Source organism: Coptis chinensis, chromosome 2 (genome assembly GCF_015680905.1).
Source record: "Coptis chinensis isolate HL-2020 chromosome 2, ASM1568090v1, whole genome shotgun sequence".
NCBI lineage: Eukaryota > Viridiplantae > Streptophyta > Magnoliopsida > Ranunculales > Ranunculaceae > Coptis > Coptis chinensis.
The window spans coordinates 16,510,604-16,582,692 of record NC_141457.1 but is presented as its reverse complement, the minus strand read 5'-3'; the positions used below and the strand labels follow the sequence as shown (position 1 = coordinate 16,582,692).

The 72,089-nt window shown below is 36.4% G+C and overlaps 2 protein-coding genes, 1 long non-coding RNA gene and 1 other non-coding gene across 5 annotated transcripts in view; 3 read left to right on the top strand and 1 right to left on the bottom strand.

Annotated features, from left to right (window-relative positions):
• The window catches only part of LOC147515138 (uncharacterized), a 2,533-nt gene extending 307 nt beyond the window's left edge, over nt 1–2,226 (bottom strand). Inside the window, exons 1-5 of the mRNA XM_086592805.1 lie at nt 2,154–2,226; nt 1,025–1,544; nt 533–898; nt 209–451; nt 1–51 (exon numbers count right to left, since the gene is read on the bottom strand). The exon at nt 1–51 is cut by the window's left edge and continues 307 nt beyond it. Of these exons, the coding sequence (XP_086448931.1) occupies nt 1–51; nt 209–451; nt 533–898; nt 1,025–1,544; nt 2,154–2,226 (1,253 nt within the window). The remainder of the gene's footprint in view (nt 52–208; nt 452–532; nt 899–1,024; nt 1,545–2,153) is intronic.
• Nucleotides 2,227–13,404: 11,178 nt separating this feature from the next.
• Nucleotides 13,405–33,985, top strand: LOC147515137 (Calmodulin-binding transcription activator protein with CG-1 and Ankyrin domain). Of its 2 annotated transcripts, none has more exons than XM_086586196.1 (12): nt 13,405–13,695; nt 13,832–13,957; nt 14,080–14,195; nt 15,141–15,229; nt 16,365–16,410; nt 20,836–21,316; nt 22,308–22,459; nt 23,523–23,954; nt 24,656–25,314; nt 31,071–31,653; nt 32,644–32,937; nt 33,659–33,985. In XM_086586196.1, exons 1-12 carry the CDS (start codon nt 13,683–13,685, stop codon nt 33,758–33,760), a joined length of 3,093 nt encoding a protein of 1,030 aa, XP_086442322.1. In that variant the 5' UTR covers nt 13,405–13,682; the 3' UTR covers nt 33,761–33,985. The 2 variants fall into 2 exon arrangements, with proteins under 2 accessions (XP_086442322.1, XP_086442326.1); XM_086586200.1 differs by having other exon boundaries at nt 13,530–13,695; nt 14,035–14,195.
• An 8,302-nt stretch (nt 33,986–42,287) lies between these two features.
• LOC147515136 (U2 spliceosomal RNA) lies at nt 42,288–42,476 on the top strand. The gene has a single exon (XR_015214539.1). It is a non-coding gene; the product is annotated as a U2 spliceosomal RNA (small nuclear RNA).
• Nucleotides 42,477–46,859: 4,383 nt separating this feature from the next.
• LOC147515135 (uncharacterized) lies at nt 46,860–48,686 on the top strand. The gene is made up of 2 exons (XR_015213375.1): nt 46,860–47,886; nt 48,006–48,686. It is a non-coding gene; the product is annotated as an uncharacterized LOC147515135 (long non-coding RNA).
• The last annotated feature ends 23,403 nt before the right edge of the window (nt 48,687–72,089 follow it).

The window sequence follows — 72,089 nt, the reverse complement described above, 5'->3', positions numbered from 1 at the left end:
GCCCTCTTCCTCCCGGTTCTTCTTCGGTCCTCGAGAAATTTGATGTAATTCCTACAAATTATTTAACATGTTGGAAATTGCATTTGATTAAACTAGTATGCAATTACAAACAATAATGTCAAGGTATACTTACTCCTCCCAATAATCATATTTGGCATGGCTTTTTAATACCTAATTACGTGCATGTTCATAGTCAACACCTTCTAACCCATAACCATGACCCACACCAATTGGCCCAACCTCCTTGATAGTATGATCATGAATCTTATCAAACAAATTAGGTACAAGTGGAGCTTCATTTTCAGCCATCCTATCAAGTTTCTCTAGAATACCACCCCCTCCTTTATAGTCTGCACAATGAATGAGGGTCTCTACTTTCAAGTAGCACTTAGCAATACAGCCCTCGGGACGTGCTTTGTTTGAGACAGATCCCTTATAAGTCTTCATCATCCTTTAAACGACAAGGAACGCATTAGAGGAATAACAGTAATATGAAACATAATTTGCAAGACAACAATTACAAAACTAATACCTTTCGAATGTATATATCCATCTCGCCCAAACAGGACCACATTCATGAGCCTCCTGAGCAAGGTGAATGGGCAAATGCATCATGATAACAAAAAGTGATGGAGGGCAATGTCTCTCGAGTGCGCACAATGTCTTAATCATATTTCTTTCGAGTACATTGAGTGTTTCGACATCTATTGTTCTAGCACATAAAGCACCAAAAAAAGTACAAATGCTTTTGATGATGGATCGAGCTTCCTTTCTGCCGCCATCTCTATAGGCATGTTGAATCGCTACCGGGAGCAAGTGCTGCATCAAGATGTGATAGTCATGTGACTTCAATCCCTTTAAATCTACTGAATCAGCCTTGACAATATTAGACCAATTACTACAAAAACCAACGGGCATACTCAGATTGCGCAATGTATCAAGAAAGCATTTCTTCTCCACTTTGTTAAGCCAAAAAATTCCCAGCTTCATAACAGTTTTACTATTCACCTAGGATAACCAATACCTCCTTTTAATTTTCAGAAGCTTCAAGTCTTTGCGTGCCTTGTCATTATCCTTCGTCTTCTCTTTCGAATTAAGCATCATTGCAATCAAGATTTCACAAAAATTCTTCTCGATATGCATGACATCAAAGTTATGAGGGACTGGAATGTACTTCCAATAATCCAACCCAAAGAATCCCGACCTATTGGTAAAACACGATTCACCTTCATTTTCTCGGTTACCATCGCACTCGGTAACATTGTGTTTCTGTTTGCCTTTCCCAACTTTTGATTTTAAGTTCATTGTCATAGTATCAACCTCGATCCCAGTTAACCTTGCTGGTGGCTCCTCTAGCTCTTGAGTTTTATCATAGGCGCTTTCTCTTGTATCATTTCTGGCTTCATCTAACAAAGGCAACCAACGTCTGCTTCTCATGTACACATGCTTACCTCCATTGCGAAGCCAAAAAGAAGCAGTCTTTGGACCACAAGCTGGACAGCCAAGTTTTCCTTTAGTCTTACAACCGGAGATATTTTCATAAGCTGGAAGGCCATGTATTGTCACATCAAAATAGCCCGCATTTTAAACACGTCTCCTTTTGATGCATCTTTTACCATTACCCCTTCATGCCACAAGTCATTCAACTCCTTGACCAATGGTTGCAAAAACACATGAATATCTTTACCTAGCTGTTTTGGACCTTCGATAAGTGTTGTGAGCATGGTGAATTAGGGTTTCATGCACAACCAAGGTGGAAGGTTATAAGTCACGCACATCATAGGCCATGAAGTATGCAATGAGCTTAATGACCCAAAAAGATTGAAGCCATTAGTTGCTAGCCCCAAACGGACATTTCGAGGCTCGGCAGCAAAATCTGGGTATTATGTATCAATTAGCTTCCACACCCCAGAGTCAACTGGATGCCCCAAAGTACCTGGAGGGGACTTTCCAGTTGAATGCCAACACATAGCCTTTGCTACCCAATCCACTCTATATAATCTCTTTAACCTATCTGCTAGTGGAAAATATCTTAAGATCTTCACCAGACTTGACCCATTTTTTTCTTTCCTCAATGCTTAAAGTTTTAAACCTCGAGACCCCACAAATATGACAAGAAACCTTAGATTTGTAGTCTCCCCAGTATAACATACAATCATTTCTGCACACATCAATTTTATCATACTTCAATCCTAAATCTTTGATTATCTTATCCGCATGATACATATTTTTTGGTGTGTTATTCCCACTTGGAAGCACCAACTGGAATAGTTGAAGCAATGCAGTAAAACTTTGGTCAGTCCACCTATGTGTGATCTTCAAATTAAATAATTTCACTACAAATCTAAGAATGGTGAAGTCCTTATTTCTAGCATACAATTCACTCATCGCCTTACGCAAATTAGAACTAAACTTAACATCTTCAAATAAGTCATTTTCAAATAAGTCATTTTGTTCATCATGCTCTCCCATTAGCGTGTCCAAATTATCACCACCAAGTTCCCCACCATAGTGTTAAGGGCATTAACCATGTCCGTTTCATTATATGCATTATCACAAAAACTTGATCCTTGTTCAACATATTGATTTTGTGCTACTTCACCATGCACGAACCACACATTATATGTTTCGTCAAAGCCATGCCTAAAACAATCTACTTTGACGTCATCATGGGTCTTGGCCGGGCCTTGGTTTAGGCATTTGCCACATGGGATGTGGTATGACTTTTTATTACGATGGTGTATCTTCGTGAACTCCACAAATTTCTACACCAGCTATAAAACGCTTTATCTGGATATTTTAAGGAAATCCAACTCTTATCTATCGATGAAGCGAAAGCATCCATACCACTATATATAACAAAGAAAAGCTAGTATGTAAGAAGCATCAACCAAATCAGATAATTAGGCATCAAATAAATCATTTGCTGTAGAAAAATAAGGGTAGGTAGAATTGGAAAGCATAATCTGAAGGAAAGGGTAACTTTAATTAAGAAAGGTATGCAAAAAGACTTATTAAGAGTTCAGCCATTAAAATGCTAAGCCATCTACAATGCAATGCTAAGCACCTCAAATATATTAAAAATTCCAGGAACAATCACAAGAAAATCATATGAACCAGTTGCTAAAAATCAATTTATATAGACAAAAATCACGAGACTAGCTTATTTGTAACAAGAAAATATATTTTATTCCTCAAGTTTACGACTAAAAGTCTAAATCACACATTCGTTGGACACACTTCAAACATCACCCATTAAGAAACCATCAATCACCCACTATATATATACACCAGACCACCTCATTTATAACACAATAGCCAATCTCTCTCTTTGTAATCCCTCTCTTCTCCTTCACTTTTTCTCTTTCAGTCTTTCCCTTCTTTTGAAACTTAACTTTGTTGCTACCAAAAGAAAAGCAAATGGGTGCTCTTGATTACCTCTCTAACTTTGGTACTGTTTCCAGCACTAGCATTATTAGGAAGAAACGCAAGCCAATGCAAGTACCGCTTTCAGTACAGCTAGTACGTCATTTAAATATGTTTGCTTTGTTAGTAATGGACAAAGAATTAGAACACTTTTGCTCTTATAGCAACTCTCTTTCCTTCTATATGTTTTGCTCTTTGTTTTTGCAGAAAGTTATTACTAAGGCCTTTTTTTACATCGACAAACAATGGAGATTAAGGTGAAAATGGACTGTGATGGCTGTGAAAGGAGAGTTAAATCTTCTGTTTCTTCCATGAAAGGTTCTATTGCAAAACTTTAAACATATATTTGGTCAATGGAAAGAAACCACTAAAATCAAGAACATAGATTATAACTGAAGCAATAATTAAAACATGCCAAGGAAAAACAAATAATCAATTTTATTATACTAAACCAAATTAAGAAGTGAGAAGGTTACCACAATTGCAGAGAGAGAAGGTCCTGGTCAATTGAATAATCACTCAAAACTACACAGAAAATAAGTTGTGGAATATTAGAATGGTAAAACCAAATTACAAACAAAAAGGAAATTTTGTGTTTGAGATTGAAGCTTTGAAAAGTACCGTCTTCAAGCTCACAAAGGAACCGCAGTCTTAAAAAACTTTCTTTTCTTTTAGTACAAAACTTTTAGGGGGATATTTTAACCTTGGCGCCTAAATGTAAGCCGACGGTTTACTGAAATTTGTTTTTGCCTAAATAACAATAGAGCCACCGAGAAGAAATTTGGGATTTTAGGGTTGAATTTTGCTACGGATTAGATCCCCAACAAAACCATCACCGGTTTGGAATATGTAAAAAGTTGGTTGTGACTGGCCTGGGCTTTTTTGCTGACGGATATTGTGCATCATAAATAGAAGTATGGACTGGATCCGTAGGCATATCTATTTTGGATCCGTCCGAAAATGTCTATTTTTTAGTAGTGATATATTTGTACACGCGTATTAACTCACATTATATTTTAAATCGAACATGCGAGTACATGTGTCTTACAAGTACATCTCATCACTAATTTTTAACACGAACACTACATATTGGTTTATAATAAGTGTGTATACCACAATATATCAAACATGTGTATCCTATTTAAATGTACACGTGCATAAGTTAATAACTATAAAATGTATTAGTTAGTTCAGAATATACACATTGACATTATTATTAACATCTATGATACACTTGTTTAACGTATTCTTATAAAATATACATTTAACAACACACATTCACTATTATGCTATACATATTTAATAAAATTTTACACGTAAAAAACATATTTTATATTATAATATATTAGTTTGATCATCTTAAATGTAATATAATACTAAATTTTATATGTCGAAATCATACTAATCGGTTCCGATTTCGGTTCGGGTACCCACGGGTTTTTTTTACTATTCGATTCTTTATCGGTTCGGTTCTTAATGACCCGTTTTAAATAAGTTTAACTTTTTAAGACCCAGAACCAGAATATTCGGTTTCGGTTCTGGGTAATCAAGTACCTATTAGCACCCCTAATTAGAGTTGTGTTGTGTTAGGAAACTTGTTAAGATTAAGAGTTCATGTTGTATTAGGAAACTTCTTATGATTAATTAAGAGTGTCCACGTGGCATACCTATATCTCAAGAATGCACCACCTAGAAAAGAAAGGTGTTTGTTATTGCCGGACCCCATATTGTGTTGGGCAAACCCCAAAAACAAAAACAATTATTACAAATGTGTCATTGGCCCCAAAAGTTGTTTTGTGTTGGGCACCTCCCACACCAACTTGAATTTGACTTGTTGCAACCTTTTCAGCCATTATCTTCTATTCTCTTCTCTTCCATCATCAAAAACCTTAAACCCTTAAACCCTAAAGAAAACTATATCCTAACACTAACACTAAACACTAATGGAAGAGCCCAACCCCATTTTAGAACATGAAGATGAAGAAGAAAATGTAATGCATCATGACCCCATTTAAGAAGAAAATGTAGAACAAGTTCCAAGTGACCCCATTCAAGAAGAAAATATAGAACAAGTTCCAAGTGATCCCATTCAAGAAGAAAATGTAGAACAAGTTCCAAGTGACCCCATTCAAGAAGAAAATGTAGAACAAGTTCAAAGTGAAGAAAATAGAGGAATGGATGATGATGCATTTAATAAGAATAAGATAAATCTAAATTAAATGTAATTATGTATGTAGTAATTCTGCATGTAGTAATTATACATGTAGTAATTATGCATGTAGTAATTATTCATGTGTATAGTGATATATATGACTGAAAGAGAAAATTCGAACACCCGAGGCTTAAACGACCCGACTAGGTCGTTCGTATTGCACACGAAACGGTCTGGTCACACCGTCTGGACTGAGTCCAAACGGTGTGGCCATGTCGTTTGGGATTTTTACTTAAAAAAAATTTTTACCGGTGTGGTCACACCGTTTGGACTAAGTCCTAAACGACTTGGTCACACCGTTTGGGACTCAGTCCAAACGGTGTGGCCATGTCGTTTGGGATTTGAACTTTGAAAAAATATGAAGTTCTGGTTTTTGGCCTCTTGACTGGTGTGGCCACACCGTTTGGACTAAGTCCCAAACGACTTGGCCACACCGTTTGGGACTTAGTCCAAATGCTGTGGCCATGTCGTTTGGGATTTGAACTTTGAAAAAATATGAAGTTCTATTTTTTGGCCTCTTGACTGGTGTGGCTACACCGTTTGGACTAAGTCCCAAATAGTGTGGCCAAGTCGTTTGGGATTTGAACTTGGAAAAACATAGAGTTCTGTTTTTTGGCCTATTTACCGGTGTGTCAACACCGTTTGAGACTTATTCTAAATGGTGTGGCCATGTCGTTTTAGAATGCTAAATGTCCAGTGAACTAAAGAACATACATAACATATATTATGAAGATGAACAGGAGTATAAGGTAAGCATCACACATTGCAACACCGAGCAACACTGTCCCAAGTAGTTCTTGCGCATCCCTAACTTCATTTGCAAACCACCAGCTATCGTCGGTCAAATAACCCCATATATTCATCATGAAAAGGTAAAGACCAAATAGAAGTCCCCGGACAAGACAGAACCTATTCTGAGATGGCGTCAGAGAAACTGGAGTTGAAGAACGAGGCATTGTGTTTCTTGAGTTTGGACTCGTGAGGTGGGTCGTAGCCATAGACACGTTGGTGCAACAGAACAAAAAGAAAAGTTAAACTGAAGAATTAATGTACTAGTGTTATTTATAACCGTCAGATAAACTTCAATCGCAAACAGTAACTCAAACCGTAAATTCCTTCGTTTGTGTTTACGGGGTTCGTGTTTGTGAATTTGACGAAGGGTGGCAACTGGCTATTGCCGGTTTCTAGGTTTGTTGCGTGTTTTGGTTGGGGGGGTGTATGGTTCGAAGTTGCGCCCAACACAATGGGCAAACTCCGGCCCGACTTGGGGTCTGCCCAACACAAATCAGGGTCTGGAAGTAACAGGACTCAAAAGAAATTGTCCACATAAAAGGTACTCTGCTTTAATATAGAGAGAGGTAAAGGTGATAGTAGACAAGTAATAATATACTTTGATGCATAACTATGACAAGTCAGTAAGTTTACCTTTATGAATGAAAAACAATTTAATGTCAATTAAAATTGTCTTAAAAAAAAAACTTCATTCACGTTTGTATTGCTAATTACGCACGTGAATGATACTAGTATATATATAAACTTAAAAATGGTGTGTGTATAAGTAAATCAGATAACACCAGTCACCGTGATGAATTAGAAAAAAATGCATAGATGGGTAACGAACTATAGCCTTAATCAAACATTGGGGTTTAAACTTTTTTTTTAGCAAGTTTGGGTATCCATGTCTACCACGTTTTGCAACGTTTGGTTCTGTTACACTTCCATCCATTTATTTCACACGTGTCACACTCTTTTTATTTTTCCCTAATTACGTGGCCTTAGTTTCCAATGTGGCTATGTTAACTTGACATGTGGTACGCCAACACGAAACAAAACCCGAAACACAACCCGACTACTTCTGTCTAAGCGCGAAAAAAACCCCCAATTTATGTTTGAGCGCCAAACAAAACCCTAATTTGAGAGATTTCCAAATAAAAATCAAATTGTGCACGTTGGGGACGAATTTGAAGAGAAATGACAATTAATATTCAATTGGACTGTGATTTCGTTGGAGAATCAAGTATGTTACTTCTATCGAGCAATTTTTTTTGTAGTTTGTGCAATTTTCTAGGGTTTCAATAGAATAATAGTTGATTTTGTGTTATTTATCATAAAACTTCTCGATTTTTGTTTCAATAGAATGATATTAAAATTTTCTTTTGTCTTGTTTGTTTTTGTTCAGTGGATCATATATTGGAAGGTTTATTTCCAGTGGAACTAGACTTTTGCATAGAACTTTACCATGGGGGGAAGTTTGTGTCTGAGCCAATACCTTATTATAAGGGATATAAACTAGAATACTTTTACAGAGTGGATTATGATAAGTTCTGTTTCTTTGAGCTACTGGATATGGTGAAGTCTGTAGGGATTTCTAACATGATTAAGATGTACTATGCCCATCCTGGAAAGACTTTCGCATCTTCTAATAGATTAGTCATTGATGATAGTAGTACAAATGAAATGATGAAGATTCCAAGGGTGAGTGGTAAGGTTGAACTGTATATTGAACATGGTGAAGATGGTGGACTTGGTGAAGTCTTTATTGAACCTGAAAAAGCACCTGAACCTGAAGACTCTAGCTCTGAAGATGAGATACACTATGTAGATGATGAGAGTGATGAGGATGTGAGTGAAGCTGCAAGTTTGGATCATCTAAGTGATTTAGATGAAGAGCTTGTTGAAGTGAGGCAGAAAAAACTACTAGAAGTGAAGAATAAGAAGAAGAAACAAGTGACTGAGGGTATTGAGGGTACTGAGGGTGATGAGAAAGGTGCTGAACCAATTGATGGAGATGTAGAATGTGAGCCAATTGTTGGAGATGGTAGTGGACCAAGTTGTGTTAGTGTAGGTGATACAACAATTGAAGACATTGAATGTCCAGATAGTTTTGACTATGACAGCCCTGAAAAAGATGATGAAGGTGAGCTCAGCCTTAGACAGAAGTCTAAGTTTCCTATATTTAATCCAAGCATTGATTACAAACTTGTTGAGTTTCAGTTAGGGATGATGTTTGGGACTAATGAAGAACTGAAAAAGGCTTTGAAAGACTATGCTGTTGCAAAAGGTTGCCCTGTTTGGATGACTGTGAATAAAAAGAGTAAAATACTTCTTTGAATGTCTTTGAGGGTTGTAAGTAGAGGAGGTGGGCAAGTAAAATGCAATTAGAAGATAGCTTCTAGATAAAGAGTTATAACAGTGTGCACACTTGTTCTAGGGATTTGACTATCCAACTTGCTGATGCCAAGTGGTTGGGCATGACTTTGTATGACAGGATTTTGCTGAACCCAAGTTGGAAAGTGAAGGATATGGTACAAGAAGTCAAGCAAACATTCGCATTCAATGTGTCAAAATTCAAGTGTTATAGAGCTAAGCAACATGCTTTTAGACAAATTGATGAGGTTATAAAAAAAGGTGTATGCTAAGTTTTGGGACTATGGTGCTGAAATATCAAAGCAGAATCCTGGTTCAACTATTAAGATTGTAGTGAAGAGACAATGTCAACAGAACACTAGCCCAAAGAACCCTATGCTCTTGTATCCAGCAGTGTTTGAGAGAATGTATATTTGCTTTGATGCTTTCAGGATAGGTTTTATTGAAGGTTGTATGTCTGTTATAGGATTAGATAGTTTCTTTCTTAAGGGTTATTGTAAAGGAGAACTATTAACAGCTGTTGGTAGGGATGGTAATAACCAGATGTATCCAATTGCTTGGGCTGTTGTGGAAGGAGAGAACACTTAGAGCTGGGGATGGTTTCTTGACTTGTTGATAGATGATCTACATTTAGCTGAAGGTCTTGGTTTGACTTTGATAACAGACCAACAAAAGGGGTTAGATAGAGTTATAAAAGAGAGATTGCCTTTTGCAGAACATAGATATTGTGCAAGGCATATTTATGCAAATTTCAGGAAGACTTTCTCAGGTAACTTGACATTCTTCCTTTACATTAAGTTTTTATTGTTTTGCTAGTTTAAGAAATTAATAGAAATTCAAATTAATATGAGTTATGCTTTATTGTAGGTGCTCATTTCAAAGTTTTGTTTTGGCAAGCAAATAAAGTTGCAACTCATGCAGAGTTTCAGAAGGTGATGTCTGAAATTGCAGCATATGATCCAGATGCAAAAGAGTATTCGCTAAAGAAGCAAAGTCCTCAGCAGTGGAGTAGATCTTATTTCTCATTTGTTTCTACTTGTGAAAATGTTGAAAACAATATGTGTGAGTGTTATAATGGTGTGATTATTGAGGCCAGGTCAAAGGATATTATTGCAATGTTAGAGGATATAAGGGTGGGTACAATGGTTAGGATGCAAAAGAAGAAAGAAATATTAGAAGGTTGGCATGACAGCCTTACTCCCACTGCAAGGGTGAAATTGGAGGAAAACAAAATGCACTGTAGGTATTGGGTACCTCAATATTGTGGTCAACATGCATTTGAAGTGAGTCATGGAGATGACAAGTATGTGGTGGACTTAGCAACTAGGAGTTGTGCATACAGGATGTGGGAGTTGGTTGGCATACCTTGTCGTCATGCAGTAGCTACAATTTATGCAATGAAGGAGAACCCTGACATGTATGTACACGGATGCTACACAGTTGAAGTTTACCAAAAGGCATACAATCACTTCATGAAACCCTTGAATGGTGAGAGATTATGCCTGTTACAAATAGAGAGATTATCTTGCCTCCTCTTTCAAGGAGAATGCCAGGTAGGCCTAAGAAAGCAAGAAGGAAGGAGTATCATGAACAACTAGGTAGTAGTGGGAGCACAAAGTTAAGTAAAAGGGGGACATTGATTAGGTGTTCAAAGTGCAAGGAACCTGGCCATAATAGGACAACATGTCAGAAGGATGTAAGTGCTGAAGGTGAAAGTTCCAAGCCAACCAAGAAAGCAAGAAAAGAAAAAGAACCAACAACTACTCCAACTGAAGATCCAAGTTCAAGGCCAAAAACTAAAAGTAAGGGAAGAACTAAAACTAAGGGGAAGGGAAAGGAAACAAGTACTGCCAAGAAAGCAACTACTGCCAAGAAAGCAACCACTGCCAAGGAAGCAACCACTGCTAAGGGAAAAGATAAGGAAGCAACCACTGCCAAGGGAAAAAATAAGGAAGCAACCACTGCCAAGGGAAAAGAGGCCATTGCCAAAGGAAAAGATACCACTGCCAAGGGAAAATAGACCACTGCCAAGGGAAAAGAGAAGGAGGCAAGTACTGCCAAGGGGAAGGCAACATCATCTAGTGGGACAGAGAAAGAATCACAGAATGAGTTTAATACAGTAATGTATTATTCTGAATACACTGGGCCTCAAATGTTTAAGGTAATATATAGTTAGAAATTTCTTTATAGTTGGAGCTTAGTTTGATGCTGCCATTCTCTGTAAGTTATCTGTAGTTTAATACAGCAATGTGTTATATTTGATGCTGCCATTCTCTGTAGGTTCTATATAGTGTAGAGCTTAGTTTCTAGAGTTTATTGTTGAACTTTATTGTTTTATGTTTATGTCATGCAGATTCCAAGACAAGAAGAGCCACCTATTAAAATTTCTAAAGGACCATCATCAAGGACCAGATCAGGAGCTCAATTTTCAACTGCTCCAATGGGAAGAGTTTCAAAGAAAACAACTTATACAACATCAACTCAAGTATCTGCTCATCTTGGTACACAAGGTTCTACAACTACAAATGCGGTACCTGCAAAAAGCCCTAATAAGAAAAAACCTACAACACTGGGTCTCAAAAGAACTAGAAAAAGAACTATGGATACAAGAGCAACTACTCCAGGTGTGAAGACAAGATTTGATGCAAGCCCAATGAAGCAGCAGTGGAAAATTTGATGTTGTAGCTTGGTTCTGGGATATCTTTATGTTGATGTTTCATGTTTATTCATGTATATTTATTTTGGTTATTTTGGAGTTTGTTCTAGATGTTTCTTTTGGGTTTTGGATACATGGAAAACATTAAAATAGTTTGTTGATGCATGTTGATCTTATTTCTTGTTATAAAATGTTTGTTTTACTACTTGTTCAGGGTTTGGTAGGTTTCTTTTCTATTTTATTTCTAGTTTGAAATTTTCTTCTAGTTTTGTTTAAGATAACCCCATGCATAAGGTCATTTCATTCAATTCAAAATTCTCGTAATTACCCAAAGAAGTACTCCCTCTGTAGCCTATACCATTCAAGTTCAACTGCATCTTTCCCTTCCCAATACTAAACTGGTGGACTTCTTCAATGCTATCCTATCTATAAAGAAATTCATCTATAAAACCAAGATAAACCAACCATTGATGAACATCTCAAAGAAAAAAAAAAACAATGGATACTGGCAAGAATAAGGAGAATAATGGTCAGGGGAAGAACAAGGAGAATACTAGTAAGGGTAAGGGGCGCATTGCATCATGGATTAGAACTGGTTTAAGAATAGAGAGAGTTGCAAACCCAAAACCCAAAGCTGAAGGCAGCAGCAACAACATGATGAAGACCAATGTAGTTTACAAGGAGGGAAGAAAAGTGTACCAACAACTGGAAGGAGCTAAGGTGATTGGTGAAGGTCCTCTTGTTTCTGTTCCATCAGAATCAACCTCTTATAGTTCATGTTCATGTGGGCAATGTGATAGTGATAATTGTTATAGCTTGGACAGTGAGAGTGCAGATGACTGTGGGCAATCATATTCATCAGAATCAACCTCTTCTAGTAATGCTATTTAAAGATGAATGCGTGTATTTGGAATTTGCTATGTAATGCTATGAAAAAAAATAATTAATTAGAAATCTCAAGCAGAAATCTATGTAACTGCGTTCATTCTCATTACAAATTGTTCTTACAAATTCAAAGAAAACACCACCAAAATACAATCACTACACAAACAAAGATAGCTACTGCCTTCTTCAACCTCCATTCGAAATTCTTCTTCTCCAAGTTGGCCCATAGAAGTGTATTCATCTTCTCCAAATCCATAATTCTCAATTTTAATTGTCTATTCTCAGCGATCAAAACATCTTCATGATAAGCATCTTCATGATTTGTTTGTTCTTCATCATTCCAGACGAAGAACCCACATGCTCTAGTCTTGGTCTCCCTATTATACTGTCCACAACAAAAAAAACTTCTTTTCTGGATTTTGGGAATCTGGACCAGCCACTCGTATTGGAGAAGGAGCACCACAGTGGCAAGATTCGCGCGAATTGACTGAGTTCTTTGAAGATGACATTGTCAAAGTAGTGTGCATCTAATTTGGGGGTGGTGGAGCAAGAACTACGTGGGAGTTAGGGTTCTTAATTATACTTTATTGAAATTTCTAATTTCTTTGATTTTTGAAATTTCTCGATTTATTTGAAATTTCTTCGTATATATATCGTTATATCGTTTGAAAAAACCATCAAAATAAATAAATATACCATTTGAAATCGCACGTGATTCGTGCATGTGTGGTTGCCTAATCAATCTTGCATCAGAAGTATTGTATCCCCTTTGCCACATAAGAAAGAGCCACATTAGAAACTAATGCCACGTAATTAGAGAAAAATAAAAAGAGTGTGACACGTGTGAAATAAATAGATGGAAGTGTAACAGAACCAAACGTGGTAGATATGGATATCCAAACTTGCTCAAAAAAAAGTTTAAACCCCAATCTTTGATTAAGGCTATAGTTAGTTACCCATGTATGTATTTTTTTTTCCCATGAATTATTAACGCATACGGACAATTTTGTCGCCCTATAAAATTTTCCGTACACAAAATCCCATCAAATTTCCAACCCGCAATTCTGGAACACACACTACTCACTCAAGCGTATCATTCACTCTCATACTTTACTGTTGACTTTTGTCGTTTGTCGACGACGGCTCTTTTTCAGTCCTCTACATGTGTTTTCTCAATTAAAATAGTAAAAATAAAAAACACAAGGGCGGCTCTCAACTCCAAATCCACTAAGCAAAACTAGAGAGTACATCATCCAAACTTAAAGCTGGTCTGCCCAACTCAAAACTGTTTCATTTAGATAGATTTGATCATCTTCACTGTTAATTAACTCGCGAATTTTCTTGAAACTCAAGACCATGGAATTTCAAGGTAAGATTCTCTTCATGTTCTCTATCAAAATAATTATTACACGTGTCATTATACTGCTTAGAATTGCTATTTTCTTCAAGGTCATGTAACATGTGACTGTTTTGGTAATTTCACTCAATTCTTTAAATATTATTAGGGTATGATATGAACGAGCTGGTTAAAGAAGCTCAACATCGTTGGTTGAAGCCTCCTGAAGTGCTCTTTATCTTACAGAATCATGGGAATCATCAGCTCACTGAAACTTCCCCTCAAAAACCACCTAGTAAGTATCTTCTTGCAACTCTCAGTAACATTTTATCCTGTTTGTCGAGCTTATCATATAATCGTGTTGTGTTTCAGATGTTCCCACTGCATTCTATAATAGTTAATTGGGTCTCTTGTTAGGTGGGTCATTGTTTCTTTTCAACAAGAGGGTCCTTCGGTTTTTCCGTAAAGATGGTCATATCTGGCGAAAGAAGAGAGATGGAAAGACTGTTGGGGAAGCGCACGAAAGACTCAAGGTTTGAAGAAGAATATATATATATATATATATATATATATATATATATATTTTTTTTTTTTTTTTAAATATATATATATATATATATATATATATATAAATTTTTTTTTTTTTTTTTTTTTTTTTTTTCAGAGATAAGGCTTGAGTTAGTATGATATCTATTTTCTTAAATGTGTGTATAAGTTTGGAAGAATTTCTTTTTCTTGGTTTAAAAGGCCAGTCTAAGTTGAAGTTGTGATGAAGAGTGTGAAGATATGCTTTGTATTTCTTTCAGAAGAAACACCAAAACCACTTGAGTGTGTTGCTTACTCTTATTCAAGAGTTTGTTTAACTTATTGTAGTTTCTCGTTTTTCAAAATGCAATTAGGCATATGTGGAACCGACTCCTAAAATCTGCAACGTTTTGAGAGTTCTACGTTATCTTAACTTTCTTTTTGGAAAATGCTCTTGGAGCCTACTCATAAAAAGTTCTAAGCTCTTTGAACTGCAGCACTTAAAGCATGTGGACTTAAGACACTATAACGACCCAATTCTTTTACCTTTCTCTTCAAGCTGGGAGCCTGGGAACTGTAGGCTCTATGTGTCCAGCTTGGAATACAATATAGCAGTAAAAAACAAGGATATCACTATGTTTAGCACACCATATTCCAGTAGATCTTACTTGATCAGATCTATTGTTATTCACCAAATAATTGATCTTAAGGTCTTAATTGTTCACTTGTCGGAGGAATCATGGAGTAACAATTAAGATATGACTTCAAGCAAGTCTTGGGGAACTTGTTGTTGGCAATTCTAGGCGACATTGAGTTTTATCTTGTTAGGGATTTTGTTCAGTCAATCATGTTTTGATAGCAAATGGAATTTGTGTGTTAGTACAACATTTATTTTTATTGTATGTGTTTCCCGTTTGTAGAATTACGTCATTCCTATTCTCTTGTGTGTTTAGGTAGGTAATGTTGATACTTTGAATTGTTATTATGCTCATGGAGAAGTGAACCCTAACTTTCAGAGGCGTAGCTATTGGATGTTGGACGCGTAAGTCAGTATGTCTGTTTATTGGTTATATAGCCATATAGGATATGCATTTTTTATTGCTTATAAAGTTATACTGCGGAACTGTAACATATTTTGGTTTTTATATATACCGTCAACCATCTATAGCTCTTGTTCTGTTTAGCTGTTCCTGTTTGTCCCTTCTACTAGAATGAGTGGACCTCAAAAAAACACTTGCTGGAAATTTTTTGTATAGAGCTTGTATGACGCATGCTTCCATAAGAGAATAAATTTCACCTATCCAGCAACAAGAAATAATTACAATTTGGGGTCTGACTTTGGAGAAACCATCAACTTTATTCTTGTTAAGAAGTAATTAATGATCAGCTGTAACCGACGCTTTAACTACATCCGATTGGAATACTAGTGTTTCACAAAGTGGACTAACCAAACTGTCTTGATTATGCAACCATGTGTGTTAAGGTCTAGCAAATCTATAGCATAAAGCAGGAACAAGAGTTAGAAACCCCCCAACTCAAGTTTAAATTAATTCCAAAGATTCATATAGGGTGATATGTACTAAATTAGGAAAGGAAGAATTGTTATTTACAGGTTTAGTACTCTATCATCTAGTTTCTAAGGTCCAAATTTATAGTATCAGTATTGAAAACCTCTTTGATTGTATCATTATATTCATCTTTATAGACATTAGTTGTCCTCACTCCACGCAAAACTTTTCGTCAACTATAAATTGTTCCTCTTCATGTTGTTGTTTATTCGCCATACTGTGCAGCTCTTCATCCATATCACTCGCATCTAGCACAAACTCTTCTTTATACGATGAGTGACTGCTTAACTACCCTTCATGCTCTGTTACACAAAGACCAAATGAATGTGTATCCTCATACCTTGTAGAAGTCCATATATGAGCATCTTAGGAGTATATCACAATTCTCAAGTTCATGTACGCAAAAAAATTGGAGAGAGAGAGAGAGAGTTGGAAGTATTCACTAAGCCCGAAAAAGACTCACTAATGGTATTGCCAGGTTGACTACATTAAAATTTTCTTTTTTCACATATTTGTTGTCTCCTTGTATTGTTCGGAAGTGTCTAAAGCATGTAGATCAAGTATTCTAAGATTTCAGATTTACTAAACAGTGGATCTTTCATTTTGCAGAGCATATGAGCACATTGTTCTTGTTCACTATAGGGAAATAATTGAGGTATGTGTTGCAAAAAAGAATTTCTTACCGGGATTATACTAGAGGATGCGTATAATACATTTTTTTTCTTCTTTATTATTATTATTATTATTATAAATTCTTTTACAGTCTATATAATATTCTTTATCAAATCTGTTTACATAGGGTCTTAAATGGAGTTTTTGTTTTTGTCCCATCTTTTATAGTTTTATGAAATTGTTGGTGAGGATATTGCTCCTGGCGTGGCCCAAGGGTGGGATAATTCACCATCTTCTCATTTAGTGAGGATGAGGAGTTCACCATCATGTCAAGAAAGAGGGTGCATATTAGCACATATACCATTTTGTAGCACCCCGAAACCGATCTCTTACCCTAGATCGGTATTTCACACTTGAACGCTAATCAACGTCATAATTTCTAAATAATGGATGTATTCTAATATTGATTCATAATTAAAGAAAATAAAGAAACAGCTAAATTATTACAAAACAAGTTAAAAAGAATCACTTTAGAACTAAAGGAACAAGAAATTATTCCTTGTAAGTAGTGCCTGTACAAGGAAGAGGTGGCGTCCCTTTTCTCTCATTCAAAAACAGATGGTCTTCTCTTTAAATCCCGTATCTATCTACTCTTAAATTTCTTACCATAATAGTTCCTTCATTAAAAATAGGAGGAAGTTATACTCTTTTCTTTCTCTTTTCTAGTAATTAATCAATGTCAAAGTGTCTCCTGCCTTATGAGGTTGTGAGAGCTAATTCTTAAATGGGTGTTGAGAACGCACCAGTTCATTCCTTTTCTTTTCTTTTTTTTTTTCCCCATAAACCTTTTTGGTGGAGATGGTGAGATTAAGCTAAGAAAGTCAAACTAGATAAGCATGGATTAATTGTTAGATGAGTTCGTGTCTCTTAAATTGTTTAAACAGGTGGTGTGAAACTAACTTGCCTCCAAGTTTCCAATCAAACATTATTTCATTCAAGGCCACATTCTAGTTCCACGCATGCACTGGCCATCTTACAAGTATTTCAAACAAATAAACAACTTTATGACCAAAGTAAGATAGTGTGGATCAGGTTGTATCTTAACAACTTGTGTCCGTTCAATCACCAACAATATTCTCAGTTACCAATAAAATTTGATACACATCGCAGACAATGGATTCGTAGTTTTAATTAGAGTACTATATGCTGAAAAATGACCCACTCATCAATGTTTAATAACGCGTAATTTAACACTGAAAAGAATCATAAGCTTAAAAGAAATTAACAAACAACAAACTATGAAATTATGAAAACACCCTTAAACACGTTAACATAAATTACTAAGTTGCCCTTAAAAAATGTAGCTCATTACAGCAGTACAAAGTACACCTCTTCTGTAAAGGCAGGTAGTAACCGTTCTTTTAGAGTCTGTTCAAGAGGAGAGCCCTCTTATCTATCAATGAAAAGATGTCCATGCGTGGCGTGATAAGGAATCCTATAAAAGATCAATTGAGACTCCCTCCCCAGTCCCACGAAGATCTCTATGTACTTGTCCAGTCCAGGACAACAGAGCGGATCACTCATTCTTCCATTGGGGACAGGTGCATGAATGAAAACACCAAATGTCACACATCCACTGCCTACCTACCGTTTAGGTGGCACCAGCGAGATCCAGCTAAGGTAAGGAACTTCGTGTCGCGGCTGCCCCACTCCGCCGCGGTCTCATGAACTGAACTTCGTTGCCTTCCTGTATATATATTCATTGAGGGTGTTATCTCAGTCGATATCTATTATTTCACTCCTTGAGTGAGCAATTAAGGAATATAAAAGAGAGAAAAGTGCTCAATACGAGGTTACAGTGGGCAGACTAGTAACAAACTAACAATTGTTAACACATTAAATAGTAGATAACCAGCCAGTAGGCTCATTTGGTTGTAATAAACACACTTTTATAATTTAGTATAATATAACTTTGAATTCCATTGGCATTGAGAAAAATGATATAGTGATCAGTTGCAAAACCTAAAACACTAAGTAATCTCTTCTCCGTCCTTGGCGGTATTATTTCTTTTATGATCTTCCAACAGTTCGAAAGATCTTCCAACTTATTGTACTGTTAGATTGACAAATGTCATCTATATGGAGTTTCATCAAGAGTGAGTAGGAACATGGAGTAAGAATAGGGAGTATGTATAGAGGGTCTCTACACATAGTATGTATATGGGGAGGGATATCATGAATTTACAGCACACCAAAGAGTCAGTGGCGGAGCCTAGGGGGGTTGAGGGTCAGACAAGGCTAACCCTTGGATCTGGGTACACAAACTTTAGTAAGGATAACAACTTCATCCAATTAGTATATTAAGTGGGTTTTCTTATGATGTTGGCTCATTTGATAGTTGGGCTTGTATCTTTTAGGCCAAAAATATTGTTAATAATTATGAGTTGGGTTCACATTTATATTTGGGCAGTAACTACAAAACCTTGAACTAAGGCCTTTGTTATTTCTAAGAGGAACCTTCTACCTGCTATGAAAGTGTTATTTCTAAGATGAACCTTCTACCTGCGATGAAGGTGTCAATGGTTTACCCAGACACAAATATCGTTTGAAACCTTAATATTTTCTTGGATTTTATGTTCTTATGCCTACCAAAAGGTTACTAAAATGCAAGAGTGCAAAAGAACACCAAAAAGTGTCATTTCCGGTGTTGGTGTCTAGCTTGTCGGTGTTTCATAATTTCATTGAAATAAAAATTCAAGAATTCTTTATGTTCCCTCATTCAACCGATGATGTCATAATTGAGGTAGTGCAAATCCAAATCATTAACCAATAGTTGTAGCTGAGCACTCCGAATTTTTGAAACCATTGTGTCTACTAACTTATATTTGATGTAAACCCTTGTTTCCATTGATATAAATATATGAGCAGGTTTTGTTTACTATACTTTTTATACCATGCCCCGCAACCTATGATGCACGGAGCAACCTATGATGCACGGATACGACACTTTATGTCTTGTATCTGTGTGACATGGGTACGATACCGATATAGATACAGGATATGGGTTGGGTACGGCTACACAGGGTGTTCCCACGTAATCTCAAAAGAAAATAGAGAGATGGATGAGGAGAAATATTGAATCTGCCTAAGAATTTCGACTTCAAGTAAGTTGAAAGAAAGAGAAGGAAGAAAAAGTGTGATTTCTTTTTAGATCTATCTTCTTCTTCGATTTGTCTTCTCATCTTCACTGGCTTTCTTCTATTCTCTAGCTGCGTTGGTGAAGGAGGCGGCTGCTGCTTTAGGGTTTCTCTCCTTAATAGTTTGACTCAAGTTAATGGGCTTATTTAAAGTGAAACATGGGCCATTTTTAAATCAGCTGTAATTGCTAATTGGGTTGGACATATGGGTCACTTTTAAAATCAACTCTAATTGCTAATAGTGCTGGACCACCACTTGAATTGTTATAAGCAGAGGCTCATTTGACGATTCCAAGCCCAATTTTCTTTTTAATCACATTAAGCATCTGTAAATTCTCAACCTACATTAACTTTTATATGCTGTACCCGTATCCGTGCATCATAGCCCACAACTTTACCCACAATGTGAATTATAACATAGTTTTTGTAAATGTGTTCAACTAACCATGAAGATCACCTCTATAAAATTTTAACTCATTTGATAATGTTTAACTATGTTAAAAGATAATTGAATTTTTGAATTTTTTGAATATCAATGGAAACAGGGATTATAACTTATATTTTGAATTTTTTGTCATTATATGTATGTAATTGAATTACTGTTGGAGCATAATTTACCTTGTCTCCTGACACTAGTACACTAGTACACTCATTGCTGTGCTTGAGTTTCCTCACCTTGTCTTGGTATGTCCCTGAGTTACCTCTGATCACCTAACCTAACCTTGCACTTGAGGTTTGTTCCCCTTAATGAGTAAAGGAACCTAATATCTAGTTCTTATTGACTACAGAATTCAGAGAAATTTTTAGTTTGCACTTGCGAGGGGGGACTTAGAGTCAGATGTGTGTAGGGTTGAGTATCATGCCAAATGTATATATTTCTTAGAATTGTTACTCCTCTTTATTGTGCGGTTTCTACGCAATTTATTTTTTGATAATTGGTTTTATCACTTTATGGATGCACATTTCTTCGTTATTTTATCTTTTAGATGAATCTTAACAACACATTCTGGTCAGGCTGCACAGAGTTTTCTAGATACCAAAACTGATATTACTCAAAATCCAAACCTTATTCTTAGTTGTACTTGCTTACATGACTTCAAGTATTATACTTGATACTTCTTTAGTAACAAATTTTGAACTTTGATGAACATTAGGAGACCCCACAGCCCCACATTCAAGTTTCTATTCTTACTTAACGCACTAGCACTTGAGTTAACCATAAGAATGATATTTCTAATTTGACTCCAATGCTTATCTATCATACGTTTCAGGGAAGGCACAGATCAGGATTAAACTCACAGGGTTCTCCAGACTTATCTTATAGTGCAAGTCAGAGTCCCAGCCTTAGCACAGCCAGAAATCCAAGCTCCAATTCTGCAGTTAGTGACCTGTGTGAGCCCTATCAAGGTTCATTAAGTCCAGCATCAGTGGAAGTCAGCTCTGAGCTAATAAAGAGAAATATAATAGATCAATTAGATGGGAACAATGGATCTGGAGATATGAATAGTTTTCCTGAGTTTGAGGTTAGTCAAGCCCTGCGAAGGCTTGAGGAGCAGTTAAGCTTGAACGATGATGACATAGAAGCACTATCCCCTTACTATGGGCAGAATAACAATTTTGAAGTTCTAAATATCGAAAGGACGTCCCACCAGGATGAGCTTGCAGTATTAAAATGCAGAGGAAGTGATGAAAGTTTCAATGATCATACTGGGGCATTAGAGGATTCAAAGAGTAATATACTTCAAATTTCAGGTACAAATTCGACCCGTTGTTATTAGCATTGCCTCAGGACTCAGCAATATTTGTGATCAGTCAGTTCAGGAAATTATGGAATAGAGGAAAAATTACAAATATATTTTAATATAATAGTCCAAAAATTATATTAAAACAAGAACCACTGAGGTAGATTAATGACATCACTAGATGTGTAGGGTAGAAAAGAAAATTAGCCTTTTCAATAAGTAACCCTTCATTGTCATTTTGAGATCAGGCAAATAGATCTATTTACATATTTTTCTGGCTGATAATCTGGAGGACATTAGATGGTCGAACCCTAAGGCCTTACATCTCCTGGACGTAAGCATGAACTTTTCGAACTTGACAAGTCCCTTAATGAACTTAAACTAGCTTGTTTCAATCAAAGTATTGAGGAACCTTGTGTTTACAATAAAGGGGGTGTTATTCTGAAAGTTTTCCCTTGTGCTGTGAAATTCATATATGAATTAACGCTCATTGGGAGTGATGTGGGAATGTTAATTGTTAAGTCTGGGATCACTTTGATATGATAGATCTTGGTGAAGCAAACCATATCCAGGGGATCAAGCTTTTCAAAGAGATTGGAAAAATTAAGAACCCGTTTTTATAGGGCAGTTAGACATATAAGTATTTGGAAATTGGTATTCAGCTATAAGGACTTGGTGTTTGAATTGAACTGTGCCCCCACGCCCCCTTTCCCAGAATCACCACAGAAGAATGTTCTTGCTGTAACAGTTTTTATGTTGAGATATTGTGGATAGCAAAATATGTATTGTAGGTGAATTTCATATCTTATTAGTCTTGGAAGGTATAACAGTCACATGGGTATGCAACTTTAACATATTTTAAGACTTCGGTAATCTCTTGTCATCCATTTATGGGAAAAGGAAAAAGAAGAAAAGTGTGTGTCATTCTTTTTTATCTTTTATGATAAAATGAAAAAGAAGAAAAGTGTGGCATGTAACTAGACCAGTTATGTTTCCCTCAGGTGACAACAGGAACCAACACCTACAACATGTTGATCTTGAATATAAAATTGAAAGGAACGAATCTCCATTTTGGAAAGAGACGTTGGAATTATGTGCAAATGCAACCTGGATGATTTCAAAAGAGAAAAGCTCATTTACATCTGGAGCAAATGTAAGGAATTCATTTACATTTTGTTTGGCAACTTTGTTCCTTGCTCTGTGTGTTTGTTTTCCTCCAACAATATATTTTTTCTTCCATCATTGACTTATTGTGTCCTCATGGCTTTTCATTGCTGTTGAGATTGTACTCCAAATAATTACAGTTCTGAAATTGCTCACTTTCGTTAGTTTGAACATAATTATTTGCAATACCACCAAGCAATATTCTGAGCATCAATAGGGTGTACATGAAAAGAGATCCATATTATGCTAAGCCCCACATAAGAATATATAAGTCTTGGGACCTCCCCACTTATCACCAATTGGTATTAGCCAACATTCAATATTACTCTCATTTTTTCATCTTCTATCTCATCCGTAGTTTCTGAAAATGATATTTTTCATTTTTATAAATGTGTTTACAATTTCTTTTAATTGTGTCCTTTACGTATCCATATCCTTATTTTCTGAAAATTGCCATATCCCTGTGTCTATGTTGGGTCGCATCTGGGTTACGTGTCAGAGTCCGTGCTTCATAGGGCACCGACACGGAGTTGGACATGGATTAGTAAAAGAGTGAAAGAAAGAGGCAGATGGTGGGATAGAGTACAAAAATCATATTTTTTCCTTACAACATGTGTTTGAGATGATTTTATTTTATTTTATTTTTTATGTTATTTTATTTTTATCTTAGGATATAGAGGTGAGAAAAGGCTCAACGGTACTTGTTAGTCGAGTAAATCCATAAAATTTTCTTAACAATTGGGATCTGGAGGTACTGTCCTATGACCATAAGAAGAACCTCTAGTCCCAGCTGCATATATCTTGAGTAGCTAATAATCATTGGGAGTGGTCCACATACCAGATAAGAACTTCTGGTCCCAAATGCCTAATGGCTAAAAAAGTACAGCCGCGTCCTTGTGTTTTAGGTGTTCTAGTGATGCTTTCTAGACACCTGGTACTGTGGTACCTGTATTAGCTCTTGCACTGATATCCTTGTCCCCCTTACTTAGTCAGAAACCAGTTTAATACTCATTATAGTTAGTTTGATGCAGAATAATTTGGTATTTGTACAGGAGAATCCATTCTATTTAGAAAGTGAGAGACTCTCTGCATATCTAACTGAACAGCCTGAGAAACGGTCACCTCAGTGGATGGACTTAAGTGGGAATAAGGAAGAAAACAAATACTTGTTTGGTGCAATGTCAGAGAACAACTTATCTCAGAGGTTTTCAGCAGCTAAGCAGTTTCTTTTGGGCTCTTGTGATCATATTGTATCACCAACAACGTCACTGCCTCTGGATGTTGTAAAAACTGAAATATGTGACGGTTCTTTTGGGTTGAGTACATCTGAAGTCAACCCCGAGTATGATACAATATGGTTTGACCATGTAAATCAAGCTAAAAATCCTCTTGGAACAGAGTTGAATTCGAATCTTGCAGAAAAACAAATGTTTAGTGTTCGAGAGATATCACCAGAACATGGGTATGCTGGTGAGAGTACAAAGGTATGTACCACAGAAGTTCTACATTCAAATATTCTGTCATCCAAAAGTTGTGTAGTGCATGTTTGTCTTAAAAACTCATACAGTTAATGCCGTTGCTATTCTTTTTCCTTCCTAAAAAGCGAGGTCAGATGGGATTTGGTTATGCAATTGCCTTCTTTGGATTTTTCAATGCATCTTTTTTTTTTTCTTTTTCTTTTAAAAAGCTCTCTACATGGTTTTGCCCCAAATTGGATTCTAATATAGATAGTGATTCTGCCTTTTTTTCACCTTGTTTAGTATGACTATCATCCTTCGCTAATTATAGACCACCTTTTCAACTTCTCCAAGCTGCGATAGAAAAATTGATATTTTAATAAATGTTTCTTTTTGTTAGCACTACAAATAGTTGAATAAACGATGTCAGTTTTTTTTTTCTCTCAGTCTTTGGTTTATAACAAGTTATTGGAGATGCCTAACATTTTAACCCAATGCATATTGATCAAGGAATTGGAATTCCAGTCATCTCATTGATGTAACGTATGAGGCCGCAATATAAGATTTGTTAACGGATCAGTACATCAAGGAATTCTCACTTATGTTACGATATTTTCCATAGTTTTTGGTCTTGCCCCAGTTCTCATATGAAATTTGTCTTTTCTCATTCTATTCATGTTTTTTATTTGTCATTTTGAAACTCTAAAACTCAAACCACTCAAATGCAGGTTATCATTACTGGATATTTTCTTTGTGATCCCTCAGAGTGTACCTGGACATGTATGTTTGGAGACATTGAAGTTCCCGTTCAAATCATTCAAGAAGGTGTCCTACGTTGCCAGGCTCCTCCAAACGTTCCTGGAAAGGTCACTCTCTGCATTACTTCAGGCAACCGACAATCTTGTAGTGAAGTAAGAGAGTTCGAATATCTACTTAAGCCCGGCAGTTGTGATCATTGTAATTCATCTGAGAAGGAGCATACTGAAAGCACAGAAGAACTGTTGTTACTTGTCAGACTTACACAAATGCTTGTCTCTGACTCAATGCCTCAGAGAAGTGGTAAGGTTGAATTAGGAATCAGCAGTGAAGATTCGTGGGAACATATTATTGAGGATCTCCTAGTTGGCACTGCTACTCCATTTCGAACAACAGATTTGATTCTTCAAGAACTTTTAAAAGACAAGTTGCAACAGTGGTTGTCATCCAAATACCACGAAGGAGATGCACCAAGTTATTCTCTGTCAAGGAAAGAGCAAGGCATAATTCACATGGTAACTGGGTTGGGTTTTGAGTGGGCCCTAAACCCACTTCTAGGTTCGGGGGTCTGTATAAACTTTCGTGACATTAATGGATGGACTGCTCTTCATTGGGCTGCACGCTTTGGAAGGTAAGCAAAAGTATCTATAACTATAAATAGGTAGTATAAAATGCTGTTGAAATTTTGTCAAATCTGCCATATATTTAGTTACTCAGCATCGAATTCCACTCAAAATTAACCTGGTATAAGAAACTCCTTTCACCTAGCATTTATGGGAAATGCGGCAATATTTTTCTGGAACATTTTCCTGGTTTTTCCTGTTGTCATATCTGGTTTTTCCTGTTGTCAGAATGTCCGATAGATAGCCCGCTAGTCTGAGGCACTGGCCCATTGCCCCATTTACATCTATTCTGCTCTCAATTCAGAACTTTATAAAGTGTTTCTCCAATACTTTATTCCCCTCCTCCCAATATGCAACAAGCCTCTATCTTCTCAACTCTATCTTTGTATTCACTTTGTTGACTTAGAAGTGAGAAGTCATTTTTATGGATTGATAGGTATATACGAACTCAATTATTTGACTTGTTTACCCAGTAAACCAGTTTGTGGTATGTGATTTGTAAATTCATCTCATGGAGGACATGATTAGGGAAATGGTCAACCAGCCTTGTTAATCTTCTTTGTTTGATAATTGCCAAAGATGAGGATGAAACTTCAAGTCGATTGACAGGCTTGACTGGACGCACTAATGTCCTGAAAAGCTCTGCCATTCCATTCTAATTCTCACTTTTGTTTAGGTCATTTCAAGTTCATCAAGTGGTTTTGGCTTGATAAACTTGTACTAACCTTTTTTTTCCTAAGTAACATTGACATGGATACGGGTGTCAGTGTTCGACATCGATACAGGGTGTTTGTAACTCCCCCAAACCCACTATATCCTAGCTAACCAGGCGAGGATGACCATCTCAACAAGTGCCAGAGCAGTCAAGTAACCAGTTTACAAAATGAAACTATTACAATAAGTTAAATACGGGTGATAATGAACAAATAAATAAAAACAAAGAGTTCAAGTTCTAACCAAATAATGTCTCAACTCATCTCTCCGCGTGATTAAGTATCAAACACCTGCAAAATCTGTAAAGGCGTAAAAACCACGCGCCCAGCAAGTATAACCTACTAACTAATCTTTTTACTTTAAATAAAATAAAAAGAATACACCGAATTGGCAAAAGTGACCAATAGGTAACTTAAACATTAACACATACTGCTGTAAGAAATGATAGTCACCAAAGCAGCATTTAAACTTCAAATTATTACTAACACCCAATCTCGCATGAGAAAGTAATTCAATATAGTTATACCCGAACCAATACTTTCATATATCCCGTGGTAACCAAAACACTTTACTATAACCTTAAGAAAATGAATTCACTTAGTTTAAAGTATGGAAGATGGTGTAAAACCTCACTTCCCAACTGTAATTGAACAATCATAGTCACCCACTCATCTCAAATATTGAATTCATCCCATTCCAATACTATATATATATATATATATATATATATATAATCTCCTAATTTTTCTAGACATGTAGCAGATAACACCATCAAGTAAATGAATACACAACCTGATGCAATCGCAATTGCAATTAAACGAATTCCACGAATCCTCAATAAAATCAATTAAATTCAATCCCAAAAACTAACTATGGCAAAGGCTTACAACTTCTTATATAGGAAAAAAACTTCTAAAACAAATAAAACACCTTAAATTCGGAATTAATAATAACCCCAAAATACCTTTATACTAAATAACCTCAAAATCCTACTTAGACCCAATTCTAGTATTTCCTAATGACATAGAAACTAATGTAGGACTCAATTATCAATGTGAAACCCTAATTCACATCATACTCTCCCACTGAATATCTCGATTCCGACGAGTTAGAAGTCTTCTTAGATCTCCAATCACTACGATGATGAGGTGGCAGGTAAACATCCTTCCCAACTTTAGCAAGCACGATCTGAGGAGACGACATCTTATGCGATGGCTGATTACGCAGTGTAAAGACATGTCGACCCTGAGAAAGACAATAAGTCTGCTCCCAAGCACGATAAACAACTTGGACACTATACTGCCAAGTGGTGCCTAAGACCAAGCATCAAGACTACTCACATGACAAAGAACATAGTCACTAAAATCTCCCATGTGAACACCAACTCAAACTGTCTCTGCCAGTTCCTCAAAATCTCCAACTCTGAAAGAATGCACCTTCCTAGGTCGACGATGTACCATAGTAGTCAAACCAAGTGTATCAACCATACGACGAGAAATCAAAGAAATACTACTGCCATTATCCAAAACCACATGAACAAGACAAGTCTTAGAAGCCAGTGGATTATATAAAGTAGCACTCTATCGGAAAACATTACCACATGCAGACTCATGTACTGGTGAAACATGTGCCAGAAACATAGGAAACCCTGTATCTGCTGGAGTGAGAATTCCCTAAGATGTGTCTCTGTATGCTTCATCATTCATCTCAAGTTGAGGTGACTCCATATCAATAGTCAAAACTGGCTTCTTAGGACAATTTGCTTGAACATGACCTTTTTTACTACAACTATAGCACTTCACAATTCTCTTCGGAACTATGGGAGTAGCTCAGTAAGATGACACAGGGGACATATAACTCATTTTCTTCTCAGACTCAGAAGCAAAACTATAAGCTTCCTCCGAGGTGGCAATTCATACATAGACTAAATCATACCGAATATCTCCCCTAAGACCATGCAGATAATGGCGAATGTGGACTTCTTCACTCTCTGGTAGGTTGCAACGTGATTGTAGACGATAAAAGGACTCAGTATACTCTTGCACAATCTTAGAATCTTGTTTCAAATCTTGCAACTTTCCGTACAATTGTTGCGCATAATTCATAGGCACAAACTTAGTAACCAAGGCTTCTTTCTTCACTCCCATGTAGTAACTTGACCCAAATTCTGGTGCAGGCGTTGTTGGAGAAACTCTGTCCACCAAATCAAAGCAAAACCGCGAAGTCTAGTAGCAACCCAAGAAACCTTGCGATCTTCTGACATATTTTGATAAACAAACACATTCTCTATCGTTGCAATCCACTCAACAAAGCAAACCTCGGGTTCCAAAATATCTGTAAACTCTGGAATATCAACTTTTGGCTTGAACTCACGCTCAGTTGGTGGAGGACGATTCACAATAATGGGAGGAGGCAAATTATCTCTACAAGGTTCATTTCCATTTGTCAACAAATCTCGTAACTAAGCAAAACGTACATTGAGAGAAGTCGTCAAATTCACTTTCAATTTCTCAATTTTCTTCATTCAAAGCAATGAACTTCTCATCATCACCAGATGTTTTCTCAATTATATCATTCACATTCTTTTCTAATGTCTCAAACTTCACATTAAGTTCTCTAATTGTTGTCGCCATAAGAATAATAATTTTTTATTTTTGCAGTAAATAGTGACGTGAACAATGTTGCGGTGAACAATAACGTAAATAGTATCGGGGGAACAATAATGATGAATATTAACAAAAGTGATCAGTGTTGCGAGAAAGTAACGACGATGAATAGTACTTTTTTTTTTTTTTTTTTTTTTAAAAAAAAAAAATCAAATCTTTGTTCAGAAGAAACAATAAACATAGAGTCCTGATATAAACAGATCAATCAGTTAGTAATATAGAATAGTCTGAAAGAACACCGTTAGATCTGCTAGAGATATCCACTAAAGTGGGGGCCACCAACTTCTCTCATGACCAGAAAAAACACAAGCACAGACCCTGTCGTCATCTTCTTGTTGACTAAAACAAATAACTCAAATAATAAAAATAACAATCAAAACAAAAGCAAAACACAATAATAACCAAATGAGAAACTGTTCGTCCTATTAGCAGGAAAAACCAACAAACCCTTCCTCTCTTTCTTTAATCCATCCACACAACAACACTTTCTTGCTCTATGTTTTCACTTTCTGTGTCTTAACACCAGATATGGTGGTCCCCCTATCAAGCAGTCACTCCAATTTTTGTTAGTAAATGGTTGTTGAATTCTTAGCAACTCAATCAAATAACCGAATTGATCCACCGTTTAACGCCAAATGCAAAATTCGTATAACTACTGAAATTTTAATGAAGTTTTCCAGAACATCAAATATCAAGAGTAATTAATGATTAAGCATTTTTAGTTATGGTTTGCTTTCACTTAAAGTTCCATTAATGATGAAAAGATAAAAAAATAAATAAGTAATAATAACTAAAATAAATCCATAGTCTAGGTGTTATTCTTCAATAGAGTTGAAATAGAGGTTTAAGTTTTTAAAGTAAGAAGAGAAAAATATGAAGAATTGTAGCTCAGATTAAGTTTTTTTGATGCTCAAAGATTCACAAAAATACAAGTAAAATTAAAGATAGAAACTACAAAAAACTGGATGAGAGTGATTGGAGAAGTAGCATGTTTTTTTTAAAAAAATTCTTTTTTGGTTTAGTGTATAGTAGTGATTGGAGAAGATGACTGTTTAATGGAGAAGACGAGTGATTAATTTGTTATGATTATTTCCGTTTTTGTTTGATTTTATATAGTTAGTGCGTTTATTTAGCCAACAAGATGACGACATGGTCTGTCCCTTACGTTTTTTCTGGTCAAGAGAGATGTAGTGGCCCCCACTAGACTATATATCTCTAAGAGGCTCCTTACAAATTAATAAATATGAAAGTGGCATAACATGGAGTTGTAACTGTTAATAGATTATTCTTTTAGTCTTTTAGGGTATAGAAGAAACTTTAGTTTGAGATGGTATGCACAACGTGTCCGTATATATATGAGTGTCCATAACACGGATCTTTTTAAGGAAATAAAGTGTTCATATTATTTAATTTTTTCAAGTTTCACTAAAATTTTCCACTCTAAATTTTGATTTGGATAATTTTTATTCTGGCTGAACTTTTCATTTTGATGAAATTTTCAATTTAATCCAACACAATCTCATTTGTTTGAGTATTGTTTCAAACTTGTGCTGTTAGATTTATTGAAAATTGGTGTCCGGGATTCCTTAGAATTTTTGAAGATTCGCGATGTTACTTGAAATTTTAATTTTCCGATAAATTTCTAAATTTGACCAACTTATCAGAAAATTCAATTTAGCAGATGTCAATTTACCGATGCATTAAGTGATATTTCGTCCAAATATATCGGTTTTGAGCAACCAGATTCAATGTTTTTATATACATTCCTGACCTGATGTACGATTTAATCCAATAACACTACCAAAACAATTCCTAGTCAGTTGTACGAACTAGTAAGAGATAATCTACCTGTCAAACAGATTTGGAAGAAACTCATTGTACACATAAATTAGTTTCCTAACATAAGATGTCCGATATCTGAAACATGCAAGGGCGTCTCCATTCTAAATGAAATAAGACTATACCCCACTGCACAAAAGGAAAATAAAAAATAAAAAATAAAATGACCTAGTCAGTGTATCGACTGTCGTTTTGTGGGTTTTGGGGGGGTTGTGTTGCAAAAAAATAATTATTAATATCTAAAGTTAATGCAGATATTTGAATTTTAAAAATGCACCTGCTTGCTAGAAACTAGATGCAAGCATAGGCTCCCAGTGCAAGCAGTGAGCCTTCAGCGTAGGCAGACTTTAACTTCATAGGACTGTAGAACATTTTCTTTCTGTGTCTACCAGTCCGCACTCCGCAGTCAGTCCAGTTAGCAGGTTCTCATGCAGTCTGGAAGTTGTAGTGAATGTTACATATTCGTACTTGTTTACAGTTCCTTGCACTCTTGTCTAATTGTGAATTCTTATCAGTATTGAGCTTTGGATAGTGTCATGTTGCAGGGAGAAGATGGTTGCTTCACTTATAGCATCTGGTGCATCAGCTCTGGCAGTTACAGATCCCACTCCACAAGATCCAACTGGTAAAACCGCCGGTTTTGTTGCTGCTTCCAGTGGACACAAGGGGTTAGCAGGATATCTATCAGAAGTGGCGCTAACTAGCCATCTCTCGTCCCTCACTTTGGAAGAAAGTGAGATTTCTAAAGGTTCTGCAGTCGTCCAGGCTGAGAGAACTGTAGAAAGCATCTCGAGTGGAAGCCTTGGTTGTATTGAGGATCAATTGTCCCTCAAAGATTCCTTGGCTGCTGTTCGAAATGCGGCTCTAGCCGCTGCACGTATACAATCTGCCTTTCGTGCTCATTCTTTCAGGAGAAGGCAACAAAATGAGTCTGATACTGCTTGTTATGATGAGAATGATATTACTCAAGATGACATATATAGGCTTTCCAGTGCTTCAAAGTTGACATTCCGCAACCTTCGTGATCACAAGTTAAATAAAGCAGCTCTTTCCATACAGAAGAAATACCGTGGTTGGAAAGGGCGAAAGGACTTTCTAGCTATGCGCCAGAAAGTAGTGAAAATACAGGTATTCATTCCATTCAAAAGTAAGATAAAAAAAAAATTGAGTTTCTTACTGTAACCACCCCACCACTCACCACATGTTGATACTATCTCCACTTACATCACCCAAAAGCCATGGTCCAAAGCCTGCCCATCCAATATAGTCAAGATCCAAGATGGCTTTTTATCAGATGTGGGACTAAACCCACCAGGGTATTACAATCTCACCATTTTAGGAGAGAGCCGTCTTCGGCTCTGATACCACTTGTAACACCCGACCACTCACCACATGCCGATATTGTCTCATTTTCGTCGCCTAGGTCCAAAGCTTGCCCATCCATGGGTGTGGAGTTTTATGTCAAAAGGCCTAGACATTAGTGGGAAGCGATCCAATATATCTAAGGTCCAAGACAGCTTCCTATTAGATGTGGGACTAAACCCACCCAGGGTATTACACTTACTCAAAAGATATGTTGGATCACATGGAACATTGTTATGGAATTTGTTCAAATTTACACTCTCTTGTAAAACGCTGGTCATGGTTTTAGCTATGGCTGAAGCTTGGGGTTATTTTAGATCATATTAAAGAGGAAAGAATATTGAAGAGGAAGTTCTCTAAATCATACTGCATTATGACCCTATTAGAAACACGAAGAGAATAAATAAATAAAGCGAGTAAATCATACTATATCCGTGTTTGTTATTCATCAAAGATTTGTGTTCGACATTTTATAATGGTGTTGCACAAGGACACTACCAGGCGTGTTCTTTGTGCAGACTATTCCACATGCATTTCTGCATAACCAGCTCAAATGGTATAGCTATAAATCAGGAACTTAATAACTTTCAGTGGTGTTTTTCTTTTTTTCTTTTTCCTGGATAGAAAAAAAATAAATAAATAAAACAATAAATAAACAAATGAAAGGAAGACAAGTCATTGCAAGATAAGTTTTGGTATTGACCAGCATGATTGTGTACTTCTTCGTCTCATTGAGATCCATCACTGTTTCTGCAGGCTCATGTGCGCGGTTATCAGGTTAGGAAAAAGTACAAGGTAATTATATGGGCTGTTGGTGTTCTAGATAAGGTCGTATTGCGATGGCGCCGTAGAGGAGTGGGTTTACGAGGATACCGTCCAGAGTCAGAATGCATTGAAGAAAACGAAGATGAGGACATCACCAGGATTTTCAGGAAACAAAAAGTAGACATGGCTATTGACGAAGCTGTTTCCCGGGTGCTGTCTATGGTTGAGTCTCCTGATGCTCGCCAGCAATACAGACGCATACTTGAAGGCTATCGCCAGGTTAAGGTAAACTACGCCATTTACAGCTGTATGTAGACCAAGTTAAAATTTACTTGCATCAAGATTGATGGTTGTGACTTACCAGAAAGTTGGACCATTTGACGAAACTTCCAATCTTCTCCCCATGCTCCAGTTTCTTTTTGTAGAAGAGGATTGTTTATCCTGTGTTTGATAGCATAGGAAATGAAACTTGCTTCATCAATGAATAACTTCTTTTTCAACGTGTTTAATGTTGTGAGAATGCGTGAAAGTCAACAACTGACAGGGTCTAAAACTCAATGTTGCCTCACCTCATGCAAAATCATTTTTAGCTCTTTCGAAAATATGCTAGACCTACAAGATGTATAGACATCTCTTTGTACATATTTGTATACATCTCGCTTTTAAAAGTGGAATTTTTAGAATGAATTGAGGGCTGAGTTTTTGTGGAGTAACCCCACCTCGGTGAGATGCCCAAAAGAAAATCAGCTCATTTAAAGATTCGTACATCTTTTGATCTTGTTGGATGTTTCTAAATGAGCAGATTTTTTGTAGGGATGACCCCCATTTTGGGGAGATCATATCCACAAAAGTGCCATCTGTTCATTATGTAGGTTCATCTTTATATGCAAGATACACAATGATGTATAAAGAGATGTCTATGTTTATCCCAGTGCTTTTGTCTTTCACATTTTGGTTTAAGTTTTTGTGTGATGTCACCTTTTTGATCACACAAGTTCTTATGCAGGCAGAATCAAGTCGCCATGCAAGGGAATCAGAAGTAATTTTGCAAGTCAGTGCTGACATGGAAGCTGATGACGACGAATTGTATATGTTAGGAGTTTCATGAAATAACTGTTAGCCTTGATTTCGTTAGGAATTCAATACTAGCTTGTAGTATTCATTGATGTATATGTGCTGGTGGTCAGGTGTACTGTTAAATTCCTGCTTGTGTGTTGTATATAATGTGGAGGTTTTTGCAACACAATCATGGTATATCTAGTATTTTATTTAGGGTTAATAACTTCAAACTTTCTTAGTACCTTGAATTATTACTTGGTATCATGAACTTTTATTCTGGATTCAAGCGAGTTTGATGTGAATTGTTAATAAACTGATTAAACACACTTCTTCCAAAAGCGGATTAGACGAGGCTCTCATCTTACACATTTTAAGTTGGCTTGCTGACTAAGCCGGACATGGTTCTACTGTCTTACACTTGCGATGAACCAACTTGATTCTGTAGACGTATGACACGAAGAAGGTTATGAATGTGTAGCACTCCTGGGCTGAGGAAATATTTTTCGGATACCAGTATTATACCTAATAGTTCTTACTCTTTAGATACCGAAAACTTGTCCAGGAAGTCGAATCCCACGCCATCAACAAAGTGGTTTGTTGTTCTGGAAGATGACTGCTGTCGCACAAGACCCTCTGAATATGCTTTTTCAGGGTGCACATTGGAGGACATGGCCGCTTTATCGCCGGTACCTCCGGAGATGCAGGATATCTGTTTCATACAGGAGGCAGGAGTGAACTTTGCCTTGTTTTTTCGCTGATGGAGATAGCTCTTGGCTCTTGATTACTGGTCATCATCAGTACTCACTGTTTTAAAATTCTGATCCTCTCTTCCAATGTCGCACAATGTCTAAGCATATGCTGAAGGAACTAACAGTATATACTTCGGATGGCAAACTTCTCCATGATTGCCGTTGGGTACGAGAGCAGCAATAATTTTTGAATGTGAGAGTTTTTGGAATGACCAATGGATTGTTAATGTTAGGCTACTGTATAATAAATGGTACATTAAATCAATTTTTAATTATATTAGATGCAGACCTGCTTTTGGTAATGTACATGAGCATAATGCTACCTGCAGTTTTTTTCTTTATCTCCAGTTTTAAGTACTGGCATATATTGAATATAAAGGTTACCGTAGAATACACTTAAAGGAGAGATCGAGTATAAAAGCAAACGTTTCAAGATGTATGTTACTAACCTTTGGTTCTACTTAATACCCCCGTCTCGCTTAAATATAGAAAGCAGTAGCAGTTGGGGGAGCAAACCACAACCTGGATTGAAGAAAATATGTCTTTGAAGGTTTCATTGATCGTAGCATGTGTAGCAATATCAGTGATCTCTCCTACAATAGCCCAGTTAGTTGTACCCCAAAATCCAATTCATGATATCACAAAATGCTGGTCGTCTTTCCTAAATGTTGATGGATGCGTGTCAGAAATTTTCACCTCTTTTCTCAGTGGTCGAGTAGGCTTACTTGGTCCTGCTTGTTGTAATGCCATCAAAGAAATTAGTGTTAGAATAGTTGTATGAACATAGCAACTAAAGTAGAACAAAAAGAACAGTAGCAATGAAGAAACAAGGACATCAGTAACTGGGAATAACCAAGACGCGGATTAGGTTGTCCTTAAGGAAAGATTTCGCCCCTTCCAATGGTACAGAAAGGCAATAGTGGCGTCTTCCTCACAGGATTCAATGGTTAGCAGCAGCCTGACTTTGCACTAGAACAGACTACCCTCTAGAACAACAATAGTACTCTCTCTCTACGGGGAAGAAGAAGAGAAGAATAAAAGGATTTGGTTTGAGTTTTACGTTTCTCGAGTTGAGTTTCGATCAAGTCTTTTTTCTATGGACTCCACAGTCCTATTTATAGAGGTTAGGAGAAAGAGAGACCAACTCCTAATAGAACACCTGAAACTTGCTGCTCAAGAAAAAGGCAAAACAAGTTTAGGCTATTGGTCAAACCACTACCCACAACAGTAAGCCTAAGCCCAGGCTCGAACCCTACCTAATGTGGTGGATAACCAATGTGGGACTATCTACTATGCACTAAAGTAAAGAGAACATTATTTGTTCATCTCCTCCACTTTGCACACACACACTAGTATTTAGAAATACACAAGAGATTCCAACAATCCCCCACTATTTCAAAATATTAATAGTCCCCCACTATTTTGGAATAGGATATTACAAAAGAAATGGGTTAACGAAATGCCAGAGAGAATCGAAAAAATAATGCATAAGATATTGGTGCTTTACGGGCTTGAACCAGTCATAGGGTAACATGTCTTATAATACATGAAAGTGGTGGATTAAAAAATCTTTGAACCAACATTCCCTTGTAGTAAAATAGAGGACATGCACTCACATTGCTCTTTCATTATATGCCGATTTTAGCGGTGTGTTGTGCTTTTTGCCCTTCATACGCCTGTGTTCCATGAATGCTCTAGAGTACTTGCCTGAGAATACTCATAAGAACCGACCCAGTTCTACATTCACATAGGTGGATATCCATCAAGTGTACATTGCAGTTAAAATACACTATCTCATTATAAAAAAATGGACTATGGATTCCAATAAGAGTAAAATAACTCATCCTTTCTCATTGCAATTCTAGTTATACAAAGTATACTATAGTACCATCTCGTCATAGGGTGGGACGTCTCATAAATAAATAAGATGATAGTACTGCAGGACGACGAAGTGACTTGTTTTTCCCTTTGAACCTACTTCATGGGATCTCCAATCACATAGGTAGGGTTGCCGTCAGTGTCGCCTTATATCTGGGCAAAAGTCCCATCCCCCTCGACGTATAACCATTTGCCTCCAAAGAAGTGGTGTGGTTAGACATGTGGCCAAACTAAGTCCAACCTAACATAATCTCTAGCAGCTGCTTGATTAAGTTATATCTCAACTTACATGTATTCTTTTTCCATTGCACATAAGATAACATGTCTTAGCTATTGCAATGAGACAGTTGCAAAGTATATACACATCAGGATACTGTTTAGAGCCAATGGGAAGATTTGCCAAGAGGTTGCTAACCCACTCAGCATCATCACATGCCTTTTCTAAGGCGATTAATTAGCTTGGATGATATCCAAGACACTCAATTTCCACTAAAGGTAAACACATAAACATTACTGGATCCAGTTTATAACATATTACCCTTCTAACAATAATGAAAATCTACTAAATATCAGTCCATAATCAATAGCTCTGCTATAGTACTTGGATAATCTGACAATATACATCAAAGTTCCTTATAAGGACACAATGGGTTATCAGCTCAGTATGCCATTAATGTAGGCAATGTCATGTCTCACATACATTATCCATCAAGTACAATTGGCTACCATTGATATTGACATATTTAGTATGAGAAAACACAAAGAGATTATTTTTCATAAGATGGATATTTGCCACAAAAGGTGTTAACACATGCTTACTATCATAATACCCATACTTTTCAATGAAAAATATTTCTACTAAGTGCTATAACAATATAATAAGACCAACATGAGTTTTAATTCCTATATTCACCAGTCATTCAATTCTGTAGTGCCCGAAATTCCCCTATACCATCCGGCCGGTCTGGTTTGAGGTACGCTGTGGCCTTCAACCATATTCAAACATCAACATCTTGACAACTGAATATAGTAGTTACAGAAATGAGTTTAACAACATAATAAACTATCATTTTCAATGACGGTTTATGATGTGTTTCAAAAAGGAATTTCTCTGTCTCATACACATTCTCAATGCTAGCACTCATGATATTAAATCATCTAAACAAAGAGAGATTAACACATATGTCTTGCTTTGCTCTAAATTAAGTACACCTTTTTTTTTTATCAACAACGGTACTTTGACATCCATATGATACTAATATGTTGTTGAATTGCTCATGCCATTTATAGGCGCTTGAATAAACTCATACAAAGATTTTACTAAATTGTATACCTTCAGCTCATCACCTGGTACTACTTGGTATTGTAGTTCCGCACAACTACTCAACTAGAGTCTTTAGAATTATGTATAAGAAATTCTAGTTATATGAGCAAGGTTTCAAAATAGTATAAATCTTGTCTCTGATTGAAACCCCTTGGCTATTATTATTAGCATTATATTTTGCAATACAACTATCACGTTTTAGTTTTCTCTTGAAGATCCAATTCAACCTATAGATCCCCCAATAAATCAAGAGTCCAGTTTAGAGGAGTTGTATCCTTCAAAAAGGACACTTCTCATAGACGGACAACTTCCTTATAGGTTAATGAATCTTCCTCAAGAAACATATAAACATCATCACCGTGAATGGTGGAAATACTCATTGATAGTCTTCCAAATTTCTTGTGCAGAAATAATGGGATTATCTTATGTAGTTCATTATGAACATTCAACCACTCTATGCCAATTTCTCAGAAAGCACAACCTCAAATAAAATTAGCATATAAGACATTCAATAATAGTGTGGTATCTACAAAATTGTTATCACTCATGACAACTGAAAACAAACATCACTATTATGAGTTTTACCAATGAACATCTACTAGATAATTCTAGGTCTCAAAAAGACTTCTTTTAGATTCATTCACAATAGCCTTGGCAAGACACCCCCACATTTTGAAGCATTTTTGGATAGGCCCAAAATCTTTCCATACTTTGTAGTTCAGTGTCTTTCCAATTATCTTGTGAAATGAACTATGGTAAAACAGTGTCATGCAAATGGGTCACCAACCCCCACAATTCAATGGTTACTCAACCTAATCAAACTTACATGCAAACCACATTATACCGCTACAAACACTAAAAGAAACAACAACAATAAAATGCACTCTTATGACAAGAATATACTTTACTCAAGTCTATGATTCTGGATCATATTAAACATGGTCATATTGTGTTCATGTTATCTATATGAAAGGAAATCCACAAAAGATTCTAATGAATCTTAAAGAATAGAAGAATTAGATGAAAAGGGTTTTACCCGAGATAATATCATTATCATCCTTCTTTTCATCATTCAACATTCCAACTGTCATAGGGAGACAATCCACGCACTTGTACATCACCTTGGCTATTTATCCATAGTCATAGGAGGATAATGCCTAATAAGACAATCTACAAGCGTTACATCTCCTTGTCTAAAATAGTCACTGGAGGATATTGTCTAAGAAGACAAACCATTACCTTACATCTCCTTGACTAAATTAGGTTTAAGAGGATATTGATTGTTTCCCATATTGTTTCCTCTCGTAGACAACGATGCTCATTACTTAATAATATATGACATGGTTAAACTTCATGTCAATGTTAAATAATGCATTCATGCCAAACATGGTAAATATCATATCATAGGTTCAGGAAAAGTAAACTTTAACTGTACCCCTCACAACAAAAAAGTATACGATATTTAAGCAAATCTAGCCACTGAATATGCAAAACAACTGAGGACTCCACCTCTTCTTATTACATGAGCTCAAGTAAGATAGAATACCTTATCAACAAGACCTCAAGTACTACCACAACATCTAATGGCTCAACCCATTAATGTCGTCAACTAAAAAATTTTACCAATAAACTATTATCAAGTTTAAAGTAAATCCACGATGATTAATATCCAAAACTAGCATGCTACACAACTTTAATATATGTTATATTGGATATAAGCTACAAGTTACTTCATCTAACATGTATTTTCACAACAGTACAATTATAACCATCGTCTAACAACACGTTCACTCAATAAAAGTAAGCAATTATGCATTGAATACATTATAATTACTATCCAAGATTTGAGTGTGGTTGATATTAACTATCTTAAAGTCTCTCTTAGACCATCTACATACATCTACATATGTACAAAGAAAATTAATATCAAACTACTTCTAATCAAACCAATTAATTCTTCAGTAATAAACACATATAATTTGTTGACTAGGTTATTAAAGAAGTTTAAGCTTAGGGATTTCCCTCCTAAGAAAACTAGCATGAAACTCAAGGTAAGAATATCACCATATAATTAAACCAAAAGAATTGCAAAGAGTGAAAGAATACGATACCTAACCGATTGAAAAATCGGATTATCATATTTTCCTCCTTCTAGAAAAACAGTTCAAAAGAACTGTAATTCTAAACCAGCTCAGAACGAATTGGGTATCAAGCCTTATACCACTGCAAAGCTCTTTGAATAAGCTATCCAACACAAGAAGCAGATTGCAAAACCGAGTTCTGAGCTGAAAGTTATAGCAGTTTCCGTAACGAGTGACGCAGCTGTCAAAAAGACGAACTTTGACGTTTTTCTTGATAGAAATCTCATATTTGACTCCCACAAACGTAGGAGAAAGGTCTACAACCATATAGGGTTTGATAAACCACAAAAGATCAATAAATATTCAATCTTTAATTGGTTTCCCTACCAAAAACGAAATTATTAGAAAATTTCTAAAGTCATAACCCAATAACACAAACAATAACTCAAAGTAAAAGACTTATCTTTTGATTGTCGTATTAAAGTACTCTCCTTTGTTCTACTACAAAACTCTTTCCTTAAGATTGTTAGAATAGTTGTATGAACACAGCAACTAAAGTAGAACGAAGGACAAAAGAGCAATGAAGAAACAAGGACAGCAGTAACTAGGAATAACCAAGGCGCGGATTAGGCTGTCCTTAAGGAAAGATTTCGCCCCTTCCAATGGTGCAGAAAGGCAACAGTGGCATCTTCCTCACATGATTCAATGGTTAACAGCAGCCTGACTTTGCACTAGAACAGACTACCCTCTAGAACAGCAATATTACTCTCTCTGGCGGCTGACAGGAAGAAGAGAAGAAGAAAATGACTAGTTTGAGTTTTTTGTTTCTCTGAGTTGAGTTTCTGATCAAGTCCTTTTTCTCTATAGACTCACAGTCCTATTTATAGAGGTTAGGAGAAAGAGAGACCAACTCCTAATAGAACACTGAAACTTGCTGCTCAAGAAAAAGGCAAAACAAGTTTAGGCTATTGGTCAAACCACTACCCACAACAGTAAGCCTAAGCCCAGGCTCGAACCCTACCCGATGTGGTGGATAACCAATGTGGGACTATCTACTATGCACTAAAGTGGAGAGAACATTATTTGTTCATCTCCTCCACTTTGCACACACACACTAGTATTTAGAAATACACAAGAGATTCCAACAATTAGTATGAGTTGTTGGCAGCAATGTTCCCCTTCAACTCTTTGTTTCCTCCTTTGCTTAGGCAATATTGTGCTAATGTTCAGTCGGGCACCAAGCCGGCCTTAACAGCTTCATCTGCTCAAAACTAATTTCAAACTTGAAGATGCATCTCTGAATACATTTGGGTTAATCCCAGATGTTGGAACATGTATAACGTCGCTCCAGAAGACCGAAGGGTGCTTGAATGAGGCCATTACATCTTTCTTCAGCTTCCAAGTTCACCTACTCGGTCCAGCATGTTGTAGAGCTATCACTGCCATTGATAACGATTGCTGGCCAAAAGTATTTCCTTTCAATCCTTACTTCCCTCCATTGGTCAAGACCTACTGCACCAAACTCGGAAGTGAAACACCTAGCAAGACACCAACAACAGCACTCCCTCCATATCCTATCTTAGACTGATCCATTTCTAATTATGTCATTACATATCGTGCTCTTTTTGTTATTAGAAATCTAGGACGTGCTTATTTATGACAGTAAGGAATGTATGCTCTGTTGCTCAAGGATTCTAATGTTTTTATCTCTATTAATCTTATGAATGCACAAGATTGCGCGGGACTTATTTCAAAATGCTTCTCTGTTCATTTTATCTTAAGACACTTTTCGTGGAAAAGTTATGGAGGCATGGCAGGGAATTTTTATTGGAGAATTCTCCACGAAAGTTCTTGGGCGGATATAGACTCGTTTGTAATGCACCTATCTCATGAAGATTCTCAACTAAAAAGCAGGTTTACTTTCCAATCAAACATACCCTGAGATAAAATGATAGAGGTCAATTACAAACTCTAATAATTTTAGCACGCGCCTTTCTATAGCCATCTCTTTTTAGTTTGTTTCTTAACCATTAATCCTCTTTTCAAAATTCGTTGTTCTTGTTCTTTTGCTCTTGCTATAGAGTTAAGATGCTCTGACTTCCAGGACAAGGTTTCGAAATGTAATCCCGTCAGTAAGAGAAGAGGTTGGCTTCTCCCGTATTGATCCTCCCTTATTGAGTTTCAATTCATTCCTCGGCTTGAGTAAAATTTGATATAACACTCGGTGGCCTGTGATGCCATACATTAGAAAGTCCCCTAAAAGAGAACTACATTATTGTTGAATTATATTTGGCTTCCTTCATGAAATCTATGATGTAATAGTGGACACTTTAATCAGGATGCACTTTGCTAACTGAACTTAACTTGGAAATTGTGGTTGTTCTAATAAAAAATTATCCAACTAATAATTTTTTGGTTCATCAAATGGTTGTGGTGTACAACCTTCATTAAAGTCCTCAGTGAAATCAGCTCTATCCCATATCGACCAGCCGCATAGTGCAGCAAAACAAAAGTGGTTATAAAAGCCGATTTGAGATAGCATGTAAAACATAGTCTTTTGGCTAAGATCAAGTGTAGTATATGTTCTTGTCAGTATATCTGATATGTAGGGTATTGCCTCACACGATATTAAATTAATCTTTTAATGGTGAAGGTCTGCCAGAATAGCTTGCTATTTGGACTTTTAGGAGTCGCCTATGTGTTGCACTACTGCGCAGGCCTGGCTCACCTCGCCAAATCTATTGAAAATTTTAATTTAGTTTGGTTTAGTATTTTCAAAGGGTAACATTTTGAACTTATCCTATAATCACAATTAGTCCAAACAGAACTTTATATTTTTTCCAAGTTCAAATCCCAAAAATCCAAACCATCCAAATCAAATAAACATACATCCATATATCAAATTTGACCAAAGAATACCATCAAATTTAAGAAAATTGTATCAAAAACCAAATTACAATTCCAACCACATGAACATTAATTACATAGACTTATTCCTAGTCAACATCTATTATTGGTATTTCGGACCCATCATTAGTGTGCTCGTCTTCCAATACTAAATTGAGAATGTTCAATGCCGTAAATTGTGCTTGTCTTGGTTGTAATACAGTATCCCAACTATCTACAATTAATTGTCGAGTTCTACGCCATCTTCGCATCGGTTTTTGAACCGGACAATCATCAACAAGTTCAACATGGACAAAATGACATCCCTGTACATAAGCGGCACCCAACACTTTTTTTACTCTCTCAGGATTTGCTTGGGTTCTCAGTGGTAAGATAAGATGGCAGTACATACTTCCTAAATGTACGAGGACGATATTAAATCTCGAAGCAAATAGATATCCAACAAAGGGCATGACCATTCACTTATTATAGGGTGCCTAACCACATGCATGAGAAATTGTAGGTTTCACAAAACTAACCTCACTGTGAGTGTACAATGTACAGTATAGGGGGAGATTGTCATTAAGTTCTTGTAACAACTCATTTCTCATCCACGGCCATTCTTCCCGACTTCTTTCCAGTGCAATGCACATTGCTCTATACCCGCAATTGCCATCACCCACAGGGTCATCCACTTTAACAATATATTTGTGCAGTTCTTCTGGAATATTCAAACTATAATGTTTCGGCCCCCTCAGGATGCCAATGTCTAACTTTTGAGGTGATTTTTTAGAAGAGTTATTCCGTGGTGTGGTTGTTTTAGGTGGTAAAGGTGATTTTTGAGAAGAGTTATTCCGTGGTATGGTTTTTTTTGGTGGCAAAGGTGGTTTCGGAGAAGACTTCTCTACAGGTGGGTTTGGAGTAGCGTATTTCGATGGTGTGGGTGTTTTATGAGAATGTTTGGAATTTGGCGTACATTCCGATTGTTGCGACGAGACCCACTCTTCATGCTCATGTTGGGAATGTTCAAAACCAGATGAATCTTGCTTTGAAGAGTTCTCATCCTCAGTTGGAAGCTTTCTCTTGCAGCTACCCTTAGGTCGACCTTTGGTTTTCGCCTCCTCATGAGGTGGTTCTAGCCATGTACTTTATGGCATATCAATCTCCATAAGTTTCCTAACCGTAACCCTCTGTTCTTCTTTAGAAGCCATTTCATACCTTTTCATAAACATATCCATCGAAGGTCTACAATCGGGACCAACACCCACCGACACACTTAGAAAAACAGACAGAGTTTTCCAAAAGGGATCGATAGCACTCAAAGATATGGAACGTTCTTGCTTTTGAAGTTCAATGATTTTGTGAGCACATGGCAATCCATGAGTGGTGCGCAAATAACACCCACAAATGAACTCAGAGTCCTTAGCAGCATGGCTTACACGGGTATCTAGTTCTTCATAAAGCAAGTCCAAACATTTTCTTGAGACTAGGTTTCTGAGTTCACGAAATAAAGGAATTCGGTGGTGGTGCTGGGTTATAATCGGACTCTTCTCAAACGTACCTCTAATCTCAGATAGCTGGATCTCTAAAATCGGGTGGATCAAGTAAAACATACTTAGAAAATCATGTCTGTTTGTGTTTCCTAGAACACGTTTCACGAGCATGAGACCTTCGACTCTATTGGTCGTTGTACTCCCAAAGTGAATATGTTGATCTGTCCAACAACATACGAATCGATTCTTGTAAGGCAACCAAGTCTCTCGCAGATAACTAACAAAATTGGAGTACTCAACCCTATACTGTTTTTCCAAAGCAGCAATTCTACGGTTGAAGATATCCTCGATCCCTCGATTTCACTCTGTTGTTTCGTAAGAACCGGCTTTTATCTACAAGTTTACGTGGTGGGAAAAAAATCATTGCATTTTCGGAGGGACGATATAGAGATATGCCATCTACAAAGATGCTTGTGCGCGTCAGGAAACACAATATCAGTGGCACTCATCAAGGCCAAGTCCCTGTCATACATGATCATAGATGGCCTTTCTTCACCTAGCAAGCCGTTAAACTGACGCAAAACCACTCATAGTCTATCGCTGTTTCAGACTGAAGCAACACTTGGCATACAGTGAAAGACTTCCAGGTTGAAGTCACCCCCACAAACTGTACAAAAGGCCACCGATACTTATTGGTTTTATAGGTGGCGTCTATGATGAAAACTTTTGGAAAAGTCCGAGCCATTTAAACACCGTCCGGATGGGCCCATAACAATTCTGTTATCTCATCCGTATTCGTATCCTCTCTCACCTCCTCGAAATAATGGTTTTCTGTTAACAACTCACGCAATCTCTGCATTTGCGAGCAATCGTTCATATCCAATGTCCTCACTTTGTGCCTGGCATTGTAGACTTTACATATGCTAGATAGGTTATCAGGAAACCTATGTCTGATGGACTTCAAAACTTATTTAGGCTTAACTCCATTTTGAGTCATCTCTGACAAGAACTCGAATTGTGGAACAATCAGTCGAGTAGCAAATGCATGTCCTTCAAGGGTCTTCGCCAATGGATGGTTGTGAACACCATTAAGAACGACAATTTTCCAACTATCGACAGTACCGCGTTGGAAAATACATCTTAACTTAAATGGACATCCACGTTTCTTGGTTCCCGTATTTCTCTTATTAGCATTTTCTGTTTTTTTGTGTGAACAATACACTCCCAAACTCTCGCAAGCTAAATCCAGCCTTGGTACTCGGTTCCCGTTAGCATTCTGCGACTTCCCAATTATCACAACCATATTACATTGTTTTCCTCGAGCAGTTGCCCAACCAATTACGTCATTACGTGTATGAAATACATAAAGATATGAAAGAAAACAATAATCAATAAACTAATATAATTTCATTTAGAAAATAAAAATAAGTGAAAACAATGCCTACTATGTACCTCTTCCGTAGTAAATATTTCTGTTGTATCTATTGAAAGCGGTTGAACATCATCCACGTCATTCGAGTTTCCAGAGTTCTCGAAACACACCGAAGGATCCTAAATGAAGAACAGTTGTTAATTGATGTTTGGCTTAAGTACCAAATGCCACAAACACACCGTCTACCACTGTTTGAGTTTTTCTATGTTTAAATCATAAAATGACATGGCCACACCGTTAGATATTCTAAAAAATAGAACTTCATATTTTTTCAAAGTTCAAATCCCAAACGACTTGGACACACCATTTGGACTGAGTCCTAAACGGTGTGGCCAAGTAGTTTGGGACTTAGTTCAAACGGTGTGGCCACACCGGTCAAGAGACCAAAAAATAGAACTTTATATTTTTTCAAAATTCAAATCCTAAACGACATGGCCACACCGTTTGGGACTCAGTCCAAACGGTGTGGCCAAGTCGTTTGGGACTTAGTCCAAATGGTGTGGCCACACCGGTCAAGAGGCCAAAAAACAGAACTCTATGTGTTTTCCAAGTTGAAATCCCAAACGATATGGCCATACCGTTTGGCCTAAGTCCCAAACGGTGTGGCAATGTCGTTTGGAACTTAGTCCAAACGGTGTGACCACACCGATAAGTTTTTTTTTTTTTCTAAGTCCAAATCCCAAACGACATGGCCACACCGTTTTGGACTCAGTCCAGACAGTGTGACCACACCGTTTTGTGTGCAATACGAACGACCTAGCCGGGTCGTTTAAGCCTTTGAATTTTCTCTTTCAGTCCTATACACCGCTGTACACATGAATAATTACTACATGTGTATAATTATTACATGCATAATTACGTTTAATTTAGATTTACCTTATTCTTATTAAATGTATCATCATCCATTCCTCTATTTTCTTCACTCTGAACTTGTTCTACATTTTCTTTTTGAATGGGGTTGGGCTCTTCCATTAGTGTTTAGTGTTAGTGTTAAGATATAGTTTTCTTTAGGGTTTAAGGGTTTAAGGTTTTTTATGGTAGAAGATAAGAGAATAGAAGAGAAGGGCTGAAAAGGTTACAACAAGTCAAATTCACTTTGGTTTGGGAGGTGCCCAACACAAAACAACTTTTGGGGCCAATGACATATTTGTAATAATTGTTTTTGTTTTTGGGGTCTGCCCAACACAATATGGGGTCTGGCAATAACAAACACCTTTTTTTTCCCTAATACGTTCCGTTTAAAACACAAACTAAGTTTTTTTCAAATACACAGTTTTAAACCCGTACCGTACTTAGTGACAATGGTTAACACCTATAATATTCAACCTCATTATCCCACATCAATCGGCTTTCCTACCTAATCGTTCCCTACATGATAATGTTCTTCTAGCTAATGAAGTCTTTCATGATATTAGATCCAATCCAAATATAAAACACAAATTTTTTGCCCTTAAGATCAACTTGCAAATGACATGACAAATTGGAGTGGAATTTCATTAAGTTTGTTTTGCTTGCTTTTGGATTCAGTCAAGTTTTGGTGGACAGAATCATGTTTTGCATTAGGTCAGTGTCTTATTCCGTTTTACTAAATGGTTCACCATTTGGGTTTTTTCGACCTTCACGAGGAATAAGGTATGATGACCCACTTTCGCCCTACCTGTTTATATTATGTGCTGAAGTACTCTCTTTACAAATGCAAAGGCTTCAATCAAGCTCTCTTTTCTCAAGCCTTAAATTAGCAAGAAATTGTACTCCACTTACGCACTTAATGTATGCTGATGATATTATTATTTTTGGTAAGACTGACACTGGACAGGCTGTGCAAATTAATCAAGTTCTAAATGAGTATTGTTCCGCTGCTGGCCAGACAATCAATCGGCGAAATCTGAATTCATTCACCACAAGAAATTGGTGCCTAAATTTACGAAGTTGATGTTCAAGATTTTCAGAGTGCCTACAACTCATAAATTCCCCAATTACCTTGGTGTACCTTCTGTTTTGGGTCGTGCTAATTAGACTAAGTATCAACCATTGATTCAAAGGTTCAGAAACAGATTGGCTAGCTGGAAACTTCAATTCCATGCTTTCTAAAGGGGGCAAATTGACTCTTGTTAATTCGGTACTTTCTGCTCTCCCATCACATATTATGTCTTGTGTGAAATTGCCTGCATATGTCATTGAATTGTTGGATAAGTTTAGAAGATCCTTTTTGTGGGGCATGACACTGATGAAAGAAAAATTCATTACTTCTCATGGGATCTTGCTTGTACTCCTGTGAAAGTGGGTGGATTGGGAATTAAAAATCTGGAGATCCAAAATCTAGCTCTTATGGGTAAGAAGGCATCATTTAGCTCCTGCAACCTCAATCTTTATGGGCATCATTTATGAAAAACAAATACTTCCCCTCAACTGATTTTATGCGAGCTAAATGTCCTAGCAATTCTTCTCCAGCTTGGAAAGTAATGCACAATCTTCGAAATCTTCTTGCATTTGGATTAGCTTGGCGGATTGGTAATGGGCTTTCAGTGCGTGCTTGGATGGACTCTTGGGTTCCTGGCATCCCAGTAGAGATTCCACTTTTACCTCAGCTGCAGAACTGTGCTCTTGACAGAGTAGCGGATTTTATTGATCCGGTGAGAAGACAGTGGAATATTCAGTTAGTTTGTCAATTCTGGCCAACTGACTATGCTGATCGTATATTATCCTTACCACTGAGTATGCTACCTTCTCAAGATACTAGATTCGATCTGGTCACCGGATAAAAGAGGCAAATACACTGTGAAGTCCACCTAGAACACTATTTTGCGCTGGACCGATCCAAATATGGCTGATACAAATAGTATTTTTAAATTGTTCAAACGCCTAATTTTGTGGACTCATGGGCCAAACTGGTTCAATTGTTCATGGAACAATTTTACCCACACTGAAGATAGATGAAATGATTCAAAAAATTCATTTTTTCCGCCAGAACCCTCATGAATCATTTTCAGAGGCCTGGAACCGGTAAACTGATCTTCTTATAGAATGTCCACATCATAATTTTGCGAAAGACACACTTGTTCGTGCCTTTTTCAAGGGGCTTTCACATTATCATAAGGAGGTTCTTGATATAATGAATGGGGGTAGTTTCCTTAGTAAAGAAGCCTCAGAGGCTTATAGGTTTTTAGAAGATCAATCTAAGAGTAATAATAACCTGGGGGTGTAATGACATCTCCCGCTCCGCTAATTTTTCTTCCATAGCCAAGGCTGTCAGTATGTTTGAAGTTAAATCTGATCCTGAGCTTAAAACTCTAATCGAATCTCTCACAAAAAAGGTAGAAGCTATTTCTATTCAATATAAGCCTACTCCTGTCATGAACATCAACTCTCTTCCATGTAATTTATGTTTCAGTCTTGAGCATACCGACTCCTGTTGTCCTCTTGTCTATGAACAACTATCACAACCACCCGCACAGTCGTATAATGTTTACTCCGTTAATAGCATTCCTAACACACCTTGGAGATAAAACCCCAACTTCAGCTGGCGTAATAATCAACCAGTTACACCTCCGGGGTTTAATAATCAAAATGTTAGGCCAGCAAACAACTACAACCCAGCTTCACCAAGAGTACAAAGACCATGTAATTATAATAATAATAGAGGTATCATCCCGGTTAATAACAACTATCACAACCCACCTACTAATAATCAAGGTGAGATAGTTCCTGTCACCTGTGACCACTACACCTTCACAACCGGATCGTTTCGATGCCTACATGCAAGCTCAACAACAGATCCTACAATCAATTCAACAATCCATACAACAGTTAACCCAAGATAAAGCCCAACCAAAAGGTGTGTTTCCAAGTCAAGCTATACCAAATCCTAAAACGCCAAACACAGCCTTTGAAGTAACCGGTAATACTAGTAATGAAAATTTAAACGTAGGTGAGTTAAATGCCATCACCACTCTCCGTTCTGGCAAAGTGGTTGATAATGTCGTTGATAGGGTTATATACTAAAAGCATTACTTTTGTAATAACTCTAATTCTTTAAATTTTGAATGAGAATCATATGGGTAAATGTTACTCATATTATATATGTTATTAGTTATATGCATGTGTCTAATACTTTATGTTGTAGATGATATGGTGTGTGTTGACACACAGAAGATCATATCATCAGTACCTTATAAAATATAAGTAAACGTTCACAACCTAGATGGATTTGGACAAACCATTGGTATAGTTGTAGTATAATCTGGTATTAGTTTATCTTGACTATAGGATTACACTAGTACACTTTGTGTGTATTGAACATGACCAAGTGAGGTTATTTCTCTTTATATTGACTATATAAGAGAACAAACACCTCTGTTATTATGGATGTTTGTCTTCTTAATCCAGATATAATAATGGGCAGTTACATGCATTGCACATTGCTTTAATTCATCAATGAGTGAGATTCATTTGTGAATCAACAAACTTGATGGATTGGGTAATGACATTGTATGTAAGGTGTGCTGTTGATTATAGAAGGAATCCGTCACCCGCAAGAAGTCGGGTTGATGATGTCCCCTTGAGGAGCTCATAAGGATTGTCATGTAAACCCTGAAGGTGGATTTATTCTGATATGACAATGAGGTTGAGTGGTACTACTCAAGGACATAAGAAGTTGATTGATATAGTTGTCAGTAACTTGACTTAATCAACGAGCATTTGATATCTTAAACACGGGGAGATCAACAAGCATATAATATGGAGCCTATAAACGCTGACACGTAATTTGGGATTAGGGCGGTAGTGCAACAATGACCTTTAGTGGAATAAGCCATTTGTTGACGGACTTGGGCTGTGTGTTCTGGGCGAACATGGGAAGCCCAAGCCCATTAGGAGGCCCAACCCTAATTTCTCCTCATGGTCCATGTTGTAGCCTAAAAAACAAACATTTCTCTCCTAGCCAAATTCACTATTCATTGGTTGAAAAAGAGAGGCAAGAAAAGTAGATCTGAATTCGTTTCTAGCTTTGTGAGTGAGATAGGCCAAGAGAGAAAGAAGGGGGTTAGTAGATCGTTGCCCACACAACGTCCAATCTATTGATAGGAATACAACAGAAGATTAAGAGGTTGTTGATTTTATAGCTATTGGATTCTCAGAGTTATCTTAGCCGATCTATAGGTATGATTTTCTATCCAAAATCATGAGAACACATTAATTCCACTGCGCATGGTTTTCACGGTTTGTAGAAATTTATATTATGAAATAACGGTTCCTACAGCTGTAACTATGCCCGTTAATACACCACCAGTGGTCATTGAAAATGAAACTTTACTAGATACCAAAATAGAAACTGAAGATCCTACATTTGTAAAGGTACTAGTTAAACCACAACCCAAGAGGAAAGCTGCAAAGGATTAAAATCCTATTGACCCATATGCTAAATATAGAGAGAAACCACCGTTTCCCTAGAGACTAGCCATATTAAAAAAAGATTCAAATTTTCTTGAGATTAGGGAAGTTTTTAAAAATCTAACGATAAACCTACTTTTTCTTGAAGCTATTAAAAAATTACCATAATATGCTAAGTTTCTAAAAGAGTTGTGCACTACTAGGTGGAAAACAAACATTCCTAAAGATGCCTTTTTAACTAAACAATTTCCCACTCTATCTGAACATAATGGAATCGTTAAGTACAAAGACCCTAGTCGTCCTACTGTACAATGCACCTTAGGGGATACCCACATGACAACTGCTCTATTAGACCTGGAGCGAGTGTTAACTTATTCCCTTATTATTTATATAAACAAATAGGTCTATAAGAGATGCAACCAACTAAAATGACGTTGCAATTAACTGACCGTTCTATTAAGTATCCTAAAGGTGTTGTTGAAAACGTGCTTGTTAAAGTTCAAGATTTTTACTATCCAGCTGATTTCGTTATCCTCGACACAGAAGTTGCTAACGACTCTGTTCCAATCATCTTAAGGCGTCCCTTCTTGGCAACCGCCAACATGCTCATTAACTGCCACGACGGTTCGATGTCCATGTCCTTTGGACACTGTCACACCCCGAATTTCGACAGAATTCGGAAAAACATTATTTGTTCCCGACTCTTCGATCTCCGAGGTGTGACGCACTCTCCACTTCCAAAAACCCATAAACAGTTTAAATATGCGGATAATTTAAAAACCAATAAAAATTTTAAACTTAAACAAAAGTCCTCTTCATTACAAAAATTAACAAATGAAAATGCAAATAACCTTATCTCAACTGAAAATCTATATCACCTCGAAGGAAAACAAAACATATCCTGAGATGCAACGCTAACGGAAACCGCAAGCAGCAACCAACCTTCTTCAACATGAAACCTGTCAAGACTTACCAACTATGTTCATTTAATGAACACACCCGATAAACAAACATGCAAATCGGGTCAGCATTATAAAAATGCTGGTGTGAGTAGCTCTAAAATAAAATATATACTTATACCTATATATACACAATCCATAAGGCAGTTAGTTCCTCCACCAAGGCGCCTTAACTTTCAACAACTAATACAACATCCTTAAGTATAATAATTAAGGCAGGTAGTTCCTCCACTGAGGCGCCTTAACTTCCCACTAACTACACAACAAACTATACACATAATAAATAAGGCAGGTAGTTCCTCCATCGAGGCGCCTTAGGTTCAACTAAATAAATAACCAACCAAATGTATTATATACGTACCGCATTTCATGCTCAATAACAGAGTGGGTCATCTCTGCCCAAGTAATTAGTTTGATCCACACTTCTGCAAAGCCATATACAATCATATATTTAAAGATATATAGTTAACCAATATATTACCATAATTATATTAATTAAGGCTTTCTTTGCGTGTCCCTAAAACCACGTCGTATCTATGTCTTACCTAGTTTCTCTGGCTACCACAATCGCTTCCCAACGCCGAACATGTATATCCACATGCCTCCCCTTACATAATGAACCACTCCGTGCGTAACTACCCTGAGCGGGATGCCGCACACCAGGTAACCCTCACACGGAAGCCATTATGCAAAATCGCCACTATTCGGCATAAAATATCGCGCCTCGTTCTATTTTGCGAACGGAATAATCAAGCCACAATTATTCGCTACGCCAGAAAGGGCCATTCAGATTCACTGAAATGCCAGAAGGGCCAATCACATTACTTACGCCCGAAGGCTATTCAGATTCACTGAAACGCCAGAAGGGCCAATCACATTACTTACGCCCGAAGGCCATTCAAATTCACTGAAACGCCAGAAGGGCCAAATCACATGAGTTGTGGTAGCTAGGGTCTAGGATTTTCGTTACGTAATTTATTCAAGTGTCATACATTTATGACTCATAAACATTCCACTATATCACGTGCAGGTCAAATACCTTATTGCACTAAGCCACAATATTTAGAAATATCTTAATTATATCTCATAACCACTTTCATTCTTTCACGTGCCAATATATTATTGCACTACGCTACAATCCCGTGGGAAATATCCACAAATACTCTATTAGCATCTTACAGATAAAATAATGGAGTGTCTATACATTTATTTCTCTAAAACTATAGCATTTAATATATATATCCCAACATATTATATAATGTCACAATATTAACGTCAAATCTTAATTAGATAATGACCACCAAATTTATACAAGCTTCCACAGCATTTTGGCATTTGATTTGTCCATACAATTTAATATATAAAAACGTAACACAATTAAACAGTCAACAGTCCACAATCAAAGTCCATGAATCTAAGTCCGTATATAATTTAATACTTATAAAAACAGATATATCAAATTCTTATTATCAGAATTCTCCTCTAGTTACGTGCCAATATTATATTGCACTACTCACGTCAAAACTTAATTAGATAATGACAAACAAGGTTATACAATGTTCGACAATATTTTATTATTACAATAGTCCATAAAATCAAATATGTGAAAAACTGGAAAAAGTCAACATTCCACAGTCAACGGTCAAAGTCAAAGGTCAATAGTCAAAGTCAACGGTCAAAGTCAATGGTCAAATTCAACACGTCATTGTCAAAGTCAAACTGTCGTTCCATGTTCAACAGGTTCAGGGTCATAGCCATGGTTCGTGGCTAAGGTCAATGTGCATGGCTCATGGGCTCATGACTAAGGTAATGGTTCGGACCCAACTGGCCAAGCCCAAACCTTAGAACCCGAAAGCCTAAAACCAACTTATTTATTCCACCTGACCCAATTGGGGACATAAGGACTAGCCCACATAAAATTAGAAACCGGCCCAAAGAAAACTAATTGGAAAAGGCCCAAACGAAATAAAATAGAACTGGTCCAAACTTAACAAAACTGGTCTGGCCCAACAACTAGAACTAAAGCCCAACAATTTAAAACATAACCGGGCCCAATCAAAACAAAACAAATCGGCCCAACCAAACAACCCAAACCCAAGAGAAACCGACTCAGGCCCAAGCCCAGCCGGTCATCTTCTTCCTCAGGCTTCTCCTCCACCACCAGCCACCCACTCTCCTCTTCATCAAGTCGGTTCGACTCCTATTGGAAAACCCAGCACCTTTAATAAAAGCTAAAACCTCAAATCCTAACATCCAACCTTCACCAAAACTAGATCTGGAAAAATTTCGAGCCGCCATTAATGCTCGTTTCAAGCTTCAGCCGCACCATTGTCCAGCCCACAACCACCACCAAACAATCCATTCCAGCCGACACATAAAAAACCAAACATCAAGAGTTCAACCAACATCATAACAGGCGACGCCATTGATGAACAGTGCAAGCTTTACCGCCACCCCCAATATCCATCCTGACGTTTTAACCACCGATTTCAACCAACAAATACTCCAACACCCACTACGGCTAATCATTCGACAATCAAATGTTCAAAGCAACAACAACTACAGCAGTTTTTAAGTTCAAACAATGAACAGGACGCCTCCGTGCTCACGCAGCCATTAACGGCCTCCGAGCTTCGACAGTTCAAAAGCACAGTATCACAGTATTACAGTTCGACATTTCTATATCAAATTTTAGAGTTTTTAAATTTTAACAACACGACAGATTTCAACCGAAAAGAAATCGACAGTAACGAGGATTTAATAAAATTAAATCCATAAAATATCTACTCACCTGTATTAAAACCCGACGAATCCCTCATTACAGACTCCAGCAAACGAGTTTCTAGCTCTGCCTCCATTTTTATTATTTTTTATTCTCTAAAAACCCTATTCTCTAGAACAATGTGATTATATACTTGGTCCAAAACCCAAGCCAATCTGAACTTCGGCCCGTAAACCAGCCCACGTATCCCGAATCCAATCCAGTCGATTTTTAAATAAATAATTTAATTAATTAATAAATAGAAAAAAAATGTATTTTAAATACGGGCATTACAGACACCTTTTTGTTGAGGTGAATGTTTTCAAAATGATGAAACAGTTGCCAGATACGACTAGCAATGGATAAGTTAGCATGATCGAGAGCTTATCTCAAGATTATTTCAAAAATACATTTCCTGAGAATCAGATGCACCAATTCTTTTCCTTCGGAAGTTCCGACTTCGACGATGACTCCTTGGACATAGATGAAATCGAGGAAGATTACCTTCGACTCTTTTACAACTCTTCTTTGCCACCTCGCGAGTCCCCCTTTTCAACATCTATTCATCTCTTGACGCCATGACAGAAGAAGAATTTTTCACCCGCTATCCCAGTGATTCTTCTAACCAACCTATTGAGGAATGTCTTGTATATCTAAAAGCTTCTGATGATCTAGAACTGAGAGCACTAGCTGAGCACCATTTACATTCCTCACAACATCTTGTCACTCATTCACCTTCCATCAATGTTCCCTGCCCTCCACCTTTTCAAAGGAACCTTGAGTTTGCACTTGACCCTCTTACTTCTTCTGTGCTTCATGATTATTTCAACCCTCCTAGTAAGAAAATACTACTCAAGGACAAGCCACCCGACCTTTTCATTTTCAGATGTGTGGCTGTAAGTACCGGATCCTAAGTCCATGTTTAACGTAATTCATGCTTTCCACTCTTGCATGTTTTCTCATTTTTTGAGTCGTGTTTCTCCATGAAGTGAATTACGTCCTTATTGCTTTATTGTTTTCTGTTATATTAAACATTATTCATAAAAAGTAAAAAATTATTTAAATCCGATAAACATTAGTCTAGTAAGTCTCGGGAATTTGACTTTAAAAGACCCATGTTTTAAAACAAATTTTCTAAACCATGTTTTCAAAAATTTGTTTGGGGGGTGGGGTGTTTAGTCTTTCCATTCTTGATCACTCAACTTCCTAGTCTGGCCCTTCCTCATCTCGTGACTAGTTCCTTTGTATTATTTTTAAGAATATTTCCCTATTTTAGTAGACTTATTATTCCCAGTTGTTAGTTAAGTAGTTATTATTGGATTATGTAAGTGGTTGTTATTTGAATTTCAAGTTGGTTTAATTTTTGTCCACGCATGCCATCTATTTTTCATGAATCCCACCTTTCCGACTTGTTTGGGGGGGGGGGGGGATTATTTGCTTAGCATTGTATTTTACCATATCAACATGTTTTTGGAATTAATATTGAAATGCTTAAGAAATATAGTTTATGTGAGCATCTTGCTAATATGGTGTAGCTAGAATTAGCTTCTATTGTTTGGTGCAACCTCAGGGGTTAGAAGCATTAAATTTGCTATTTTGATTCCATGCTTAAAACCATATAGAATTGGTGTTGAGTCTGCTCTCGGCTATTTCTATTTTGGTTTAAGAAGCCCTTTTCTTATTCCATCTCTTTCCTTATCAATTTGGGAACCTTTGTTTAAGAAACTAATGCTCTATAAATACATGGCATGCCATGTACTTCACTCTGCACCTCTCAAATTCATATCACAAGCCTTGCTCAGAGCGCGCACACCCTTATTTTGCATTAACACAGAGCGTGCCCGCGCTGTAATTCCACTATCGTAGATTTTCCTTTTGTTAGGAGAGAGCGCGCCCGCCTTCTGACATAATCCATTCTAAGCACGCCAAGATTTCTCAAACAGACCTCGGTTCTTTTTTTTGGGTTTTCTCTGATCACTTCCGGGGAGTTCAGTAGTGTGTTTGTTTGCTATGAAATCTCCTCAAATCATACCGGAGTAGTCCTTTGAAGAATTGCTCGAGAGTGACACCTATGGGTGCTGGTTCCGCAACTTGATTGTGTAGTCAGGATGACATCCTCTAATGGTAGGCGCTGAAGAATCTTACTCTCCAGCACTTACTGCTTATTTCTATGATAATTGTAAGTTCTTTTATCGACCAGATGGGGAACAAGTGTTCTCTGTCGACATTGATGATAAAATAATGGATTTAAGCAAGTTCTTGTTAGCCTTTGCTATTGGACTTTTTATGCATGCTGCCTAAAAATCATGGGGCTATATGGCTAATAATATGTACATCTACAACTATGAGTATTTCCATGAGACCTATAGGGCGGGGATTTTACATGTAGAGGACCAAGAGCAATATAATGTAACCCTTGGTAGCCTGTCCCTTAGCATAGGCACTATTATGTTCTTTATCATGCTGAATATCTTAGGGGAATGACATTTTTCTTCTGCGAATAACGCCGCTTATGACGTCTTCCTTGCTCTAGCTGAGGGACGTATACTGTATGACCTTCCCCAGACCTTAGTGTCTAGTTTAGCACGAGCCTATAGTTTGAAGCATAAGTACCTTCTTATGCCTGTCTTGGTTTGCCGCATAATGCTATTTTTCTTTCATGAGTTCTGTACCCGTTTCATGGATTGGGTTGGGGTTGACATTATGCGACCTACCAATTGCATTGTACGCTCTTTTTGTGTTATGATTTGGCTGGGGTGGCGGCTACAACCTAATTGGGTTGCCCTTTACACCCCATCCGACCAAGTAGCACTTAACAGGTTAGAAAAGGTAGATGATAAATGGCGTGAGGCCTGGCAGATTATCATGGCTTAGTGCTAGATAGAAGATAAGTTTTATTTCTGTTAGTGTTTGCTTATGTCCCAAGCAATTTAATTTTTGTTATTCCCATAATGGGTGGAACTCATATAGAGTTACGTCTGTTTTTCTTTACCTATATTAGTATGTTCTGAATTTGTTTTGCAGGTGTTCTAAAATTTTCATGCATTTCCATGGTATTTTCTATCCTTTTTATTTCTATACTTTGAGGACAAAGCATGTTTTTGTTTAGGGGTAGCATAGAAACACGCGTAATTTAAGGCACCTATTAGGATATATATATAATATGCACTTTACTTTCTAGTAAAAAAATAAAAATATAATAAAAAGTATTTATACTATGCACTTAGAAATATTGGTATTGTTTCTTTTTTTGTGGTGATAGTAGTCTAGAAGTTTCACTAGCTCTTAAATTAAAATAGTTTTTAGAAACTTAGGTTAATATGTAGGTAATAGTCATTGTATCTTTCCATAAATATATTGCATGAGCATCTATGTTTGTATTGACAATAAGTTTCTAAAATCTAGGCTAGAGTACTTATTCTACAAATCCTGTGAGAATATAGCCTAAAAGTCTTATATGAGTGAAATATCTGACTAATGATACAAGGGAGAAGTAAATTCCGAATAGAGAAATCACATGTCCACTTGCTTGATCACTATACCATATCTTAAGCAAGAATTTAGGCCTTTTTTGGATCGATATAGCAAGAAATTCAAACCTATATGAAATTATTTTTCACTAGTCGCCCCTCTGAGCCTTTCTTTAGCCTTTTCATAAACTACAAATCCTTTACCCATTTATAAAAACAAAATAAAAATAAAATCAGCCTACCCACTTTTGAATGAGTCTGAGAAGTAGGATGAAATGGAGAAAAGAAAAAGAAGGACCTGTGGAAAACCAAGAATTTGTTAGTTGCTTCAAATAAGAAAAGAAACTTTCCATCCAAAGAAAAGAAAAAAAAAAGAAAAATAAAAAAGGTTAGAACTCCAAAAACAGAATCAAAGAGTCAAAAGCCAAAAGAAAAAGAAAAAAATGGCTAAGGATGGAAACAAAGTGTAGAAGAAAAGTAAGAACAAGGTTTTCTCTAGTTACATATTTTGAATATCCTATTATCTTAGACTTGTCCTTTTGAATATCCATTTCCTTCCTTCTTAAACCATCACTTAATCCCGCAACACCTAATAAAGACCTCTAGCTCAATTAGGAATAGGTTGGTGTGATAGTAAGTGGTAGATGTGTTTGATCGACCTCGGCTCCCTTGTACGTCATTGAGATTGTTAGGAAAAGTGTGCCCACTGCACACTAGAGTGAGTAAAACTTGAGTGGAAAAATCAGAGTATTTTTGTTTGGACATATTTGTGAGGGCCTACTTAAGGACGTTATTCCAAAGTTTCAGAAATGGATCTGTTATTGCATTTCATAGCATAGTTCATTATATATATATGTTTATCCTTAGATGATTGATTATTATGCACATATTAGCTTAGGTTTTGAATTGATTATTATTATTTCATTGCTAGTGAGATGTATAGATATATGAGAATATAATAAGGAAGCATTAATTTTATTTCTTAGTCGTTGTCGTATAAATGAAGTTTGTGAGTATCTTCTCTGTAAAACTCTCACGAGGCTATAACTCGTCCACTAGGAAATTCATAGTGGTTTAAGGCCTTATTGCATATGGTCAATGCAATCGCACTCGGCGAAACGAGATTAGTTAAAACTCTATTTTTGGTCACTTATTTTAGTTTCTCATCTTTGTTTGAGGACAAGTAAAATGCTGTTTGGGGGTGAATTGATAAGAGCCCAAAACTGTAGTTTTAACCCCTTAATAATATTACATTTAGACCAATTATATTTATAATAAATAAGAGTTAGTACTGTTTATGTACTTTTGTGTATTTCAGGTCTTGGAGTCAACTATGTGAAGAAATTTGTCACTTTTGCAAGAGAAAGGAGCAAAGGTTGGTTGCTAAGAAGTTCTATGGTTAAAGCCCACGTTTCAAGGAGAAAAAGTCTTTTTAAAGCCCAGTCAAAGCTGAAAAGTCAAAGTCAACGCGAGCAGAAATAGAACATAAAAGTCAACAGAACTTCCGCAGGCCGTATCTTTGGATTCAGACCTCGGAAATAGGTTTATTATATGTCAAAACGACCGGCTCGAAAAACGCTTTCTAATGGTCTAGGTCTTGATCCAATTAGAGGAGTAAAAGTGGACAAAAATACTATTACAGTAATTTCCAGCAGAGAAACCCTTTTTGGACTTAAGTAATTAGGTTTTGGGCTTGATTTAATGGCCTAAAACATAGCTCCAAAGCCAATGCACAAAATTATAAACCTAGCCCTCTCCTAAATAAAGAGGATTACGGCAAAACTCTATAGCTCTTTCCCTTCCATTAGTTAGAATAATTTAGCTCTCTCTCCCATTAGTTATTTAATTTAGCAAGAAATGGGCCTCAGCCCCCTCAATCCAATCCGGTTATGGGTAAACTCCTTAGTCATGAACGTATCTGTAGAACCTCCCTATTATTTAGGCCTTTCTAAATAAACTCATCGCTTTCCAAATTGTAAGTAATTTTCGGTCTAATTTTTATACCCTGAAATTTTGGTTTCCTATTATACCCTTTTTATTAAATCAAGAATCTTCGAAGAAGAACTACCTTTTTCCAATAAAGCAGCGAAGATTCTTCGTTACACTAAAAAAAGAACACCGATTTCTTGTGATAGAAAATGGGTTCATGGATAACCATATTTTTTAGATACAAATTTGAGTGGTATATATTCAAGGTGGGGGAGAAGTTGAATATGCTCATTGCATATTTGTGGAAATGCCCAAGAGGAAAATAATTGCATGAACCACAATCAAGAAGCCAATAAAAATATGAAACAAGAAAATGAATGAAAGCAGTGGTGTTGCATGAGGAAAATAAAAAGCGCAAGCCGCAATTGAACTAGCAATTGGCACTGTACCAAAATTTTAAATCTGAACAAGCATGACTTCTGATTTTTCCTGTGAAAATTTATATTTACATAGTTGGTTAACATGATTTTTTTTTTACATATGAAAATTGTCATTTGCATAGTAGTTTTTGAAGCTGAACATATCTGTAAATTTGAGATAACGTTTGAAAGTTTATATTTTCATAGTAGTTAACCTATGCAATTTTATATTTACATATGGAAACATATATTTTCATACTAGTTAAACTATGTAAAGTTATATTTACATATGAAAATATAAATTTTCATACTAGTTTAAACTATGCAAATTTGTATGTACATGTGAATATTTTGTTCTAGAAAATGGCTACTGAAAAGATGAGAAGATTAACAATAACACTTTCTTCCTTTAACCTTTCTGCAAAGGTCACTGGGATTTAATTCATTAAATGCGTCAGCTATGTCGAACTCCAATTTTAAAGTACTCATTGCAAAAAAACGCATTCAAGGAAACTAGAACTTCATATTAACCACTTGTATAGATACAACTTGGTTCTACTTGTAGATCAATAATAAACATGCAAATGTACCATCATACATGTCTACGCAAACAAAGTTCCTAATCTAATCAAAACAAAACCAAGCTCAGAGACGACGATTGTTTCCCAAGGCATGCAAACTATATTTACAATCAATGAATTTTCATAGACGTTTTTTTGCCATTTGAGTTCTGACCAGGTGACGCGGGTTATGGAAATATGAATTTACATATGAAAATATGACTTTACATATGTGAATACAAATTTACATATGCAAATATGAAATTTCATACACGTTTTTTCTGACATCTGACAGGTGACACAGGTTATGTAAATAAATATGAATATAGATATGAAAATATTAATTTTCATATGTAAACATGCATTTTCATATGTAAATATGAATTTACACGTACACATTGATTTTCACATACGTTTTTTTCCTGTCATCTGACTTGTGACACAGGCTATGAAATGTAAATTTACATATGCAAATATGAATTCTAATAAACTGTTTTCTGGCATAGCTATGAAAATTTGACAAACTCACAAACTAATCAGGCTCATTTCTTGCATTACATCAAGAATTCAAAGATAGTATCCAAAAGTTTCATCCGGAATTCAAAGACAAACTGATATTACATGAAAGATCAAAGATTTACGTCTATAATTCCAACAAAATTAGTATCCCAAAGTGATCCACCAATAAAACGCAACACATTATTTCATGATCTTCTTTCTTTGGTATGTTACAACTATGTCAGATGGAGCTAAGGGCACCAACTTATTTCCAATCTTGAACTTATGCTTCTCCTTCCACCAACTTTATTATGGCGTGGCTTGCTTTTCTAACTTTTTTTTTATCCACCTTTCCTTCAACAAAAACCATAAAAAAAAGGTTTTGCCAAAAGGAGTCTCTTTCATCTTGGCAATATGAACATCTCTAATTCTTCCTTTGAACTCTTGGAAAAGTGCTAGCATAGGCAAAGCAGAAGAACGAAACACCTTGGTAGAGCTAGTAGGTTTTACCTCCTGTTGCAATAAGGGGCTGTAATAAATAACTCTATCCGTTAAACTGACATTTCAAAATTTACTTTCACATATGAAAATACAAATTTACACAGCAAATAAAGCTATGCAAGTAAACTTTTACATATGCAAAATAGAAACCAAAACAGTACTGATGAATGCATATATATGCAAATATGAATTTTTATAGCATTTTTTTTTCTGACTTGTTACATCTGCTAGGCTATGTTAATACCAATTTACATATGCGGATAATAATTATTACCAGATCTGTGACTTCCAGTGACTTTACTCTTGATGCCTCACTACCAACCTTCTTCTTTCTTTCTTTCTTAGAATTCAAACAGTGCTTTCTTTTAGCTTGTTTCTCTCCTTCGACCATTTCATCAACGTTGTCAAGTGAAGCTTGAAGAATAGTTTTAGATTTTTTCTTCATTTTTTTTGGGGTTTTGTTAATTTTGAGTTTTAGATCTGAAAACCTAGGTTGGAATGGTTGAAATGGTTGTTAATTTTGAGTTTCAGATTTGAGTTTTAGGTTTGCAAGAAGAGAGGATGCGGTGAGAAGAAAGAGAGAAGAGAAATTTAAGATCTAGGTTTTTATGTGTGGGGGTATTTTAGTAAGTTCAGGTGTTTTAGAAAAAGAGGGAGTTTTTATGGGTTAGTACGTAGTGAGGGTTTTTTTATGCAGGATGTGTATGAACCAGGGAGATTAAACCCAAAATTTGTTTAATTTAGTCTAAACCTAGTTTTACGTTTTATTAGCCTAGCCACCATTAATGCAATTCAAATTATTTTAATTACCTAATCTTTACTAATCTACCTAATTTAGCCTAGTTTTATGTTTTATTAGCCTAGCCACCATTAGCAATCCTAATCTTTACTTCTACCTAGTTTAATTACCTAAGTAAAGCTTATTTTAGATTTATCAAGGAGCATGACTAATTTGGGCTCTAGTTGATTGATTTTAATTCATTTTTTTGGTCTAGGGCTTCAAGAATCAAGCAACGTCCGTTTTACCTACATTGGGGAATGACTTTCCAATGGTTGTTAGGCTTAGGTTTAGCCTTATGCGTGAATGTAAATTGCAGTATGAAAATTAAATTTCAAACAATCATGTAAGCATGCTTGAACACACAAGATATTCTCTTACTTGGGATTCGAGGAAGTTTAGAATTTACATCTCAAGCCGTGCTTACACGCTGCTTAAGGAGAAGGCGACGTCGGTTGGCACGTGATATGAGAATCAGGCCCAACCTTTCGAGCTTTACCCTATTTTAAGTTACTACAAATGTCCACTTAAAAAGCCCACAAGTTGGGTTTTTGATAATTAAACAACTTTGCTTTCAAGGGGTCAAAACTTAAAATTAAACTACTACTATACTAATCTAATAAATTAACTAGTTTAGATTGATTATCTAGATTAACAAAAGTTAAATGTACTTAGAGTGTTGATTACCAAGTTGATTCAAAGTGTGCGAGCAATGATTCACAACTTGCCTCGCGCAGTTGAACTTCCCAAGGCAATGAAAACTCTAATCCCTTGGTAAGGTTACAACTTCAACCAAGTTCAACTCATGTTCGTCCACAAAAATCAATCAAAAACCATTTTTCCTATTTTTTTTTTTGTTTTTCTTTTTATCTCTAATTATTACAAATAAGTTCCACTGATTTATCCTACTTTATTACAAAATCCGGGCTTGGAGTTCAACTATACATCAAAAAACAACTGAATTGGTAAAAAACTGGACACGCGTATGTGGAAGTGCTTGGGCGGTTACCCATTTGGTTCTGGTGAAAGTTTGTCGGTTTTTGTTCATAGCTTCAGTTCCTCTCCAGCTTGTTGATTCTTAACCCTGATTTGCAAAAAAGTAAGTCAGTAATGAAAAACAACGAAAATTAAAAAAAAAAAAAAAAGAAAAGAAATGGACAGGTGAGAATGGTGCTTCCTCCTTAGATGCTCAACCAAGCACTATTGCTCCTTCAATCCATGACGGTGGCACCATTTGAAGTAGACTAGATTAAAGTATCTCAAAGTTTGTTTTTGATGTGGTTCATGCTAGATTGTTTAGAGTTTGAATGATGGGAGTTTGGAGGAAGAAGGTAGACTTTTAGTTTAGAACTAGTTTAGTTTTTTAGTTTATGAATGAAAAATATTGAAAGTTTAAGTTGTTGAAGATTGAAATGACTCAAAAAATTGAAAGAAAGTATTGAAATGAAAGATTTAACAAGATCAACAAAAGAAGATAGATTGATTGATTGAAATAAAGCAAAATAACAAGATTGAAATGACAATAAATGAAGAACAATAAAGTAAAAGACTTGAAAATGTAAAAGGCTAGAAATTAAATCCTACATGATACTAGATTAAGTCTAGGTGCATTCTCTCTCCTTAACTTTTAGATTATATACCCCTATTTTTTATCTTTTACTGATTTGTCCTTCTCCATTATATTTGAGACACCTCACACTTCACTTTTTGCTTTCACTTTTCCTTTTGCTTTTTGATTTCTTCTTGACCAAGATAGGTTTTAGAGAATGCCATATTTTGAGATAAGGACCTCCATCTCTTGTATTCTGAGTTAAGGGCTTTGACCTTTGACTTTGACTTTGACCTGGACTTTGACTTTTTTAGCACTTTTTCATAGCAGTTTATGGTTTTCATAATAAGCATGATTAAGGCTCCTTTTGGTGCTAAGACACAACTTTTATGATAAGTGGTCTAAAATTCTCTGTAACCTGAAAAGGACAATAAAAGCTATGATTTGTCTTTTCATTAAGCGTAAAAAGGATTGTAATGTAGTAATATATGGATAATAAAACGCACATTTGGGAGCTGATCAGTTATTCGTGAACATCATTCTGCGATTGGTTGGTCTCTAGACGACATTAAGGGTATTGATCCTAACGTATGCAAACATTGCATACATTTGGAGGATAATGCGAAAATCTCCCTCAAGCCACAATGTCATTTGAACCCTGCCATGAAAGAGGTAGTTAGGGCAGAAGTTTTGAGATTAATTGATGCTGGTATTATATACCCCATCTCCGATAGTGAATTGATAAGCCCAGTTCATGTAATCCCTAACAAATCATGTGTTACAGTCATCCGTAATGAAGATGGCGAGTTAGTTACCACTCGAGTTCCTATAATATGGCAGATTTGTATTGATTATAGGAAGCTAAATGCCATGACACATAAGGATCATTTTCCTTTACCTTTTATAGACCAAGTGCTCAAACGTCTAGCCAGCCTTGCTTATTACTATTTTTTAGATGGCTACTTAGGTTATTTTCAGATTGTTATTGACCCTGACGACCAAGAGAAGACTACATTCATATGTCCCTTCGGTACGTATGCATATAAACGAATGCCCTTTGGCCGTTGTAACACACTTGGTAGTTTCCAGCGTTGTATGATGTATATTTTTAGTGACATGGTGGAGAAATTCATGGAAGTGTTCATGGATGATTTTTCCATTCATGATCATTCCTTTGAAGATTGTCTTTCAAACCTTTCTAAAGTTTTGGAATGGTGTTAGGAAAAGAACTTAATATTAAATTGGGAAAAATGTGATTTTATGGTCACAAGAGGCATAGTATTTGGTCATATTGTATCTAAAGATGGCATAGAAGTAGACAAGGCTAAAGTAGATAAGATAGCGTCTCTACCTATACCACGAACTGTCCATGACATTAAGGCCTTTTTAGGCCATGCAGGTTTCTATAGGTGTTTCATAAAAGATTTTTCCAAAACAGCTAGGCCATTAACAAATTTGCTCCTAAAAGATGTTGTTTTTTATTTTAATCATGACTGTAAACAGGCTTTTGAAACATTAAAAGCCGATTTAACCTCTGCACCTATCATACAACCACCAGACTAGTTTAAACCTTTTGAACTTTTGTATGATGCTAGTGATTATGTCGTTGGTGCTGTGTTAGGATAGAAGTTAGATGATAAGTCCACCGTTATTTTTTATGTTAGTAACCTTAAATGATGCTCAACGTAATTGCACTACTACTGAAAAGGAATTTCTAACTGTTGTCTATGCCTTAGATAAGTTTCGTCCCTACTTAGTTGGTTCCACGACCATCGTTTATACAGACCATGCAACACTTAGGTACCTTCTCGCGAAGAAGGATGCTAAACAGAGATTGATCTGTTAGATTTTTCTCCTACAAGAATTTACCTTAGAAATTAAGGATAAGAAAGGAGCTAAAAATGTAGTTGCAGATCATTTATTTAGGTTAACTAATGAGGATAATAGTGATTCCGAATCGATATCTGACTCTTTTCCGGATGAACATCTTTATTTAATTTTTTTTGCACCATGGTATGCGGACATTGTTAATTTTTTAGTGTCCGAGATTATTCCTGATATATGGTCAAAAAGTGCACGCAAGATATTTTTGGCTAATGTTAAGTTTTACTACTGAGATGAACCCTACCTTTTTAAGATAATTTGTCGTTGCATTCCTAACTTAAGTAGAATAGTGTTGAGAAGGGTTGTTGTTGTTGTTGTTTTTTTTGGGGATTAGTAAGCCCGTTTTAATTGAGATTAGTAACTCTTTGATGTTGGTGGGGTTCGAGCCCCAAACCTCTGGTATCATCACCCAAAGGTTTTACCGACTTTGCTAGTCGGCACCTGCTTGAGAAGGGTTGTCATGTTAATCTTAGATTATTTTGTTTAGATGATGGGTTTGATAGATGGAAACTACTCTCTCTACTATTTTCTAATATTTCTTCTGGTTCTTAAGTTCTAATGGTGGAAACACTAGTTCTTACCTTAAGTTGTGAAAGATTAAACACATCAATAGAGAAATATGGATGAAATTGGTTTTGGTGATTATCTTACTCACAAAGTTATACTCATTTGAACTTGTCAAATGAGTATGACTTGTGTTTGTGGGATTAAGCAATATGAAATAAGTAGAGAAACTTGTATATAAGAGAGGATGAAAAACTTGTATTTAAAGATTAAGAACTTGTGTTGAAAACACTAAAGCTTGAAGAACATAAAAATTGAAAACAAGTAAATAACAATTTAAATTAAAACATTTAATCTACTCCTAATGACCAAAGATTAGCTATAGGGTTTTTACTCCTAACAAACCAAATGGTTTGGACCCTAAAACATTGGATAACTAATTATTTACATATCTTTGGTTTATATAGGACACCATTTACAATTATGCCCTTTCTTCTAGAAACAATCTTGTGGGCTTTTGACCTAAGCCTATACAATAGAAGTCTTGATTTTGGCTTTAGGTCCTTGAGTCCTTGAGTCTTTGACTTTGACAATTGACTTGACTTTTGACTTTGACTTTTTGGCACTTTTGTTCCTAAGATGGAATCTTCCCAAGTAGTGTAAATAGCCATCCTTTTTGTGCTAAAATGCACAATTTAGGAATATGCGTCTTAAATGGCATGTATCCTGCAAACGGTAGTAAAAGTTATAAGTTGTCTGTTCATTAAGCATAAGAAAGGCATATTTGAAGCATTGTAAAGATAATAAAATGCACATTTGGGGGTTAATCAATTCCCCAGTGGGAACACAATGAAGTCTTATCCTTCTGTTATGAACAATCATGTGGGGGTCATTTTAGTGGAAAGAAAACTGTCGCCAAAGTTTTTTAATGCGGTTTTTACTGGCCTACTCTTTTTCAAGATGCCCATGCACACTGCAAAACGTGTATTAGATGTCAACAACTTGGGCGTATTACTCAACGTAATATGATGCCCCTAAACCCCATTCTCATAGTGGAGATTTTTTATGTCTGGGGTATTGATTTCATGAGCCTGTTTCCCGTCTCGCATGGTTTTATTTATATCCTTGTAGCTGTAGACTACATTTCTAAATGGATTGAAGCCATGGCTTGTCGTACCAATGACCATAAGACTGTAGTATTTTTTATGAAGGAATATATTTTCTCCCATTTCGGCGTCCCTAAGGCCATTATAAGTTATGGGGGAAAATATTTTTGTAACAGAGTTGTTGAAGCTTTAGTCAAGAGATATGGAGTTACCCATAAGGTGGTGACTCCATATCATCCTCAAACTAATAGTCAAGTCGAGGTGTCTAATAGAGAAATAAAAAAGATATTAGAAATGAATGTTAATCCTGATACGAAAGATTGGTTTAGATGCCTAACAGATGCTTTATGGGCATATAGAACGGCTTTTAAAACACCTATTGGTATGTCACCTTACCGCTTAGTTTTAGGTAAACCTTGCCACTTGCCTGTTGAGTTAGAATACCGTGCCCTGTGGGCTATCAAGAGTCTTAATTTCAACAATACCGCCACTGGTGCCAAGCGCAAATTGCAATTAAATGAGCTTGAAGAAATTCGGAGTGATTCTTACGATCTAGCAAAGGATTATAAAGCTAACATGAAACATATTCATAATAAACACATCTTGCATAAAAGTTTGATCTTGGCCAAAAAGTTTTGTTATATAACTCATGTTTGCATATTTTTCCTGGGAAATTAAAAACACGTTGGTCCGGTCCTTTTTCGGGTACTGATGTCACCCCTCACGGGGCAATCATCTTGGTAAATCCCAAAGATAACAATACCTTTTAAGTAAATGACCAATGCTTAAAACATTTCCACGAGTTACAGTCGCCAGCTGTAGAAGAAACCCTTCTACAAGACCCTGTTTATGAGGACTGACCCTCTATGTTTGGTGTACTTCCTCTATTAATTCCATATTTTGGGAGTGCTCCATTAAGGTAACTTGACCCTCCTTTCGGAGTGTGCATGTGATTGTAAGTGTCGGATCTTTAGTCCATGTTCATGTAATTCACACATTCCTCTCTTGCACTTTTTCTCGTTTATTTTAAGTAGTGTTTCTCTATGGAGTGATTTACATATTTATTTAAAATTCTTTTATTTTCAAAAATCCTCTTCATGAAAACTAGAAAACTTTAAAAACCATAAAAATTAGATAAATTAGATAAGTCCAATGACATCAACTTGTCCTTCATACACATCTTTTGGATTCTGCATAACAGGAGGTATGGTTTTTGCCTCATTGATTTTCTACGTGAAGAGCTTATGGCTACCGGTATGACCATTGCACCACTACCTGTTTTAGCTACTAAGATTATGTTATCTTGGGGTTGCGTGCCCGAGTCACCTAGGACTCATATTAAGCTTCACTCAAATGCCAAGGCATATAGTGAATGTGTCCAAAGGAATTGGACATTGCCTGAAGAGAGGGCTGATGGTGTAGATCAGGATGAAGAAGATGACTATCCTACTTGTTTTGCTGAGAATGCTATGGATTGTGCTCCTACTGACTTTGCACGTATTTCACTACTCCATAGCGGGATGCATACGCTTTACGATAACCAGCGAACCCTAACTGTACTATGTGAATCGATTAAGAGGTGTCAGGGTTCCATTCAACGTCATCACCAAATCTTAGAGCAGAACGTCCAGACCCTGGATGACAATCAGGTTGACATGCTTAATTATCTGGAAAATATGGAACAGGAACAACAGCAATACCGGGATGCGCAGGCTCAGTTTCAGGCCGAGGTCCTGAGACGTTTGCCCCAGCCCGGAGGTTCGCCTTCTTCTTCTGACTCTAGGTGTGAGCGTCGCCATTGTCGTCCTCATGATGGTTCTAGACCATCTACGTCTCAGGGAGTCTCAGGGATAGATCCCTTCTTGTTTTGTTGTGATGCATTTGCTTTAGATTTATTTTTGTTTTGTAATAACTATTTAATTTCCGTACTTGTTCTAATTTCAGTACCTTATTTTAATTTTTTGTTAATTGCATTTTGTAGTTAAGTAGTTAATATTTGTTTATGTGATTGCTTTACTATGTACGCATCGTTAAATTTAATGCATGATTAATCACATATTCCTTAACATATAGTTTTTTCTGTTGCATATCAACATGTTTAGGTATTTTACTGAATATTTCATGAAGCCCCCCTCTTAAATTGTTTGGGGGTGGTATATTTAAATTTGGCACAATATATGTGTACGCATGTAATTGCATGGTTTAATCACATTTTAAGTAGTCTTAGGCCAAAATATAGGCTCATTGGGTTTTGATTTATTCACATGGGATCCATAATGTAATTAGGTACGTGACATTTCGAGGAATTCAAAATTTCACAAAATTTTAAGAAGCTAATCTTATGTAGAAATCCCACAATATATCCCCCATGGGCCTTGTTTGATTAAATCAGGATCCATAATGTAATTAGGAATCTTATATTTCATGGAATATCAATATTTCGCAGAATTTCAAAAGCTAATCATATATAGAAATTCCAAAAACTGAAATAGAATTCATGTGTAGGAAACTATTCCTAAAAATATGTTTTTGCACATCTTTTTATTTAGCAATCATCCGGCCTTAGACTTAGCAACCAAACACTATAAAAATAATTTCTTTGCATGTAGTTTCATTACTTAAAACCCTAAACACATCGCTGCATCTCAGAGCGCACCCCGCCCTTATATAATTCATATCAGTTTTTACCTAAGCGTGACCCACGCCCTTGTAAGGCATATTTAGAGCGTGCTCGTGCCTTCACTGCAAGCTTCCAGGCTTAGACTTATAGGTTCTTCTTCTAACACTTCTAGTAGTTCTTTTCTTTACTTGGTTGATATGACTACTCCAAAAATTATACTGGAATAGTCTTTTGAGGATTTATTCCTTAATGACAACTATGGGTTCCACTTTAACGAGATGATGATGGAGCATGAATGGTTCACCCTACTGGTAAGACATGATCAAACTTATTCTCCTGCACTTACTACCTATTTTTATGAGCATGCTAATTTATTTGCACGCTCCAATGGAGAACAAGCAATAAGAGTGATGTTAGATGACGAACCCTTTGAATTGACTAAGTACTTAATTTCTTTTTCTTTAGGAATTTCTATCCCTGCCCGACACACCTATGTTAATTATATTGATGATAATGCAAACCATTATGACTGGGTACACTTCCATGTGACTTATGGCGTGGGTATTTTTCAAGTTGAAAAACAACGCCATTGTAACGTAGCCCTAGGAAACATGGCCCTTAATACGGGCCTTGCAATGCTTTTCCTTAAGTTAAATGTCCTAGGAGATTGGCACTTCACTTCTGCGAATCCTACCGCATGCAACGCTTTCTTTGCTTTAGCTAAGGGACGTTGGTTTTACGACATATCCAAAGCCATGGTAGCTAGTCTTGCCAAAGCCCAGACTGTAAGGCATAGGTTCCTTCTTGTGCTAGTCACAGTCACTCGTATTATGACTTTCTTTTTTCCAGAATTCTGTCAACATTTCACTGATTGGGTTAAGGTTGACACTATGCGCACAACCATATAGTCTGTTCTCTACGTGCTATGATTTGGCCTAGCTGGCATATTCAACCTCACCTAGTAGCCCCATATACCCCGTCCGACCAAATAGCTTTAAATATGTTAGCTAGGGTAGATGACAACAGAAGGAAGGCATGGAAGATAGTCATAGATTACCAGGACTTGAAGGAGTCTCACTTCATAACTGAGGAACAAAGGGAGGATAATGCCTGATTAGCGCAACTATATAAAGTAATAATTATAATTTTCTGTTAGAGTCCATTTATGTCCCAAGTGATTTTTAATTCCTGTTATCTCCATAATGGATGGAACTCATATAGGAGTTGCCTCTGCATTTTATTTCTTTATATTTGTATCATTTAACTGTCTTTTACAGGTGCTCCCATTTACAAGCATGTTTCTATGGTACTCTATATCCTTCCTTTTCATTCCATACTTTGGGGACAAAGCATGATTCTGTTTGGGGGTGGTATGAAAACACGTTGTAAATGTTTAAGCACATATTAGGTTATATATTATGTATTATTTGTCGTATAAAAGTAGAAAAGTATAAAAAACATAAATATAGTTTATACTATGGACTTAGGATAATGGTGTTATTTCCCTTTCTGTGATGATATTAGTCTAGAAATCTCAAGTAGCAATAGAATTAAGCGTAGTTCTTAGAAACTTAGGTTAATATATAGGTAATAGTCATTGCATCTTTTC

What these genes read in the sequence shown, in the direction of transcription:
- LOC147515137 (XM_086586196.1), top strand. An exon ending in CATTTACATCTGGAGCAAAT is followed by an intron (nt 22,460 to 23,522) that starts GTAAGGAATTCA and finishes GTATTTGTACAG; the next exon opens with GAGAATCCATTCTATTTAGA. An exon ending in AGAAAGTAGTGAAAATACAG is followed by an intron (nt 31,654 to 32,643) that starts GTATTCATTCCA and finishes CTGTTTCTGCAG; the next exon opens with GCTCATGTGCGCGGTTATCA.